At 41.4% G+C, this 71896-nt stretch overlaps 3 protein-coding genes across 4 annotated transcripts; 2 read left to right on the top strand and 1 right to left on the bottom strand.

The window, feature by feature from the left end:
• The first annotated feature begins 4882 nt into the window (after window positions 1-4882).
• Window positions 4883-8673, top strand: SELENOK (selenoprotein K). 2 transcript variants are annotated; one of them, XM_024221103.2, is made up of 4 exons: window positions 4883-4972; window positions 6600-6690; window positions 7667-7747; window positions 8580-8673. In XM_024221103.2, the coding sequence occupies exons 1-4, from the start codon at window positions 4954-4956 to the stop codon at window positions 8671-8673; spliced, it is 285 nt and encodes a 94-aa protein (XP_024076871.2). In that variant the 5' UTR covers window positions 4883-4953. The 2 variants fall into 2 exon arrangements, with proteins under 2 accessions (XP_024076871.2, XP_024076879.2); XM_024221111.2 differs by having other exon boundaries at window positions 8580-8664.
• A 7511-nt stretch (window positions 8674-16184) lies between these two features.
• On the top strand, window positions 16185-34497 carry ACTR8 (actin related protein 8). The gene is made up of 13 exons (XM_024221118.3): window positions 16185-16408; window positions 17615-17785; window positions 19474-19584; window positions 19820-19924; window positions 20997-21170; window positions 21922-22015; window positions 25779-25911; window positions 26275-26428; window positions 27557-27652; window positions 29056-29196; window positions 30898-31162; window positions 31518-31681; window positions 32412-34497. The coding sequence occupies exons 1-13, from the start codon at window positions 16286-16288 to the stop codon at window positions 32553-32555; spliced, it is 1875 nt and encodes a 624-aa protein (XP_024076886.1). The 5' UTR covers window positions 16185-16285; the 3' UTR covers window positions 32556-34497.
• On the bottom strand, window positions 32653-56652 carry IL17RB (interleukin 17 receptor B). The gene is made up of 11 exons (XM_029911155.1): window positions 56566-56652; window positions 54926-54950; window positions 50455-50595; window positions 47844-47971; window positions 46718-46844; window positions 44860-44907; window positions 43551-43702; window positions 41633-41698; window positions 40168-40246; window positions 38994-39098; window positions 32653-36037 (listed from the first exon to the last, which is right to left on the bottom strand). The coding sequence occupies exons 1-11, from the start codon at window positions 56635-56637 to the stop codon at window positions 35397-35399; spliced, it is 1584 nt and encodes a 527-aa protein (XP_029767015.1). The 5' UTR covers window positions 56638-56652; the 3' UTR covers window positions 32653-35396.
• Window positions 56653-71896: the final 15244 nt, after the last annotated feature.

The raw sequence follows: 71896 nt of genomic DNA on the forward strand, positions 1-71896 counted from the left end.
AGAACATGGGATTGCAGATGAGGCAGTGAGCATCCAACAGTGGCAGCAACTGACCACCAGCAGCAGAGAAAAGCAGCCAGTTGCAGAGGCATTGCTTGACACACACCTCTCTCTGGTGTAGGAGGTGAATGTGACACTGCACCCCATATTCTTCATAGTGGTATGGTTATGGCTTGTCAGGTGTCTATGGAAAAGTTATGATTTGCTGAATATAGTTATCCTATTTGTACACATTTTTGTATCTGAAGTTATGAATATTGACTATGTATCTGTAGTCCAAATGTGCTTACTCTAGAAAACACCTACAGCTAGCCTTTCAGGTATAACAATGAAGCTAAACAATGCTGATGGCCCATCAGCAAAGACAATGGCCTGTGCAAGAGCTTAGCTTTCCTGTACATGTTTCAGGCAGCCTGTAAGTAACAGCTGCTATGACTCAGCAAGACCATGGGACTAGACCACAGGATACTGAACTCCATTTTGGTACCTGTATTTTTTGATAAACTGGGCTGGGAATGGAGTTTGGAGGAAAGGGTTCCTGCCATATGATACAGCTGTATAACGTGGGGTGTGACATTATCTCAGGCCTCATTCCCCACACAAGAGAACTCCCGGAAACACCTGAGGAACAAAGACTAAACTGGGGGAAGGGCTAGTCCCAGGCTAAAGGGATTTCTAGCCTGTATATGGAAACTTAGTGGACTGCTTGTCTAATCAGTGAGGGTGAAAAACTGTTAATTCATATCCAATCTATCTAGTAGATTAAGCTTATTTGCATTTAGTTTATTTGTTAGGTAATCTGCTTTGATCTGTTTGCTATTACTTACACAATCACTTTATCTTTAGTTAATAAACCTTGTTTTTTGCTTTATTTAAACCAGCGTGCCTTTGAGTGAAGTGTCTGGGGAAAAATCTCAGCTTGGTTAACACTGGCTTGTTGTATATCCTTCCCACATTGAGGGGAAGGCGAACCTAATTAATGAGCTTCCCTTGTACAGATCCCTGTGCAGTGTAAGATGGTAAAATTCTGGGTTTATACTCCAGCAAGTGTGCAAGGCAGGGAGCTGGGAAACTGGCTGTATGTCCTGGAGTGCCTTAGATACAGCACTCAGGTAGCTCAGTTTGGGGGTGGCTTGCCACTTCTTGTTGTGTTGAGTGGGAACAGGGCCTGGAGAGGCTAAATCATCAGCAAAGCAGTGTAGGCAGGGCCAGACCAGCTGGGTGGTTACAGGGGCACAGCGATTCCCATGGCTCCCAGACTGCACCCTGGGGGAGAAAACCCATCACAGTGAACCCCTGCAAACAAACCTCTGAACTCTGGGTCTTTGCTAACCACGGACAGCCAACTGTGAGTGAAGTGCAGCAGAGAGAGGGAAGTGATGTGTTAATGGACATTCAGACTCTCTCAGTGTGAAGTGAGAAACTAAGGCAAAGGACACTGCCCAGCACACTTTGGGTTGGAGTTGCTTATAGTTGCATGCTTTTGAATGCGGTTGTGGTGTTTTCCCAAATTAATGATTGGCTTCCTTTTAGTGAAAGTTCTCTATCTCTCAAATACAAGAAGACTTAGTACTTGTGAATGGGGAAAATGGTGCCTCTTAGAGGCACCCATGAGGGGTGTTAAATTTTCCCCGATTATTAGGTGGAGGCTCAAGCCAGGTATGTTTTGTATTGTTTAGAGGAACCCCTAGATCTTGAACCCAGCCCTGGTTGCTGCCAACTCCACCTGGCAGAGAGGTTAAACATGGTTTAGTGGTATACAGCAGTGGCATTGAACACTGGTACTGCTTTCCATAGGCAGTTGTGATTTCAGCTAATCTCACTCCTGAGGGTAACAAAGGCAGAGAGAGCATAGTTGCTGGTCTCTTCCACCAACAAATGTTGATCCAATAGAAGATATTACCTCACCCACCTTGTCACTCTCTATAAAACTAGGTCACAGATACACTTGCATATTATGGCACACCTGTACTACATGTCACAGGCATATGTGATGTTGTGATTTGTTATGGCTTGTATTACATACAACTTCATAACCTACTATATGCCTCTGTCTTGGTGACCATTATAGAATGTGATTAAGTATTTTGCTAAACATGGGCCTAACTCTTAGAAAATGAAGAGTCCTTGTGAGGTCAGTATTGAATATTAACATACATATGTGCTGATTTTATTCCTGTTTAACAGTTTTGATAAATCAAATGTATCCAAAATGCCTGTATACTGAAACTATATGCAAAGTATAAAAGACAGCCAAATCCTCAAGAAGCTTTTGTTTTATGTTTCCTTAGCACACCAGGGGTCAATTCACATTTATTCTATGCATTAATGAGATTAAAAGAAGTGTAAAGATATAACTGTCACTAATATATAAATACTTTCATTTTTAATTATAACTATTTATTATCCAATATCGAGTTCTATTGCAAGTGCCTTTAAACATTAGAGACTATAATCTTGACATGAACATTACTATAACATTTTTTCAAGCTGGCAAGTGAAGCAGCATATGCTTAAGAGTTTGCAGGATGAGGTAATTTGTTTTAAAAAATCCTTTTTTAAAAATAAAGGGAAAACAAAAGTACGTTAACTGGAAAACCAAATGCACATTGCTTACAGGAGGTATGTAGTAACATTTAAGACATAGAATGTCTTTGGTAGAAGTAACACTGGTTGCAGAATCAGCTTGTAAAGTAAGGTCTTTATCCAGAAAAAAACACCACCACCAAAACTCAAATGCTTAACTTTACACAGTTACACATACACACACAAACCAAAGTTGGCCATTGGGAGAAAATTCAAGTAAGATAATATAGTTTCTGTAACCAAGTCCACTCACCACTAGGTGCCCACTCATGTCCAGTCTGGCATAGCACTTATGTCACTGCCCCGATCACTCTTCTTCTTCCAGTGACTTAGCCCACCACCAGAGTCACTCTCTTAAATCCACTCTTTCTGGAATCACAACTGTCCAAACAAAAAGTCCCAAAAGCATTCTTAAACACAAACAAAAATCCTTTGCCCCTCTCTAGGACTCTTCCTCAGCCAGTTGCCAACTCAGCCCACAACCCCCTTGTTAGGGTCAATAACCCTTAGGGTGAGCTTGTATACCCCCTTCCTTGGGGCTAGGAGCAGTTCCCTTATCTACTCTGCATTCCAACCCAGGGCCCCATTCTAAACAGATAGCTCTGTTCCTTTACCCAGGCTACAATTGTCCCTGGGCCACTTCCTACCCAGCCTCTGAAGTTTTCATCAGGATCCCTGCTTAACCAGGATCTCTCCCAGGCTTCCCTACCTCCAGAGTTTTTCCTAGACTCTTTTGTTTGGGTAAGGTCTTTTCCTGACCTCCCTGCCTAAAGAGCTTTGCTTTCTACTTGCTTCTCTCACTCTCCATCTCATTTTCTCAGCTGAGCTTTATCCTTACTTAGGCCTAGCTCTCATTCACACTACCACACCCATCTTCTACCCTTTGTGGGGAATGTGCCTGATTCCCCTCAGGTGGAATCATTCTGTAATCAGGTTGGCTTAGCCTCATGCTCTCCAGCTAGGGTGACCAGATGTCCCGATTTTATAGGGACAGTCCTGATTTTGGGGGTCTTTCTCTTATATAGGCTCCTAATACCCCCCACCCCCTGTCCCAATTTTTCACATTTGCTGTCTGGTCACCCTATGTCCAGCCCATAGGGCAAGCCACTCTGTTACAGTGCCCTTAGTGAATATTTGGGAAGTAAGATGGTCACACAAGTGGTAACATGTGAAAAAGTACTAACCTGCTGAAGAGAGAGGAAAAATAAAGGTGAAGAAAAGCAGTCATCACTCCTGGATCAATGGGAATGAAAAAGGTCATGACAAGAGCCCAAAAAATTAAATAGTATTGAAGTCCTGTGATGACAAAGAATAAACTTATGCTATAGAAGAAAGAAAATATAAATTTTAATTAAAATGTGTAAATTGCAAAATCATATAAAGATAGAAAGTGTTATAATAAAAACACCTTGAAATGTGATTGCTTAGCTGGCAGCATCAATTTTTACTATCCTATTCAAACCATAAATTAAATAACACAATGACATCCATATGCATTGTTAACCAAGATAAATGATCATGTGCTAAGGACAATAAGAGTAATAAAAATACAGGTGTTAAAATAAATACGTTAGGAGTGAAATTACATGTGGTCTGGAGTATAGGTAACAGAGCATCATTCAACAGCCGATAAGATTAATTTGTGAGATGGCAATTTATTAATTTATTAATTAAGATTAATTTATACACAGACAAGTTAAGCCAACACACACGGACAAAGGATTCTTTTAAACACCAGAAACACGTATGATAATTATGAAAATGTTTAGGACGGTGTGTTTGTAAATTATTTCACTGATTCAAGGCTCCTTTGGCCGCTCAGTACACCCTTTCCGATGAAGAAGAGATGCCTTAGCTAGGTATTGGACCACCCTGTTCCTTTCACAGCTCTGGGGAGGGGATCGTCCACAGAGAAACACCAGCCACTGACCCCCCCCCCTCCCTCCGCCCCATCTGGGCAACCACTACAGAATGCTCTCACCCCTTTTGCAGAAATTTTTATTCCTTCTGCCCCTCCCTAACCTGGGGTTTCCCCTTCTCATCGTCTAGCCTCCCGCCTTCCCCTTGCCCTCCCTGCTTCTCTTGACGGTCTCCTCCTCTGCACACAGTTTGGTGGACCCCCTGCACGAGCCAATTGTACCCCCTCCCCCCTTGACTGGCCTCCTCCTCTACCCCCACCCCCTTTAATCGCCCTCCCCCCCCATTTTATTGTATTTTATTTTTGGTCAGGGCAAGAAAGGGCAGCGCCTTCTGCAAGAGTTACTGCGCATGCTCGGTTCGCGGGTGCATGCTCAGTAGCCGCCCAGGAACACGTCCTGCCCGGAAGTAGCGAGTTGTGACACGACAGCGGTGCGCGGAGGGGCGGCCATGGTTTACATTTCGAACGGTGAGGCGCAGGGGCGGCCGGGCGGGTGAGGCGCGGGGGTGGGGGGGCGCTGGGAAGCCGGGATGGAGGGCGGGGGCTGAGGAGTCGGTGGGGCTGGGGGCTTTGTCCCTGGTGCAGGGTGGCTCATCCTGGGCCAGGGCAGGTGGCACCGCTCATGGGGGAGTGGGACCCGCCCGCAGCCCCCCTGCTCCTTCTCTCATCTCGGGGTCTGTACAGCCCAGGCTCCACTGCTCCGCTCGAGGGCGCTGGGCTGCTGCCTGGCGGGGCCTGGCTCGCACTCGCGGGGACCTGCAGGCGAAAACAAGGGTCCAGGTGTCAGGGAATCAAAGTGTTTTTGTGCCCTGCTGTGCCTCCTGTCTGAACATCTTCCTACCATTTAATGTAAAGTGATGGGCTGTGAAACGTAGCCAGACCTTAACCTTTCCTCTCTGGTTAGAGAGAAATGTACTTGTGTTGCATGTAGATGGGACACGGTCTCTTCTTTACTGTGTCATTATTAAAGTAGACACACGTAATTATCAGAGAGGTAGCCCTGTTAGTCTGAATCTGTAAAAAGCAACAGAGGGTCCTGTGGCACCTTTAAGACTAACAGAAGTATTGGGAGCATAAGCTTTCGTGGGTAAGAACCTCACTTTTTCAGATGCAGGTAATTATGAAGCAGAGGCCATAGGCAAGAACCTGCTTTATCTGACTCTCACAAACTTATCTGGCACTACTATTCTGCATTTCCTATCTTGAGGCACGTTAATTTGAGAGGCATCCTTACCTCCCAAAATCTGGAGACAATAATAAGAAACATTCATCTTGCTAAGGTCACATGGCAAAGTCACTAACAAGTATTAGAAACTTTACAACTTAGCCCTCAAACCTTCATTTCTAACTTGCAGTTAGCCTTCCTTCTATAATGGTTAATATTTAGTAAACCTCTTTGTTAGACTTTATGAGCCTGTCATAGAATAGACTTGGTATTAGCCCCTGTGTAGTACATTTGTAGCCAGTTACTATAGCTAGCTATAGTCTATAGTCTAGCTAAAGACTGTCCTGGACCAAGACGCCAGGGGTGAAATGCTGGCCCCATTGAAGTCAATAAGAGTTTTGCTATTTACTTTGATGGGTCAGATTTGCACATGATATCTAAACCCCACCAGTCTTGAGGAAGCTACAAGCTGGAACTAAATTGTGTAGCTCAGGCTTATCTCTAACTCAGACCAGGAAAATAATAGAAACTTTGGTAAATGTATTTTGATAGAAGATAGTGGTTTTCTAAGTAAAAATATTGCTACGTATGAAACATAAAAACAGAATTGTTCTTCATTGTTAATTTACCTTGTATGCAGTGCAATTTTGATGGTGGTGGTTCACTTTCTATAAGTGAATCAGCTTGTGCAGTTTTATTTCTACAAAGGTGTAATGTAATTACAGGAAAAGAAACTTGCTAGTGACAATATTTGTAAAATGTATTTTCTCCCTGACATTTGCTGAGTCATTGTTTGTGATATTTGCTGATATTTTTAAATATCACTGGTAGCTGGTGAATACTTTTTTTCATGTAACATATAATACAATGGAATTTATTCATATCGTTGAATGGCATTTTAATGTATTTACTGTATCCTATATGTTCTAGGACAAGTGTTGGATACCCAGAGTCGGGCTCCTTGGAGTTTGTCATTTATAACAGATTTCTTCTGGGGCATAGCAGATTTTGTGGTTTTATTGTAAGTATTCATGTAATGTTTAAGTATTGTCAAGTTACCAAATGTAGCAACTATTCATTTGCCATGCAGAAACAAACACAAAAAAATACATATTTTGCAGAGCAATATTATAGTCCTACTCCTTTGTTGCAAATAGTTCCCTGAGCACACGTTAAGTCTTTCTTCTGTTCCATTTCATGCAGCAGATTGGATGGCTTTAAAAAAATATTCTGTATGAATTTAAAAAGCTGTGAGAAAACTGATACTATATTGTTACCACTGGATTTTAATATATCATAGCTGCTATCAGCTAAATATTGATCATTTTAGTCATGATTACTTCTAATTCTCTAAATAGTTATTGAAGGGTATATGTTTTGGTGGAATTGTTTTGAGTACTCAGTCAAATAAGTGTATCAACAAACCTTGGGGCAGCAATGCCTAGGTCAGTAGCTTCTAGCTGGCATAAAAATAACTGCAGAGTGGTAATCACAATTTACTTCATGCATGCGCAAATCAAGTTTAGATTCTGTCTCAACTCCAAGTAAATTAGAAGACTGAATGACACTTCTGCAGACTTCACTTATGCTTTTCACTGTTTAAATTCCAGGTTTGACTTTTATGCACATTTTGCAGTTAGAGAAGCTAGAATGTATGCAAGTAGATACAGAACATATTGTATAATGCTTAGTATTCAACTCAGGTTTATTTCAATCTTAAATCAATTTGGAATTATTTAAACTCTTTACTCAATTTTTGACCCATTAACCAGTAGTTAGAAATAGAATTTCTGATCTCCTCTTATTCAGAAGTAACAAGTAATTTGAAAAATAGTATTCTCCAAGTATGCTTTCTGGTGCTAATGTACAGTACTTCCACTATTGAACATCAATTATTGCTTTTGCATCCAGTGTTTTGCTATATATTCCAGCATTGCTGGAAAACTGTTAATTTCTAGCATTCAACTCATAATCACTCTTGTTTCCTTTATTTTTAGCTTCCAGAGCCTTGTTCAGCCAGATTTGAGAAGAAGAGGTTGTATATCTTCCTCAAACTCAAGATATGATGATGGAAGAGGGTATTGCTTTTCTTCAACTTCATATGTGTAGATTAATTGTTTTTACATGTGAGGAGAATGTTTTAGCATAAACTGATTAGAGTTGTGCTGCTTTACTTTAATTAAGAACAAATTGAGAAGTCAGACCAAGAAATTTAACACATATGTAACTTTCTATAATATAAGATCATCATTCTCTTTTACTTTATCTGTTGCATACCCTAAAATGCAAGAATACAAATCCTAACTTACATTTAACAGCATTTTCCAAATGTATGTCATGGAAGGTATTTTAAATTTTTCTTGGTTTTATTTGTCTGAAATCTTTCTCTTATAATATATTAATGGGTTAGACCTTTAACCTACACATAGACCTTTAACCTAACTTCCACGAGGAATGGAGGGCTTAGGTGCCCATAAATACTAAGATATATGCCTTCCTATATATGCCTTTTTTTGTGCAGACTATAAAGAGTCTGGACCTATAAGCAGTCTCTGTCACAGGATGGGAGTCAGGATCTCTTCATGGATGGTCCTAGCCTCTTATGCATCCCCTGATATCTGCCAATTTAAGGGCAACTTTACTTCTGAAGGGTTGGGGTAATTTGGAGCAGTCTTCACAAGGGAATTCTTGTGGTGATTTTCTTGTCAAAAGCTTCCTCCTGCAGCTGTTCACATGGAAGGGGTCAATTCGGCTCTTTGTTTTTAGCAGTCAGACACTTGCAGTACAAAAAAGGGGCAGGCTGTTGTAATGGGAACTTAGGAACAGTGTATTTGCACCAGATGGAGACCATTGTCATACTTACATAGTGATGGACAATATTTACTGATGTATTCCCCACTCTCTAATTAGGCCTCCAGGAAATCCTCGCCGTAGAATGGGTCGGATAAATCACGGTGGAGGTCCCAGTCCACCACCCATGGCTGGAGGAGGATGAGGAAGGTAACTTACAGTTTTATATCACACTTAAGACTTCCATTGCTTTTGAAGAAAGTTCTAATAAGAACTAAACTTACAGGTAAAATTCATAATGATAGAAGAATAATGGGGAATTTTACCCTGCTCTTGCAAAAGTTATTAAAAATAAATGAAAGAAAAGTCAAGAGAATCAGAAAACTACATGATAGCACAAAAAGGAGTACATTTATAGACTTCTTGCTATCGTTCTGGTTCAGAAATGGTGAACTTCCACAAGAATCCCTTAAACAGTTTTTTGATATATCTTTCTCTAGGCAGCGAGAGAGAGGTAAATAATATAATTAGATTTGCTGGGGTGTGATTGGAAACGTAAAATAGAGCTTTACACCTTTCTGATTCATGGTTTCAGTCCCATTCAGATCAACAAGGGAGTGAAGCTTCCCACTATCAAATGGATATGTGGTGGTCTGTGAGAGATCAAACTCATTTCATCTGTATCCCCTTAGACGAGCATCCACTTTACATCACCACCACAACAGTTAGCACTGATTGCCAATTTTATAGGCTGTCTCAGCAAAGGGATGGAGGATTGATTGGGCAATAGAGACTAAACTCTCCTCTCACCATTAAAGTTGTCTGCCCATATCAGGGTTGAAGCACATTGGTGGGGCATTGAGGGAAGCTTCCACTCCTGCTGCCTGTGTAGTACCTATTCTGTCAAACCTGAGGCTTTTACTGGTTTTAGGAGGGCATGTGTAAACTTACTTTAATCAGTTTCTAGCTAAAATGTTTTTAACACTGTTTGGATGGCCACTGTGGACCATGTAATGTGACAGTCTTGTTTAAAAGATGTGTTCTGGCTGGGTAGTTAAACCCCTGTTCCCTAATATGAATAAAAACCCTGCATGGTCTCTGTGCCCTTTAATAATTTTTTATTACAATTACATTACCATGTAAATTTGTACACATAATTATAATCTAGCATAACAAAAATAGTTAGAAAAAGTACTTTAACGGCTTAATATAATTTTATCCCAAACCACCTACAGTTGTGTGATCCTATAGCTAGAAATGGTATCTTAATTCAGGATGACTGTTACAAACACTTGCAAATCAAATTTAATCTTGCTGTTGTATGTCTGATCTAATCCTGTATTTACACAGTTATATTATGGTATTTTAAAACTATTGGACAATGAAACTTCTCCAGAAATATAATATTATCTTAAAAAAAACCTGTAAAAAGCCATGGTAGAATGCTGCGTAAAAGTAAAAACCTGTGTGTAATGCTGCTTTTATTTGGTGATTAGCAAATCTGTATATGGTTAATAGAAGACTTTCTAAAGTAATTAGTTTTAAAGAGAAGTTTCTTTTCCATTTAACACATAAAACAAAATGTTTTTTTTCTAGATAAGCTGTAATATTTTGAATGGCTTTATTTTGCCAATTTATGTTGAATTTATTAATGACCAATTTTTTAATATGAATGAACATCTTAAATTTTTTTCTTTAGTGATAAGTTAGATAGATATGAACCAAACGTCCGGTAATTCCTGGTTTAAAAACTAAATGTGGGAAACAGTTCTGGTTCTAGAACCAGTAAATGTTAGTCTTCCTTACAACTGCATTTCCATTTTTTAGACCCTTTGGTACGTGAAGTTTATTCAGTTTTGTATTTTTTCATTTGGTAAATATAATTTTTGGGTTTCTTTTTGTTTCAATTAGAGAAGAAGTGAACAACAGTTCTCTTGTACCACAGCATCATGAACTATATTTATAATGTGTGGTATGCTCAGAGGTAGACAACTTGAACATTTTTGGCATACCTAAAAAATGGTGGCTATATTTAAAAAAAAAAATCTCTACAGCACTGTGTGACGGGATTCCCGAGGTGCAAACTGGGATTGTGGGACCACTGTGCCCCCTTAACTTCCCATCCTGGGCTGTCTCTCAAAATGCTTTGCTAGTGACAAGCTGCAAACCCCTCCAGGCGCTGTCATCAGTCAGCACAACTGCATGTGTAGCTCCCCACCCTGCTAGATTGCATGAATGCTCCCAGAGCCACTCATGAATCACACAGAGAAAGGCACCCCGCAGTTCCCAGCACTGTGCAAATTTATTAAGTGGTTCACCACTTCTTCAATGGAAAGTGGATATACACCAGCCTTTGCAAACCTGAGCGGTTTTGCTACACACACTTCATACAAACTCATTGGTAAAAATAAACAGTTAAACAAATTTATTGACTACAAAAGATAGATTATAAGTAATAGGCAAAAAGTCAAGGTTAGTTAAGAAAAGAAAATATAAGCACGCAGTCCAAGCTCTCAACCCTGTTAGACTGGGCAACATCTAGATCAGGGGTCGGCAACCTATGGCACACGTGCCAAAGACGGCACGTGAGCCGATTTTTAATGGCACGCTGGAGCCTGCCGGGACTCCAGCGTGCCATTAAAAACCCTGCCCAGCCCGGCCCACTCTCTTCTGCCCTCCGCTCCCCCCGCGGGACAGTGTTTGGCTCCGCGGGGAGGGAAAGATGCTCCCCGCTCACCCGGAGCCCTGCCGCCGCGCACGCAGAGCTCTGGGGGCCAAGGCTGCGCGCTCCCATGGGGCAGCTTATCAGGCTCTGCGTGGAGCCTCATGGTAAGGAGTCCGGGGCTGGGGGGGGTTGGATAAGGGGTGGGCGTGGGGGCAGTCAGGGGACAGGGTGGGTTGGATGGGGGGGGTCTTTGGAGGGGGAGTCAGGGAGCAGGGGGGGTTGGATGGGGCATGGGAGTCCTGGGGTCTGTCAGGGGGCGGGGGGTGGATGGGGTCAGGGCAGTCAGGGGACAGGGAGCAAGGAGGGTCCTGGGGTGGGGGGGCAGTTAGGGTGGGGGGTTTCTGGAGGGGGTGGTCAGGGGACAAGGAGCTGGGGGGTTGGGAGTTCTTAGGGGGGCAGTCACCCAGCCCTCTCCCCTGAGCCCTGACCCCACCCTGCACTCTGCCCTGAGCCCCGCACACACCCCAGACCCCTGCCCTGAGCCCTGTACCTCCCTCATACACACCCAGCCTTCTGCTTGACTCCTTCATCCCACCCCCACAACCCTAGCCCTGACTCTGGCACCCCCACACATCCCCAGCCCCCCCTCTGCCCTGACACCTGCACCGCCCCACATCCCCAGCCCCCCCACACCCCATGCACCCGCCACATCCCCACCCCCACCCGGAGCACCAAACGGGAGCTCCTGCACCACCCCCCCCACATTCCCATCTGCACCCCTCGCATCAAATGGGAGCTGCCCAGGTAAGTGCCCCACACCCAAACCTCCTGCCCCAACCCTGAGCCCCCTCCCTCATTTTAGCTCTTGGCCCGACCCTTCACCCCCGGCCCTGTGCTCAGTGCACTGCCACCCTCAGCTCAGTGCAGAGAGAGGAAAAGAATGGCCAGAACCAGGGAGAAGGTAGGTACCCACTGTATGTGGGGGGGGGGGCCGGGACTCCAGACTGGCAGCGGGCTGAGTGGATCCGGCAGCCGGGATCCCGGCTGGCAGGAGCCGGTGGATGGAACCCCTGAGCGGCAGTGAGCTGAGCCGCTCAGTCCACTGCCGGTCTGGGGTCCTCGCCGCCGGCCCCACACAGCCCGCTGCTGGTCTGGGGTTCTGGCTGCCGGACCCTTGCCAGCCGGGGTCCTGGCCACAGGCCTCGCTCAGCCCGCTACCGGCCTAGGTGAACAGAACCCCAGACCAGCAGTGGGCTGAGCGGGCCGGTGGCGTAAGATCAACATTTTAATTTCATTTTAAATGAAGCTTTTTAAACATTTTGAAAACCTTGTTTATTTTACAATAAAACACTAGTTCAGTTATATAATATAGAGACTTATAGAGAGAGACCTTCTAAAAAACATTAAAATGTATTACCGGCACATGAAACTTTAAATTAGAGTGAATAAATGAAGACTCAGCACACCGCTTCTGAAAGGTTGCCGACCCCTGATCTAGATTAAGCTATTTTTCTCACCCCACTGAATATTGCAGTTCATAGTACACAGATTTCACCCTTGAAACCTGGGCCAGTCTCCTCTCTTGGACTCTTAAGTCTTCTCAGTGTCCTTGTTGCTTGTAGCATAGGTGGGGGCAGGAGAAAGGCCAAGCATGTGGCCACTGTTCTGTTTCCTACCCTTTGTTGATGTGGTAGGACAACACAAGTCCAGGCATTTCTGGTGGGCATTGCTAAGGACATGTCTTCACAAGCAACGTTAAAGTGCTGGCCGTGGCAGCGCTTTAACGTGTCTGTGTAGTCGTGGCATAAAAAAACCCACTTCCACGAGGGGAATAGCTACCAGCGCTAGTGTACTGTCTACACTGGCACTTTACAGCGCTGAAACTTGCGGCGCTCACGGGGGTGTTTTTTCACACCCCTGAGCGAGAAAGTTGCAGCGCTGTAAAGTGCCAGTGTAGACAAGCCCTGAATCCCCAGGCAGGGTTGAGCAATTCCCCTGGTGTTGCCTTATGCAGGTGAGTCACTGAATTGTAACTCCCTTGCTGGACAATGGCTGTTGATGGGTTGTTTGACATCCCGCCCGGGCATTGGTTACTTTCCTTGCTGTTCTCTCTGGGGAGCTAATATCTGGCTGATTCCCCAACTTACAGCATGTTTTAGTGACAACCATACAACACAATTCTCATAACTTCATATGCATTAGTGATATACATGTATGGATAGAAAAATGACTTTTGGCAGATCATAACCTTTCCACTGATACCTCACATGGCCTGCTTTATATGCAAGATCATAATGCTATCTAAATGAGGAATGTGGGGATTACAGGGCACTCCCCCAAGGTACAGAATGTCACACACTGTACTTAGCCTTTAGATCTATGAATTGCTATTTCCTTTGTTTAAAATGGCTGCTTTATGTAGTATAAATGCAAAATAGTAGAGCAAACAAAAACTTACTTTACCATTTATTTGTAGGTAAATGCCTGCTTCTTAGGGCAGGCAACTGGACTTACACATTTGCAAGACTGAAGGGAAGAAGCATTAGATGATGGACCAAACAAGTTTGATTGTTGTGAATGTGTATGTCTAATGGAAACTGCTCTGCAACTAAGCAGATAATGAAGTTGTGCTGGGAATTCCTTCTTCCAGGATCCAGTGTAACTGAAGTGCAGTGTTATTAAATGCACATGTTTAACTGTCTGTCTCAAAGCCTTTTTGTATAGTTTGTGAATATTTTATTGTAGTGGCAAAGTAATAAGCAAATATATTTGGCTTTGCGAAACATTGACTCTTTTCATCCTTGGTTAATAAGAACTATTAAAATAATTCTGTTAATAATACAGTAAGTACGTTCATGACCAAAGAAAATTCATTCACATGACACTTTTTAGCATTTGGTACAGAAGATGACACAAGGGGCAAACTTTAAGAAGGGGCATTTCTTGGCACATTTCAGATCTACTGTTGTATCTTAATAGAAACTGACAGCGTTTTCCTTTCCATTTATTATATTTCTGCAGTGGTCATTATGTAGTCTAAAAATGTTACCTCTTTTCAACCTTTTACTATTTTTGAGACCTTTTTTCATGCAACTTTTTATACTCTTTCCTTTTCACACACCAAAAAAATCACCTGTTCATGCCTACTAGCTGGATATGCAGAATATTTATCTTCTACAATCTGTGCCTGTGATGGGCTAAACAACTTCTAGACTTCACCTGAGGGCTTGTCTACAGGGCTAGTTAGTGGGCGGGGTGTGAATATACAGGGCACTAACTGGCCATGTGGACCCTGCTACTTGCACCAAAAGTTCTGTAGTGCATTTTGAAATACTCCCATTTTAAAATGCTACTCAGGGAGGAGCTCCATTGTACTTGGTGCTGTTCAAACATGTGGAAAGTTTTTTCTTCACAGTGAAAACAGGCTAAAGAATAAATACAGATATATTACTATGTGTTTTCATCATAGAGGGGGGAGGAAAAAACTTCTCCCAAGTCGTGTGTAAATTTTGTTCTTCCAATTTTACCACTTTCATCTATATCCTCAGACTGAATATACTGATCATCTTGTTATTTAGTTCCTGATTCAACATGTTAGTGTTCCTGTTGATTTCAAAGGGACTGCTAATGGGCTCAAAGTTAGGAACACATTTAAGTACACCTCTGACCCGATATAACACAAATTCGGATATAACGCGGCAAAGCAGGGCTCCGGGGAGGGGGGCGCTGCGCACTCCGGCGGATCAAAGCAAGTTTGATATAACGCGGTTTCACCTATAACGCAGTAAGATTTTTTTGGCTCCCGAGGACAGCGTTATATCAGGGTAGAGGTGTACCTGGCCAAATAGGATCAGATGCCTTATGTATTATATTGGGATTGTTTATTAATTTGAACTTTTTTCTAAGCTTCTGAGGCAGTTAATTATTGTAACAACTGAAGCTGTACCTTAGAGTAGTATAAATTAATTGTTTATTTGATTATGCCATGGTCATCGAATAGCAAAACCAGCCCTTCCTGTAGTTCAGGACTATGATTTATAGGCATTTAAAGCAAAGTTGCTGTCTGTATTGGACTTCCTTTCTAGATTTCTTTTTAAACACCATCTCTTGTAACAAGAAAAACCTATTTCCCAGCATATCTATTGGTTTAGATCGCGATTACCCTTTAAAAAAATAATCCTGTTAGTTGTCCATAAAAATAGCTTCCTTCCCACAATGGAAAACAGGTGGAGTGATGCACAGCATGTAGATAGTTAATGTTTTAATATTGCATAATGTGCACAGAATAACCATGCCTTTGGGGGAAAATAAGCATAATATAAAAAAAACTGTCTGAATTCTATATGCAGTTTCTAAGAAAGGTAGCTTTCTACATTAGCTTGATGAGTTTTCTAAATAAATAGTATGTTTTCCTAAATAAATAGAAGGAATATTCTTGACTTTTGAAGGGATTAGACTTTGAACAGTTAAGAGCTGAGGGTTTGCATGTGCAATTTCAAATTTTCAGCAAATGTTCCCAACTTGAGGGACTGATATAATTTTCTAACTCCTTTGACACATACAGCTTTACAGATGAACACCATCACCCGCCTTGCCCATACAGTGCTGTTCTGTCCTTCAAGTTATCGTAGCATTGCATATTCTGCTTCCAGAGGTTAACGCTGCCAAGCTATGACAGGGTGGTCAATGGGGATGTGACAGTATCCGCCCTCTATCTCCTCACTGATCTTGCTCTGCAAACTATTCAACCCTCGCAAAATTATAAATTGGGGGAGGAGGGAATAATCATTGCTGTTACTGTGACAACTCAGTAAAGGGGAGACGGTGACAGCTGGCCCTGGGGGCTGCAGGAGGGAACTGAGACTCTGTTGGACGGGGTGGGTGCCTTCAGGCTGTTCCCCTCTCAGTGGTGCATGTGCCCCGGGAGGGGGAGGCCTAAGCCGCTGCTGGAGCAATGGGCCAGGCCTGACTTCCCCCTGTGACCGCGGGGAGGGGCTGTACGCGGGGCGCTGCGCTGCCCGCCGAACCTCGCCCCGGAGCGGGGGCGCGCACACGCCGGGCGCGCTGCCGGTCGGCCTGTGTGCAGGCAGGGCCCGCGCGGGCCTCCGCGTTCGGTGTCGCTTGGCCGGCGGGGAGGTGACGGGGACCCGCGCAGGCGGCCATGACCCAGGCAGAGAAAGGCGAAGCGGAGAACGGGAAGGACAAGGAGCGGGACAAGGAGCGGGAGCAGCGCGGAGCCAAGCGGCCCATCGTCCCCGCCGCCGTGCCCGAGTCCCTGCAGGAGGTGAGCCCCGCCGGGCAGGTTAGACCGCCCGGCCCATCGCCCTGCTGCAGCTCCCCAGCCCGAGTCACCCCAGCCCGCTGCCCTCGGGGCGCGGCTCCCCTCCTCCCTTCCTCCCCCAGCCCCTTCTCCCCTCGGGGCGCGGCTCCCCTCCTCCTCCCGCCCCAGCCCCCTCTCCCCTCATGTAGCTCATCCCTTCCGCCCCACAACACTGCACATCACTCCGCTGTCTGATCAGGTCTTTCTCCCCTGACGGCTGTTCCTTTCTCCTCTCCGCGTCTCGCTGCTCTCCCCTTGCTGCCCCCAGCGCGCCCCCCACTTTCTGCACGAGCAGCTCTCTTCTTTCTCCTCGCATTGCCCCTTCCCCGCTGAACAGGTGCTGCACCTTGTGCTAGCTGTGCCCCCTTCCCCTTGGCAGCTGCACCCTCCGCAGGGAAGACCCCTGAGACGGAAGGGAAAGGGGCTGCCCTGTGAATCCAAAGAGATTCCTTGTTGCCCTCTCTGGCCAGGACAGAGGAGTCGCAAAGGCAGCTGAATCATCTCACTGTAAAGTTCTTCTTTTTAATCTTGTCTAGTTTGGAAGAACTTTGAACTGTGCTAGTTGATTATTTTTCCCTTCTCAAAGACTTTCCTCCCATGTGGGAACAGAGCAGGCATCTCTTTTTCTATGGTACCTGGGGTACTTCAAAACATGTGCTGGGGACATCCTCAGAACTGTTTTCAGAGTAGCAGCCGTGTCCGGTCCCTCTTAGTCCTCAGAACTGTGTAATTGGCATTGTTGATCTTATCCATGTTAAATCCGGAGCAAATATAAGTTTAAAGCATCAGATGTAGAGTCGTTTTGAGATATTAAAAGTTTAGCATCTGCCTGCATTACACACACTTTGGCATCCTGAGACAAAATTTTCCTTTTGTACACTAGTGTGAAGCATTTTGTGAGTATCCCAGCTCGCTGCCTTTTTCCACCCAAGACTTGCATTTCAGTGGTTTTGTATGTATATAGATTAAGCACTTTGAAATCCTTTGGGATAAAAGGCACTACTTTATAATGTACATTTATAACAACAGGGAGGGGGTTCATTTGTAGAAGGTGGCATTTCAGGGAGAAGTGACTGTAAACTCAGGAAGATATTAGGCAATTATAGGCAGAAGTGGACTACACTTATGGACATGCATGTAGTATACTACTGTGTATTTCAATGTTTCCAGCAAATACAAAGCAACTTCATTGTTGTGATACATCCTGGATCAACAACTCTGAGAATTGGGAGAGCCACTGACACGCTTCCTGTTAGTACTCCCCATATCATTGCAAGAAGACAGAAACATCAAGGACAGCCTGTATACAAAGATAGTTGGCTCCTAAGAGATGGACTCAATGTAAGTGCCATGTTGTTCAGAAATTGTAACAATTCAAGGCCAGCTAAAATTGACTATTGGTTGTGAATTGTGGGTTTCGTATTTTCCCTGTTGTTAAATTCAAACATACTTTTCCGAAGAAACACCATGGTTGTTTAAAACTAATATCAAAAGAATGAAAGAAAAGACCGCTCAGTAAAAATTGTGACTAAACAACAAAGAAAATATATTAATAGGCATTTAGGTGAAATTGTTATTACTGGTGGTCAAGGTTACTGTTGGTATAAGCAGGTGCCACTCTACTGAAGTTAACAGAATTGCACAATTTATGCAGTTTGAGCACCTCTACTTGTTCTGAACGCATTAAATGAAAGAATCATATGCACACATTACAAGCTCTTTAACGGATCTTCCTATTTGCTCCCATCACACATTACATTCATGTTTTGGGAATGGTGGTTGGAGTGGAATAAAGTTAAAATCTGATGATTTCATTTGCAGCATATTCAAAATGAAGTTTGTAATTTATTTAATACATTACGCAGTATAATCTCTCCTAAGAATATGATTGAGCAAATTTAGTTTAAATAATTTAAATGTACACAGTGATATTTATAATTTGAGTCTTTCATGTAAATTAATTCACCAAATTAGCATCTTCAATATTTTTACATTTTATTTTCTGAACAGAGCATTACTTAGCTCCCTCCTCCTCCCGTGTAGACCAGGCCTAAGTCGGTCTAAGTTACGCAACTTCAGCTATGAAAATAGCGTAGCTGAAGTGAATGTACTTACCGCGGTGTCTTTGCTACGGTAGGTCGACTACTGACGCTCCCCCGTCGACTCTGCCTATGCTTCTCGCGCCGGTGGAGTACCAGAGTCAACGGGAAAGCGCTCGGTGGTCGATTTATCGCGTCTTCACTAGAGTTAATGGAAAGACTCTAATTGACTTCAGTTGTGTGTTTGGGCTTGTGAAACAAATGTGTGTTTTCCAAAAGTCATTGTACATTCACCATACTTGCATTCTCATCATCTCTTGTCATTTAATCGCTATAGGGATCTCACATATTTTACTGACTATCAGCTTCAGTATTCATTGTACAGAGTTTACCTGTACACCTCTACCCCGCTATAACGCGGCCCGACATAACACGGGTTCGCATATAGCGCGGTAGCAGCGGGGCTCCAGCGGCGCTTTAAAGGGTCCAGGGCTCCGGCTGCCGCGGGGAGCCCCGGGCCCTTTAAAACACCGCTGGAGCCCTGCCGCCCCTACCCCGGGGCTGCGGCAGCGGGGCTTGGGTGGCGCTTTAAAGGGTCCAGGGCTCCGGCTGCCGCGGGGAGTCCCGGGCCCTTTAAATCACCGCTGGAACCCTGCTGCTGCTACCCCGGGACTGCGGCAGCGGGGCTCCTCCGGCGCTTTAAAGGGTCTGGGGCTCTGGCTGCTGCGGGGAGCCCCGGGCCCTTTAAATCACCGCTGGAGCCCTGCCGCCCCTACCCCGGCAGTGGGTCTCCGCCGGTGATTTAAAGGGCCTGGGGCTCCCCAAATCACCGCTGGAGCCCTGCCGCCCCTACCCCAATATAACGGCATTTCACCTATAATGCGGTAGGGATTTTTGGCTTCCCACGACCACGTTATATCGGGGTTGAGGTGTATTTTGGAAGAGAGCTTTTTATGCTGTATGTGATTTTTTTTGTTTGTTTTTGTTTAGAAACCTGAAAGTACTGAGCAAAGACAAAATGGCCTTAAAATGGTGGATCAAGCAATATGGTCCAAAAAGATGTCAAATGGTGCAAGGCGTATACCAGTGTCACCTGATCAGGTAACTCATTCATAATTGTTTGTTAAATTGTTCTGTTATACAGTAGTTCAATTTGATATATTCTAAAGGGTAAAAGGAGAGCAGTTCATGCAACAGTAAGCAACAGATGTGCCTTGGCCATACAGAAGAGGAAAGTGCATTCTCAAAATGAGCCTTCAATATATTTTTCCACTTGTGCATAAAAGATGATTGGCCAAATATTTCTTAATAATGCATGACTTAATTTACATTACAGGCCCGATCATACAACAGACAGATGCGACCGGCTATTCTAGATCACAGCTCTGGGAACAAATGGACAAATACGTCCCATCATCCTGAGTATCTGGTAGGAGAAGAGGTAGGAATTCACTTTTCCTTTGAAACAAGGTGCTGATAGCGTCCTTTAATGCAAATATTTAAATTCACAATTTGATATACACCTCTACCCCAATATAACATGACCCGATATAACACGAATTCGGATATAACGTGGTAAAGCAGCTCTCCGGGCGGGCGGGGCTGCACACTCTGGTGGATCAAAGCAAGTTCGATATAACGCAGTTTCACCTATAACGCGGTAAGATTTTTTGGCTCCTGAGGACAGCGTTATATTGAGGTAGAGGTGTAATATGTATCAAAAGGCAAGTTATCCTAAATATTCAAACAGTAGATAATGATGAAATCTCTAGCTGGAGGGAAGGGGAGAATACTCCCAAAGAGGCTACATGACCATTTAGTGTCATTTAACATGACATGAAAGTTCCCTAACCTGGAAAAAAATTAGAGTAAACTGTAGTTCTTTTAAGAATCCTTTTCCTACGTTGTTTTTTCCTCATACAAATAAAACATCAATGATTAACGCAAGAAACTTTTTAGTTAGTTGTTAATAAAAGCAATAGGTCAGATCCTCAGCTAGTGTGTAAATTAGCATTTCTTCATCGACTAAATGAAACTGTCCAATTGTGTGTAGTGTACAGAAAAGGCAAGAAATCAGTGACCAGATCAGCACAAGGCATCATATGCCACATAATTTGTTCATTGATTATTTCAATACTTCAGAGTGTTTTATTAAGCACTGTTTTTCTCTCTAATCTGGTTTAATACTTGAAATATGTTACCAACCACTCCATGGGATTATTTCTATTGTTATGCGTATTCAGATGATTTCTAGTTTCAGATCTTTAACCACTTACCCATTTTTTTCCTATTCTGTATTGGATTGTCCAATCATGTTCCCATTGCTGTAGTTGGAAAGGTCTTTCCATTTGAGAAGAGGTTACTTTTTAAAAGTATTGCAGTAGTGTGTAGGGGCCCCGATCCTGGATCAGGGCCACATTGTGCACTGTGTGTGTGCAATCTGTTGAATCAGCTACCGAACAGAACAGATTGTTAGCATTAATTATTAACCTTTCTTTCTCTTTTCTCTTCAGGCGCTATATGTTAATCCTTTAGATTGTTATAATATTCATTGGCCTATCCGAAGAGGACAGTTAAACCTTCACCCAGGGCCTGGCGGCTCCCTTACTGCAGTACTAGCAGATCTTGAAGTTATCTGGTCGCACGTAATACAAAAATATTTGGAAATACCACTGAAAGACTTAAAGGTGAGCTTGTGGTCACTTTCTGTTCAGCTGAGTAAGTTATTTTAACTCCATCTCTTGCATTGTCCGGAGGGTTCCAGAGGGTGTCAACTAAAGAGACACCTAAGATATCTTACTCTTGCCGCTGACAGTGTTCTCTCTCAACCTTTTGGTAAATTCTGTCCCTGAGCATGCATAGCTCCCATGGACTTTACTTGGAGTTCTGTGCACTTATCTGAGGGCAACATTTGGTACTGAAACTTTAAAAGTAAGTTGGATTGTCTTTGAAAATTCAAATTAATAAAATATTTCACTTCATTGTTCTGTGTTCATAGGTTGATTAGAGTTGTTAAGGGACTGAGGTCTAGAGTCACAGAATCTAAGGCCAGAAGGAACCACCAGATCATCTACTCTGACCTGCACATCACAGGCCACCAACAGCACATCCAGGCTAAACCTGCTTAATTGTTCTTATTGAGCAGGTGGCTTTTCTTGTGTCTGCCATGTTATTGCATGAAATGTTTTTAAACATTTCTTAAGCTCCTATAAATACAGACATTTGATACCACATTGAACTGAATTTTTAAATGATGAAAATAAATGTTTTTTTACATAACCACTCTTTCTCCAATTGTTCTGCTTCTTCTCAGTGCCTTTACATCTGTATTTTTTCAGTAGCGTACCATGGGGCATCTAGCATTCTAGCATATATGAAGGAATTGTTTTGAACTCTACATTGATTTGAAGGCTGCCCTTAATTTGCTTTTGTCCTCAGTATTACAGATGCATTTTACTAATACCAGACATCTATAATAAACAACATGTGAAAGAACTCGTACATATGATCCTAATGAAGATGGGCTTTTCAGGTAAAAGTGAATAAGTGCGCATTTAATATTAATTTGTATAGCTTAAGGATTTTTTTAAAGGCATCTGATTTCTGAGCCAGACGCACTTTCTATTCTGAGACTGGTACCCCTGGCCTCTTGCCAGTCACTATTGCAATTCCTGTCTCTCTTGGCAGGGCTAAGTAGTGAGCCAGCATTAGGGCAAGTTACTCATGCTCTTCGTTTACTTGTTAAAAGACCAAACTGATCACTTCAGGTGAGGCTTGCTCCCCACCAACCTACACAAAGTAAATCATAAAGCAGCTCTTGAATTGGGATATCTTGCATGGTAACAGACTGATGTCTGAAGCCTCAGTGCCTTCTTATTGCTGTTGCATTTTAGTGATTGGTGAAGTGTCAGTGCAAAGAATGTTGAGATCCTTCAGGGTTTCAAATAAAGGGTCTATATAAATGCAAGGTGCTGTTATTCTCCTTTTCACTGATGGATTGTACAAAAGTAGTATCTGGATGACCTAAATATTTACACTCGAAGCAGGAGATGATTTAAAAAAAATATTTATAAAGTAAAATACATTGATTTTTGAACTGTTGAACTGTTGAATTGTTTGCTCTTCAATATTTTTTCCCCTAGTTTGAAAGTCCTTTCTTTTTATAGGAAATAGGGACATTTAATTCCCTTTCTGTTCATAAAGCTAACAAACTTTCTATATAATGTGGTGGGTTTTTTTTGTTTTTGTTTTTTGTTTTGTTTTGTTTTTTTGAAAGTCCAAGACTCACTTTTTGTGTCATATTATATTTTGTTTATTAGAGTCCACATAGCACTGGCAGTGTAAATTGCTGTATGAACAGAGTGCTTAAGTTTAAACTTATCAAACAGTCCTTGCAGGAGCCAGAAAGTCCACTTCTGTGTTAAGCACTTAAAACTCTTAAATAGATTTGAAAGATCAAAAGAGAGGCTTAGAAAGTGGAAACAAATAAGTTATACAATAGTTAACATACTAAATGATGATAAAATGTGGTTAGTTGCAAGCCATTAGAGCAGGGGTTCTCAAACGGAGGGGTCGTGACCCCTCAGGGGCTTGCAAGGTTATTACATGGAGGGTTGCGAGCTGTCAGCCTTCACCTCCAGCATTTATAATAGTGTTAAATATAAAAAACCGTGGTTTTAATTTATAAGGGGGGGGTCGCACTCATAGGTTTGCTGTGTGAAAGGGGTCGCTAATACTAAAGTTTAAGAGCCACTGCATTAAGCATATATATATATATATATATTATATATCTCCTTGTGTGCCTTTTATGTTTAATATCCTTTATTGTTTATTATTCCTGAGCATTCTCACAGCAACAAATAGTTTCCTCTTCCTTGCTGGACACCAGTAGTATGAACTTGCTTAGCCTTTTCTGTATCTGATAAAGAAAATTCATAAGATAAAAGGAAGGGATGTTCTATCTGAAAGGTTTATGTAGGTGGGAGGAAAACAACCAGCAAAAGAAATACATGTATATGAATGAAATTGATTTGCTGTTTCTTTTTAATATGAAATAGCCAGTTAGGTCCCTTCGGCACTTTACAGGTGTTTTCTAACTCAGACCTGTAGCTTTTGGTTGGAAGGTCTTACTCTTAGGGTTGCATACCCTAATGAGGAGAATACTACATGTTTAATGGTATGTGGAAAGAAAAAATGTTCGTTCTTTGACTTTAAAGGCTTATGTCGACATTGTTGTGCATACAGGAAAAAGTAGCAACATACAAGAAGCTGACACACATTTCTTCAATTCTTCCAAACTTTCCTCCTGTTCCTCTAAGCCTGTTTGGTGACAAAGTTTAAAAAAAATTAAAGCCTCAATTTTTAGCTTTTCTTTGGCTAAGTCTGACGGATTAAACAGTGTACGTGAGGGTGCATGAGTATGAAACACTGGAAAGTTATAGAAGTTAAAATATTATCAACATCTCCACTTGAGGGTGCCATTTCCTAAACATTAACTCAGTGTTGCGCTGAACTAATTACTGAATGTAACTACTAAACTCCGTGTCTTCTATTTAAAAGACCTACATTTAAATTTAGTCCTTATATATTGTTCTACAAACTACTTTCCTAAAATGAGGAATTCTCTTCCTTCAGAGTTCAGAAGAAGGGGATTTGAAGGGAGTCTTTGTTTAGTACTCTTCAAGTGAAAGTGTATGGCGGGGGTGTAAACATGAAGAAAATGTTTGTGAGGGTTGAAAGTGGGTTGAAGGGGATGCACAGAAGCATGGTATCAAACCTTGTTTATCCATTTAAAGAACTTACTCAAAACTTAAAAAGGAAACGACTGGATTAAAACCAAAAATGTGAGAAAAATGCCTTCTCTGTGTGACATGGGGGCCCATTGGTGGCTCACTACTCTGTGTCAGCAACTCTTGTCAGGCCTGACATACTCAGTATACGCCAACTCACTGTTGTCATAATCTCTGTCTAAAAGGTGTCATGTGAGGTGTATGCAAACTGATAACATGCTGATTATAAGACTTATAAATACATACTAGAATTTTATGTTCTTAAAATGTGTTTGGCAAGCAATGTATAAACCTAGTCAGCCTTAAACAAAGGAATGAATATTTGTATGTCTGACCAGCCTGATCGTCAGGAAGGGACAAGGAAGGTACATTTACAAACAAGATAAACATAGCCATCAAATTAGCAAGTGGGTTAGATAGCCTTTTAACTATCACAATGAGAGGAGAAGACTGCAAAAATTAACAGCTCCCTGGTGGATACAGCAAGCGGAGCCCCCAGCGTGGCTTCTTGCCTCCTGAAGCAAGGTTATTGAATTTTGGAAAATATAAGCAAGGACAGAGAGCCATTTTAGCATCCATCACTTGAGGGAGGGAAAGGGCCAGAGTTCGTGAAATCACAGAACTTTGGTCTTTCAGGTAAGAGGGCTGAAGTCTCTGGGATCTGAGTATAGGTGAGAAAACTGCTTAGGCAAAGATTGTAACTTGCTGAAATTGTTTGTTTTTAGAAGCATTTTTACTTTTGTTTATTTGTAATCATTTCTATCCTTATTCCTATTTGATTTCACTTAAACCTATGACTTTTTGTTAGCAAATGTTTTACTATAAACCAGTGCAGTGCTTTGATTGAAATAAGTTTCTCGAACCCCAGTTAAAGTAATGAGCTGCTGTTTACTTTCTTTTTAAAGGAGCTGAAAACTTAACTTCTGTGACTATTCCAGGAGAGGTGGACACCACAGGGCAGACAGTTTTGGGGGAATGTTGGGCTCACCCTGCAAAAAGTAACTGGGCGGTGGAAGCCAAGGTGTGACCTGCATGCTTGTAGGCTGGCTGTTGGTCTCAGGGCTGTGAACCACAGCAGCTTAGCACTTAAGGCACTCAGAGTTGCAGGACAGTTGGTGACATGACCCTCTACTGGTCTGGGTTGAACCTCAAAGTGTCACAGCCTGCTACTGGTAATTGAAGCCCTTTAATACCCGCTACAAAATTAAGGTTGATGTTAGGTCCAGATTCTTTCCGAAACCCATAAAAGCAAGGAAACTTTCAATGTAGACGTCCACTTCGCCCTTAATTTATCTTTCCTAAAGGCTTAAAAGATCTCTTCACCAGTGGGAAGGTGAAAACTTTTCCTGGCAAATGTGGCTATTTTGTACAATTTAAACTTTCAATACAGGATTAGGACCTCAGTGTTAGTTTTTGGGTAGTAGATTTTTAAAATATATGTGTGTTTACTTTAAATGTCTGGAGCTTGGTTTAAAACCAGACTTAATCTTCCTCTCATATTTTTAGGTATAGTGGTCCATCAGGAGTCTGTCTGTGCTACTTTTGGAAGTGGCTTAGGTAGTGCGTGTATAGTAGATGTAGGGGATCAGAAGACAAGTGTTTGCTGTGTGGAGGATGGAGTTTCACACCGTAACACCCGGTAATTTTTTCTTTATGAGCAAAATTACTGCAAAACCACTAAAGAGGGTGAGGTGGAGATGTTTTATCTTACATTACTTGTTTTTAAAGTAAAAAAGATTTATTAGTAGATCTGCATAAGGGCAACACCTTATTCATGTAGTTAATTGTTTTTTGGTTTAATACTTAGGACTTTCACAACAGAAGCATCCCATTCTACTATATGATCCGTATTAGAGAGTTTTTGCTTCTGTAAAGAGAGCAGGAGCTGGCCCTGGCCCTATGTGAACAATATTGTCCATGTTCGTTTTTAGGCTGATACATAATGTTAGCTCTGGGCAAAGTGAATAAATTAACGTTCATCTATTTCTCTCTTTTTTTTAAGGTTGTGCCTTGCATATGGTGGATCTGATGTATCAAGGTGTTTTTACTGGCTTATGCAGCGAGCTGGGTTTCCTTACAGGGATTGTCAGTTAGCTAATAAAATGGACTGCCTTCTCCTTCAGCACTTAAAAGAGACATTTTGTCATTTAGACCAGGTGGGGAAAAAGTCTTAAGCTTAAGTTGTTGATTCTACATGACAGTTTTTGGAACAATGATTATCTTGTCTTCCTGAGTTGCGTGAGGATTTGCTTGTGCATTATTAGTAATTAATTAATTCCCCGTTAATATAAAGTATACTTAAAAGGTTTCTAATGTTAGTATCCAGTTGTAGCATCAAATGACCTTGCTATATTTGTGCATAAAACCTTTCACTGTCGTATAACCATGATACCAGGCAGTTATTACATGAATGCTTGCATTTAGATACAAAATATTTGCACATATATATCTCAAAAGGTGTTTGCCATTTCTACATTTAAGAAATCAACAAAAGTTTAAAACACTTCCAACTCCACATGTTTTTCCTGGAGTTCAAAAACACAAGCAGAGATTTTCCTTTGAAAAGATGGAGGGGTTGGTGTAGACACTTTACAACTTAGATTTATGGCTCTGATAACACACATTCCATTCTTTTTTTTTACACTTTGGCCTGTACTTAAAACATGCATGTCTGACATGGTTTGTCTTCTTGATATTGCTTGTCTTTGAGAGATGGAAGCACAAACCTTTAGGAATTTCTTTGATTAGCTTTAATATTTTGTAACATCTCTAACTAAACATATTCATTGTTATGTTTCCAAACATTCTGGCTATAACATACTTGTAGCTATGGCTTAATTTTCAGTAAAGGTGCAAACAAGTTTGTAATGTCCTAATTAAAAATAAGTTAAAATAATTTTATTAATATAATTTTTGCATCACTATTGAGGGCTCCCCACAGCAAGCTTCTTGCTGAGCTCCTTCCATATGGTTCAGTTAATCCTCTGGGTTGTTGAGTCGCGTAGTTCCCATGTTAGGCCCCAGTCCTACAACAGGTTCCGCTAACATGGGATTCCACTACCCAAGCACAGCCATGTTGACTTGAGTGGGAATCTGCATGCAGAAAAGGCTGCATTAGCAGATCCTGTTGCAGGAAAAAGGCTTTGGAAAACAGGAAATGCAAACAAAATTCAGATTCATAAGTGAGTTTCATTATTTGTTTTTGTCTTGATGAATACAAGTAAAAAGCTTTGAGAGAGTAATCTTAATTGATTACCTTTGTTGCCATATTCCATTAAAAATAGGATATTTCTGGACTGCAAGACCATGAGTTCCAGATTCGTCATCCAGACTCTCCAGCCTTATTATACCAGTTCCGATTAGGGGATGAAAAACTACAGGTAAATTCAAAATGTGTGTGCACAGTAATAAAACCTTGTGACAAAGTCAGGCCGGACAGGTGCAAGAGGGTACTTAAAGGCCGATATATTAGCCCTAGAATGTTAAAGGCCCTTTTTCCTATAAGCGGAGAAGGGGTTACCTCAGTTCAATTAGGGATACCTGAATCCAATTAAGGGTTGTCTGAGGCCTTTAAAAACCCTTCTTCTGGGGAGAGCAGCAGGGGAATAGGCTGTTCCAGGATGAGAGGCTGTGCTTCTTCCCATAGGGGAAACAGCCAAACCTGAGTGCCTCCTAGGGGAAAGACTGGCACCCCAGGGCAACCAACTGGACGACACCTTGCCCCAGCGAGGGGGGCAGCGAAAGGTACCCCCCTAGGGTTTTTGTTCAGGAGACTGTTTCCTTTTGTTTGGTGGAGAATCACCCCTTAGGCCGACCCTCAGGCCTGCCCTGAAAATACGACCAAGGGAGCACAGAACGGGGAAGGCAAACCCTGGCTGAGTGGGGCTGATTACCCCAGGCCCGCCATCATGACAGGGGGAAACACTAAGTCTGGCAAGAGAAAAGAGGTGCCTTGCCACAACTTCAAGAATGGCCATACTGGGTCAAACCAATGGACCATCTAGCCCAGCATCCTGTCTTCTGACAGTGGCCAATGCCAGGTGCTTCCTAGGGAATGAACGGAACAGATAATCATCACGTGATCCATCCCCTGTCTCCCATTCCCAGCTTCTGGCAATAATGTACTGAGTTTGCATATCTGTCACTACCCTCCCACAGCATATGCCCCATTGCCCAGTACTCCATAGAATGCCTTACTAAGCTGCTGCTTACTGTGTCACATTTTACTGGATGTACCCTACAAAGGTTGAATGCTTTAACAGTACTTATGGGCACTTTGTTAAAAGCTGTTAAAATCTATTTGCTATAGATAGGAGCATCTCTAATGCATCACTGGTGACCACCTCATTATCTGACATGTCCTCCTATCTGTGGACCTACATCCTATACTTGATAAATGTTGAGATATCAGGTTTTTTTTCCTCTCTCTCTACTGTGACTTTTTGTAATACACTTGCAATGCTGATGAATACTAGTTGATAGTCTGATACCACATTTAAAATATATATAATATGCGTGCGTACGTACGTGTGTTTGTGTTTTTGTAATGGTTTACAACTCGGTTTAAAGAGGACTCAGATACTTCTCCCTGTTAAAAGGCTATTTGAAACAAAGTAGTAATCTGTTGATTCTGAGGCATGAGACACTTTACAGTTGTAAATCCATTGAAAAATATTAGGCTATATTTTAAAAAGAATATTTGGTTAATGGACAAACATTGAACTTGAAAAATATTTGTTTAAACAGAAGATTGTATTAAACTTTTTCATCTTTCACTACCCAGGCTCCGATGGCTCTGTTTTATCCAGCAACTTTTGGAATTGTTGGGCAGAAAATGACATCTTTGCAACACAGGTCACAAGGTGACCCAGAGGATCCTCATGATGAACATTATCTATTAGCTACCCAAAGTAAACAAGAGCAGGTGTGTTAATGTTTAGTTTTCACAGAAAACCATTTACCCAGGAGTTAATATAATTATTACCCCTGTGTGTTTCTCCCACCATTGAAAAGAAGCCATCTCTAAGTTGAGAGATGTCAGCTGTTCTGTGTCCAAAGCATTACAGAACAGGTTTTAGGCAGGGAAGTGAAGAATAACTTGTCCACTAGAGACAACAGAGGCAGCTTATGTAGGCCAAAATGTAATTGCCCATCTTAGAATTTGGCCAGAACACTGAAGCTAACGCAGTTTTGCAGAAATTGCCATGGAGTTTTTACCAACTACACCTACTCAGGATCTCTGTCTTTACATCTCATCTGAAAGGCAGTGCCTTTAGCATGCTTTGTAATAATTATAGAAGGTTAGTTTTGTAATTATATGCTAAATGTCACTCTTGGCCTGAGTAATGGAGACATTCAGCACATCTTTTTGTAGTAAATGAAATCTCTCATAATTTGCATTTCTTTTTCACAAAGACTTATTAAAAAACCTGTTTACAGTGAATTATGAATAATTTAAATTATACAGCACTTGGAGCACTTCATAAATATTAAGTAATGGGAATAATTAAAAATGTGCACAAATCCTTTAACTACTGTAAAACTTATATGGGGTAAAAAAATTAACTGATTTGTAACAGGCAAATGTATAGGATTTTGTCTCAATTTAAGGCGAATCTACAGAGTTTTTGTACGATTAAAACTATATGGGTTTAGAAAATGTAATGGGAATAATGACTTGTCTACACTTGAAACACTACAGTGGCATAGCTGCAGCACTGCAGTCCAGACACTATCTATGCTAACGAGAGGGGTTCTCCTGTCATTGTAGGTCAGGGGTCGGCAACCTTTCAGAAGTGGTGTGCTGAGACTTCATTTATTCACTCTAATTTAAGTTTTGCGTGCAAGTACTATATTTTAACATTTTTAGAAGATCTCTTTTTATAAGTCTATAATATATAACTAAACTATAGTTGTATGTAAAGTAAATAAGGTTTTTAAAATGTTTAAGAAGTTTCATTTAAAATTAAATTAAAATGCAGAGCCCCCCTGGACCAGTGGCCAGGACCCGGGCAGTGTGAGTGCCACTGAAAATCAGCTCGCGTGCCATGCCATAGGTTACCTACCCCTGGTGTAGGTAATCCACCTTCCCGAGAGGCAGTAGTGAGGTCGACAGGAGAATTCATCCATCGACCAAGCACTGGCTACATGGGGCCTTCGGTCTGTTTAACTGTGTCACAAAGCTGACCTAGTTTTCTAGTGTAGACCAGGCCTAAATTAAACTGATATAAGCACCTCTTATACAAGTATAACTGTATCCACCCTAAGGGGTTATACTGCTTTAACTATGTGTAGATAAGCCCCCATAGATAAAATTTCTATATTTGTGGAAACTACATTATGACTTTATGCTATGATACCCATTTGAAATGTTTGATGGACTTCAAAAATGAGGTGGTTTTTTTTTTTTTTTTAAAGTTGTGGTTTAGAATAATACTTGTATGGGGTGGAAATGCAACATTCAACATTTCTTTTCGGTAAGCTAAAGAGAAGCAAAAGAAAAATTAGTGCTATATTATTTGAGTCATTAGAACACTGTTCCTATGCCAAAGCAACCTGCGAGGATTTGAAATTAATTTTTTTAATTAATAAAATTAACTTACCAATTTATTATTTTGTTTTTAAGTCTGCGAAAGCTACAGCTGATAGGAAGTCCATGTCCAAGCCTGGTGGATTTGAGGGAGACTTGCGTGGCCAGTCCTCAGACATTTCAGAGAGGATGTATCCACAAGAAGTGGAACTGGGATCCTCTCAGAGTGATTGTATAATAGCTGGAAATGAGTCTGAGGAACCCCTAGCAGCACACATGTCCAGGAAAACCGCTATATCCCAGTTTGAAGGCAAAGCACTAGGCCTTGACAAAGCCATTCTTCATAGTATTGACTGCTGTGGTAAGAACTATATTTGCATAATACTGTAATTAGATCCCAATCACTTGGTCCAGACCAAATTCCAACATCTTTCATTACCTTACAGAAACTAGAATTCTCTCCTTTAGCTTTGTTGTCTAGAAAATAAGTTGCTGTACTATCTCTCATTTCCAGTGCTTTATGAAAGCCCATTTTTGTTAAATATCTTCATGCTGTTAGTAACTGAGAAATGTCTGCTTCTACAATAACTTTCACTAATCCTAACTACTTTGACTTTTATGCAGTTTTTCATAATCCAAGTTTAGGTAGTATTAGCACTTCAGTTTTTTTTTGTTTTTAATATCTATATCTATATCTATATATCATATCATTCCAGCCTCTGATGATACCAAAAAGAAGATGTATAGTTCTATCCTAGTAGTGGGAGGAGGTCTGATGTTTCATAAAGCTCAAGAATTTCTTCAGCACCGAATTCTCAACAAAATGCCTCCTTCTTTCAGAAGAGTTGTTGAAAATGTAGAAGTCATTACAAGACCTAAGGTATGATGTTAATGAAGCTGAATTAATGAACTATTCATAGACTATTTGGAATCTAAAGGTTTAAAAATCTATTATTTCAGAACTATCACAGTTCAGTTACATGCCTTATGGGAGACCTCAGATCAGATTGTTTTTCAGATCGCTATACTATGAGCTACCACTACGGATATATGTATCTGGAGGTAGAATGACTAGTTATAGTAGCCTTACAATTGATAGATTATTGCTAATTGCTTCTTTCAGAATAAGAAACTTAACCAACAGCTAGTAAAGTTAGTTTTAGGAAAAGGGACTCGGAATGGCCGTGAGGAATATGGTGAAGGATCACTAATCCTGTCTGCTTGTCAGTAACTTGAGTTAACATTAGCAAAGAAGGAAGAATAAGAAATATAAGAGGATGCATAGTATTGAGTGTAAATAATATTTGGCATTAATCAGCTAAATTTCTAAAACCAAACTATTTAAGTATTCCCTTTTTCAATAGTTTTACTCGCAAGGCTTGATTTTCCTTGTTGATACACTGTAAAATCAGTGACTTCCAAGTTCCTTAATAAATTAAACATGGGGGGAAATATTTAGGTTTATCACACAAAAACGTTGGGGGAAATTGTTGGCCAGATTTTCAAAGGTGCTGAGTGACCTTTCATTAAATTAAATGAGAGCTGCCGGTATTTAGTACCTCTGAAAAACAGATCCATAATTTTTATGCAATCCTTGTTCTTAATTTTAGGATATGGATCCACGCTTGATTGCATGGAAAGGCGGTGCAGTTTTGGCCTGCCTGGATACAACCCAGGAACTATGGATATATCAGCGAGAATGGCAACGCTTTGGTGTCCGGATGTTACGGGAGAGAGCTGCATTTGTGTGGTAATCTAACAAGATTATAATGGAACCTCAATTGAATATTACTTTTCAAAATTGTCCTGTTGTCCAAAGCAAGCTCATTTCCCCTGCTTGTGGTTTGAGACTTTTTTTTTTTTTTAAATGTGCTAGTTTTTGGCTGAGGTTTTTCAGAAGAACCTGAATTAGGTGCCAAAATCCTACTGAGTCAAAAGGGAAGTAAGTGCCTAAAATGCATGGGCACCTTCAAAAATCCCAGTTTTTGGCTTTTTACATACAGATTTCTGTGCATATGGGTGCTCCTGCTTTATCCAAATAAATTATAAACAGTTATGTCACAAGTGAAACTTAAAGCTGCACATCATTGAAAAGCTATGTATAAAATACTAAAGTGGCATACAGACATACATGCATTTGTAAATAAGTAACATTATACTGAGTGATTTGGTCTTAACTTTAGAAGCAATAAGTCTAGACCTGGAAGCTTTTAAAGGAAAATTGCGGTGCCTCTTAATAGGACTGATTTAAAATGTAATGGATCTGACTCTTCTTCTTAAACATATAAAACCATTAAGACCAGAAACCTGTGTAAAAGTGAAATTAAGTACCGTTGAGGAATAAAGTAAGTATCTTAATACAGCTTTTTCCTTCTGTTTGATCTTCATGAATTTTATTTAATGCAATATTACTTCTCACACGTCTTTCGTTCTTTAGAAAAGAATCCATGTAATAAGAGTTTTTGTCCATATAAATATACAAACTTCTGGTGGTTACAAATACTTGGACAAGTTTAATGAAAAAAATGGAAAAAATAAACACAAGATACACATACCATCATCCCTGTTAAATGTTTAGTAACACTAAAATGAGTAGCAGCTTACAGCTACTCTTCCTAGTGGTGTGTGTTCTTCCAGAATCAATGCTAACTTCAAAGAGAAAAAGACCATTTCTCTATGACAATTGAAGCTGTGTTTCACCTATTTTCTTGCATGTTTTCAGTGTCAGGAAGACTTGTCAACATCCAAAACCACTGACAGTTATTGGCTCCTACCCCCTCGCCCCCCACTTAAAAATATCCCACAAATGCTGCATTTGAGCCAGCACACCAGTGTTCAGCGCTATCACAGTACAGGCAGCAGGAGCTCACCTTTGACAGGTAGCCCTTATTCATACAGAAGGATGGAGAAGACCATGAAGCTGAAATCCTTCTTGCTACTATCCACTGCTTAGACAGGCAAAAAAGCCTTACACTAACTGTAAAAAGTCATCAAATGTTATCTGAAGTGACAATTTTGAAATCTCCAGCGCACCCACAGTAGTGCCACCCCGCTATTGTTAATCCCACCCAGCAACTATTTGATGGCAACATTCCGCATTATGGGGGAATATGCCCAGACCATTCTTGCACTGCTAGCGCTTAGTTTGTTGTGGCTTATCCCACCCTGTCTGTTATAGCAATCTACGCTAGACTGTAAATATAAACATCATAGGGATACGTCTAGCATTTTAGTGACTACCAAAGAGGCATCTACTTTTTAAAAAATAAAAGAAAATTTGTTGTTTTTTTTAAGAGCTAATTTTCTTGTCACTGAAAGTTTTCTGGGAAAATGCATTAATGTTAAAACATTGGTGTAATCTTAAACTAAAAGCAGAGAGCTATATCTGTGTGCCATTCCTGTACATTTGTTGCAGGCAGCTGAAGACAGTCTGTCTCTGACTTTTTTCATCCCAAGGTACTGGAAGCATAACGAAGGAATACCCAATCTGGTATCTTTGTCTGTCCAAGTTAAATATTGTTGCTAGTTTTGCTGTAACAAAAAGGGTCCACAAATCTAACTGTATAAAACTCTTATTTAATTTTTTAAAATGTGGTAGCTGAACTGTATTACAGAAAATGTACATATTTACAGAGATCATATTTGGATTTGATAGTCTTCAAAGGGGTTCTGTACAATAAACATTTCATAATTCCACATGGTTATCAGTATCATCAGTGGGGGCTGACTTATACATATGGCAGATGATTTCATGAACCAAACATGGGTGTTAGTGGCCTATCCAGTTGTTTCCTTCTTGCAGTCAGTCAGGGGGGGAAACAAGTGTTGCTTCTTAAATACACTTAAGTTCCTTAGCAGTTGAGCGTCAGACACTACAGGAAGAGAACTGCTATAACTATTACATAAATGTATTAAGTCCTTTATTTACACTACAAAACTTACTCAGACACAAATTTATCATATAGGAGTATAATAATCTTATAGCATTAACAGTCCAGAGGAGGACATGAAGTTTTAGTTAAATTAAATCCAGTAAGCAGATAAAGGGAAAAAACCCGCTAACATATGCACAAGATAAATTTAAACAATCTTATGAAACACAGAAAATGGTAATTTTTCTCCTCTCATTAGAAAGTGATTCAAGATATTTTCCCCTCATGTTTTAATTTACCTATTTTTCTCCTTTTTTAGAATGTGTTTTAAACATAAGACCAAATCATGCCCCAAAGTCTATAGGACCATTAATTTTTTAAAAGTTTGTTTTGTTTTCCAAATACATTATGGTAACAATGATAATTCCATATCAAACTGACAATACCTATCTCTTCATTCTATACTCTTTTCCTTAATTTTAAAAACTAGCTTTACAATTAAATGACTAGCTTTAAATATTTCTTTATAATTATATAAAGGAGTTTACAATACACTGGTGAATGGGTGGCTACCTCTCCTGTGTAGACTTTTATAGCTTCAGTTTCTCTTAACTGATTTTTGCCCTGATCCTGCAATTAAGCAGTGAAGAGGCTGAAAGTAAAGCTTGTTTTATCCAGAATTAATTTCACCCAAGCAAACTCCTTTCAAATCCATCAAATGCCTTACAAAATCATATCCTGCTGCTGCTGAGACCGTGTTGATAGTGTAGAACATAATATATTGTATTCCTCAGTTTGTATACATTTGGTGGTAGATCTCCAGCCACACACTAATTTTCTATTTGTGCCATGGGCCTTCCTATGTGAACTAGAAAGATCTCTACAAAAGATGTCAATGTCCTTCATAAGACAATATTTTGGACAGCTGTTGAGAGCACCTGGGAGAGTGTCTTTTGAATTTATTTCATTGAAAGAAACCACCATGTATTTGTGCAGAGAAGATATATTTTTCACATCACTGCAGAAGAGGTTAAATGCAAGAGTGAACATACACTCAGAGTTATCTTTGTGGTTTCCTATGCTTTTGTGGCAAACAGCATCACACTCAGTAATGATAGAGCTTGAACTGAGGAAAATTATCTTATCTGCAATTTCTTTCTGAATAGCAAGCCATTGTACGGGGCCTTGTTCAGCAATTCTCCTTTTCTGCCACACATCGATAATGACATCACTTTGACAGTGCTTGTGCAGAAATTCAGCAAAAGCCAGGACAGTATGCTGAAAACACACTTCTTTTGGATATATAACCAGTACTTTAACAGGTTGTTGTAGCTCTGCACGATGGAAGAACATTTTCTTTGTATCTGTTAATTAAAAAAAATATATATATACTATATTGAAGTTAAACATTTTTAGCAGCAAATAAAATCAACATTTGAATGACTTCCTAAACTAGATACGGAGGAGTTATGTACTTGTAAAAAAATTTATTCCAGAAGATTCATTTTTAAAAGGTTATATTATGCAAGTTAATCACTAAATCATGGCTCTCACTGGCTGTGGTTCGCTGCCCCAGGCCAATGGGGGCTATGGGAAGTCACGGCCAGCACATCCTTTGGCCCATGCCGCTTCCTGCAGCCCCCATTGGCCTGGAGCCGCGAACCGCGGCCAGTGGGAGCCGCGATCGGCTGAACCTGCGGACGCAGCAGGTAAACAAACCGGCCCGGCCCGCCAGGGTGCTTACCCTGGTGTGCCGCGTGCCAAAGGTTGCCGATCCCTGCACTAAACCCCATCTACTAGGAAACTGCTGACACTTGTTGTCAAATAAGTCGGTGTGTCCCCATGAACCAATGCTGAAAATAGACTGAAAAAACAGTTTTTACTACTACAAGACAGTACAGGTTCCATTGTGTCCCAGTCACCTTTCTGTAACAGTGCTATAAACAGTTTTGTGCCATTTAATGTAAAACTGTGTCCTCACTCTGAAAACTGCAACGTTATTTTCAGAACTCAATGGTACAGAATTATTTTTTTGGCTAATTTAGTTTCTCATTTTGAGGATGTGGTTTAAACTTCTCGCTGACAATGAGTGGAGTCTTTATTTCCGATTCATGTATTTGTTTCTACTTGATGGCCATGACTTCTAAAGCAAAGGAGAGAGGAAGTGTAATAAAACAGTGTGCTGAAATAAAGTGCATGCTGCCTGCACAATGAGTATCCAAGAGCTAGTCTACATATTTGTCAAATGGTATAATCTCCAGCTAAGACCAAAGATGATCAGTTTAGTAAGGACCATACCCCCAATTTTGTTTCTCTGTATTTTAGAAACATAATTCTAGTAGGTGAAGTGTAGGATGGAAACTAGGAAGTCTAAGAGGGAAATTAGCCAAAGAAACTCTCAGTATAGCTGACTCAGGAAGATTACATGAAAATGGGTGGGTTTGCTGCACTACCAGAGAGCTAAGAGGGAGCATTTGAGGAGAACAAGGCCATTGCAGAGATGTTAAATGGTTTCTTTGCTTCATTCCTCACCACAGAGGATGCTGGGGAGATACCTACTCTTTTCAGGTAATAAAGACGAGATGCTGTCTAAAACTAAGGGGTTAGGAGGTGCTGAGCAAACTAAGATGAGCAGCAAAAAATTAGCAGGACCTGATGAGCAAAGAGTTCTGAATGAGGAAGCATGGGGCTAACAAAAAATAGGCACTAGGTACTGTATCAGAAGACTGGAGGGTAGTAAAATGTTGTGCCTATTTAAAAAAAAAAAAGGCTTCAAGGCTTATCCTTGGAATTAGACTAGTGACCTTTACTTAAATGTGAGGTAAACTGGCTGAAACATTTAGGGTTATAAAATACCTAGATTAATGTGATAGTCTAGGGATAAGACAACCTGGCTTCTGTACAGAAAAATCATGGCCCATTAGTAGAATTCTTCATGTCAACAAAACAGTGGATTAAGAAAAGCAGCTAGTAGATATAATTTATTTGGACTTCCTAAGAGCCTCTAATAAAGTCCCTCACCAGAGGCAATTAAGGAAAGTCAGTGGACGTAGATAAGAAGTAAAGAAACTGGTTAAAAATCAAAGAGAGCAGGAATAAAGTATCAGTTTTAAACATGGCAAAAAGTTGGGGAATATCAGTGTTCCCTACTAGGGCTGGTGTTTACTATATTTATTATTCAAGTGGAAAATGATCAGTGAGGGAGGGGGCAAAACTTGCAGATGACATTTATTTAGGTTAGTCAAGACTGGCAAAAGCTGTCATGAGTATCAAAGTGATCTAAAAAATCTAGGAAAAGGGGCAGCACAATAGCTGCAAAAAGGCCATGTCCATTGAAATGAAAAAAAATTAATAGGCATTGTGGGGTATTGGATTAACTACCACCAAGAGATGGAAGGAAAAAGACTTGGGCATCCTTGGGACAGCTCCACAAAAACCTCAGGCTTCTGTTGTGATATATGACATTCAATGAAACTGAAAGATGACATGTAGAACTGGCAAAAGGAAATACTTTTTTAACCCACTGAATTATTAACCTGTTTAATTCACTGACGTACATTACCACTGAGGCAAGAGAGAGCCTACTAGGATTTAAAAAAAGATGATACTTTTATATTGATGATGAGAACATCTACAGAAAATCAGAGGTATAAACCCTTGTGTTTCAGGGTATAAACCAAGCCAGCCACTAATCTTGGGTGTTTAGGAAGAAACTTCCCTTATGTGCAGGTTATTCCATAAGTGAAGTCTCTTGCACTTTCCTGTCAAGCATCTGGTACTAGGCATTGTCATAGATGAGATACTGAACTAGAGAAATCACTGGTGTGAGCCAATATGGTGGCTCCTCTACGTCTATCTTAGTTCTATATGGGCTTTGCTTGAGGCAGTGCTTCTTATAAATGTCATCTGAGACTTTTCTACTTCTGGTTTGCCCCTAAAACATAAGTCTTCTCTTCCCACCTTGCCATTCTTTTATCTCCTCTAGAGACATACATACAAAACAAGTAATGAATCTAGTGATCCCTAGAATTGGGAACAATTTGTGTTTTAGGTAATTTTTAAATTACTGTTTTGTTTTTTTAAATATAAATAGTTATAGGATTGAACATTTACCCTGAGATGTACATATAAGTGAAGGGCGGGCTAAGAGTTTCCTAAATAAGGGAATAGTAATGCTTGCTTGTTGTGATATTTAAAAGATATGATATATAAGTGCACTGCAATACCTTTAATATGAACTGCCTCACTAAAAGGAAGCTGAGGTAAAGATCAAAGAACCTTAAAGTAAGGCTTTTTCAAAAGAGTGAGTAAAGGTCTTACCATGGTTCCTGAAAAATACTACAGCAGCAATCACACACACGGTTACAAATAAAGCAACAAGGATGAAACACATATATCTTCCAGCTGAATCAATTGTGGTGGTCCCTAAAAGAGAGAGAACCATAAGTCTTCAATGAGAAGCCTTTTGAATAATTGACTTTAAAGGGGGGGAGGGGGGGGGAAGGCGTCTGGTTACTTAACAATTGAACTGAGCAATTCCAGCCTGTATACACGAAAGAGAAATTGCACTAAAATAGGACTTCCCAAAAAGATTATGCAGAAATGTTAACACTTGCTGAGGAACTTGAGAAACCCTGTTCTCTACACTGCAGCAGGTGCTGTCTTCTTCCCAGCCTACTCCCTTAAGTTTCCTTCCATGTCCCTGCCAGACACTGGCAAATACTTCCTCCTCCCAGCAGATTGACATCTCATGGGCCATTCTGACCTCCCTCTGCTGTTTTGTCAGCACTGATAGTTGTTAACTGGTTTTAATTTATGTAGTTTAAATACGCAATGTATTTAGCATGAAAACAAACATTTTGGAAGGAGTGCTGTAAGAGGAAGGATAATGAAAGACAAAGTAGACCAAGGACTTGAAAGGGACTGCCAGAGGTACAGTATATGATCCTAGAGTGCTCATCATCTACTTAGCCTTAACGTTAATCCTTCCCGTGCTGCCAGTTGTTGCTTATGGTATAAACAAGACTCTCCCATCCTGGTCTGTCATGCTGTTTGGCAGAATGGCGAACTTGTGTTTCAATAACTTAACTTTAAAAAAAACAAAAAACAAGGATAGGTTGTTGGCCTATTTCTCAACCCCCCAGCCTGGCGGACCAGTGGAGTGCTGTCCATCTGATCTGCTACCCTTTGACCTGTCCAGTTTAGGTGGCCCTACCAGGAGTTAAAACTGCTGCCACCACAGCTCTGAGGGGCACTGGAACACAGAAGCCTTTCTACCATATCAAGCTGCAGTCCCTAGGGAAGGATCGTTAAAGAAGTCTCTGAAATTCAAATTTTTCTTTACCAAAAAGTAACTGCTCTTGACTTGAAAGCGTAAGAGACACACAATGGTAGGTCAGTGGACATAGTAAGAGACAGAACAAGCCATAATTCCTACTTCATCTATTTTGAACACTGAAACAATTCTGATGATAAATGCTCAACTAACCATTACTGTGGTTTTGAACACATGTTGTTAGGGTTCCTTTGTGCCTTCGACAATCATATTCACATTTGGCAAAATACGGAATTATCTGAAGAAAAAAGAAAAGTAGAAGAAAAATTCTAATATGCAGACAAGTAAATACTTAGCGACAGATTTATTCCTTCCTGTTTCTTTTATCCTGCTTGGCCCTTTGGTGTCCTATTCTGACTACTGAGTTTCTTAAAGAGACTTTTTCACGTGACAATACATAAACTTTAAAAGTACTTTCCTTACTAATAACTTATATGACTAAAATGAAAGAGTAATTTCCTTTTCACTGTTTATTCTGCTGGTTTATCTTGTGCATGACCATGTTACTGCAATGCCTGGGTTGCAAACACTAATTGGGAATATTTAAACAATAAATTTGTTAAAATTAAATAGTTTTAAAATGAATTTCATTGAACCACTTCTTTTCATTTTAGTAAGTTCAATAAAACCTAGATTTGGGGCTTAAACTGCCTGTGTCCATTTAAATGATGCACATCAATAACAGGAATAAAGAGCCCAGTACATGTGTCTTCTCAGGCTAAAAGGCAAACTACAGTATTAACATATGCTCTTTATGAAGCTGTACTTAGTAAGAGTCAAGGCTTTTCTATATTCTCTGGTGGTTCTATAACTGGGAAATGCATCTGAGACTTATTGGAGTTGAGGTCAGAATAAGGTATATAATTGAAAATTGGCTGCTATACCATCATATATAAACCTCAGTTTGGGTACCAATAGTTTATATGCAACCACAATTTTGGGCCCACACTGAAATTAATGGGAAAACTCCTATTGATTTCTATGGTACAGCTTATTATCCTACAGCTTATTATGAACCTGACCATTGTGTATACAGAACAAGAATACACAATCCCAACCTTAAATGGACCAATTTAGAATCCAGTCCTTTGTAGATGTTTTTAAGAATAAATATAAACTCCAGATAATACATTTCCCAGTTTATATGTTTATCTTCTCTGTGCAGTGAAGCAATTTTATGGCAATAGAAACCACAGGATTATAGATTCATCTGTTTGTCTTAGTTGTTCCCACATCTAGATCTTCACACATATATATCCCCAAAAGGCAAGAATTGAGAATCTGAAAACAGTTCTGTGAGTGTGGATCTGAAAAACACCCCAGTAATACCAAGACCTCAGTGTAAATATATTAAACACGTTTGTCTTAAGCGTTGTAGCACAGGTGAATTATACTGTGCAGTTTATTTAATCACTATTAGTAGAAACAAAACTTATGTCCAGTAATCCATGTCCATGATGTTCATTTCATACAGTACAAAGGTGAACTTGAAATCAAGAGCTACACAGTATTGCACACAGGTTTACTGGACATTAGTCAGAAACAATGTAGTATTTGCATACAATTCATTCATTTTAAAGAAGCTACTTTTTCCATTGCAAATTCAATCAAAATTGAACTTTACCTGTACAGAAATATTGTTGCTTTGATCACTCACTGGTATTCTAATAGAAGTTCTAGTTTCATTGATCTAATGCAGATAGAAACCCCCAGGAAAAAAAAAGGTTGAAGCAAACGTGTTACACAAAGGAATAATTTAAAAATAATACATAGTAAGTAAAAATATATTTAAAGTATTGATCAGATTTATTGACACTATTAAATATAATACACATCTGTTGTTTTAAGTGATGATTATATCATTTTTAAATCTGACCTCTTGGCTAGATAAGAAAAAATTTCAGAATATTTCAGTATGTAACCTTCATTAAGAATAAGTTTGAGTTTAGGTAACGCTTCTCTAAACTAGTACTGTATTACCATTTTACAGTCTATTATTCCACCTTCCCTGTAGAACACTCCCAATTGGAAAATGTTACAAATGGAAGCATTTTTAAAATCTTAAAGATAAATGGGAAAACCATGAGGTAGCACCATGGGGAGCAAAATGTTTAAATCATAGAAGATTAGGGTTGGAAGAGACCTCAGGAGGTCATCTAGTCCAACCCCCTGCTCAAAGCGGGACCAACACCAACTAAATCATCCCAGCCAGGACTTTGTCAAGCTGAGCCTTAAAAACCTCTAAGGATGGAGATTCCACGACCTCCCTAGGTAACCCATTCCAGTGCTTCACCACCCTCCTAGTGAAATAGTTTTTCCTAATAGCCAACCTAGACCTCCCACACTGCAATTTGAGACCATTGCTTCTTGTTCTGTCATCTGCCATCAATAAGAACAGCCTAGCTCCATCCTCTTTGAAACCCCCTTCAGGTAGTTGAAGGCTGCTATCAAATCCCCCCTCACTCTTCTCTTCTGCAGACTAAACAAGCCCAGTTCCCTCAGCCTCTCCTCATAAGTCATGTGCCCCAGCCCCCTCATCATTTTCTTTGCCTTCCGCTGGACTCTCTCCAATTTGCTCACATCCTTTCTGTAGTGGGGAGCCCAAAACTGGATGTAATACTCCAGATGTAATCCCCAGGTCCTTTTCTGCAGAACTGCTGCTTAGCCAGTCGGTCCCCAGCCTGCAGCGGTGCATGGGATTCTTCCATCCTAAGTGCAGGACTATGAATTTGTCCTTGTTGAACCTCATCAGATTTCTTTTGGCCCAATCCTCCAATTTGTCTAGGTTATTCTGGACCCTATCCCTACCCTCCAGCATATCTACCTGTCCCCCCAGCTTAGTGTCATCTGCGAACCGTCTGAGGGTGCAATCCATCCCATCAGCCAGATCATTAATAAAGATGTTGAACAAAACCGGCCCCTGGGGCACTCCGCTTGATACCGGCTGCCAACTGGACATTAATCCGTTGATCAATACCCGTTGTGCACGACAATCTAGCCAGCTTTCTATCCACCTTATAGTCCATTCATCCAGTCCATACTTTTTTAACATGCTGGCAAGAATACTGTGGGAGACCATATGAAAAGCTTTGCTAAAGCCAAGATATATCACATCTACTGCTTTCCCCATATCCACAGAGCCAGTGGGCAGTGTGTGCTGCAGATTAGTGACTAGACCTTCCAAATTAGCAGAACTCAAATACTCAGGCTCTGGGATTTTACCCAGTTCTCTTACCACCTGAAGCACAAAGAAAAACTTGCTGCTTCTTGGGGAAAAGGACCATAATTATTGGAGCACAGCTCTTCCTAAAGTAGGCTGTCATTCTCCTAGAACCCAGCACACAGACTTCTCATGGTCTGCTGGCCAGTTCCTCTAATTTGTCTGAAAAAAGCATGTCCCCTGCTAACTTGGTAAAATGGGTTGTAATGTAGATTGTCAAAAAGGAGAGGAAAAATAAAAGCAATTGGATTTACCATTTTGGGGTATCTAAAAGAGCATGTGTATGTTTTAATGTTAGCTGTTATATGTACAAGAAAAATACCTTTGTCGTCAAATCCCGTTCAATAGGTACATCACATTTCTCACACTCACAGAGAAGTATGGTATATTTGGTCCCAAGGCTACTTGTGGTAAAATTCACTTCCACTTCTGCCTCTATTTTACATGCAGTTATATTTGGATTCCACAGACTTCCTGTGGGTTGTAAAGAATACAGTTTAAAATTCTTAATAACTGCCTATGTGCTGAAAGAAGTTCCATTGTGAATGTAAAAGGTGCCAGACTGACAGCCCAAGAGACTGACTGCCTGTTTGGACAGCATGGGCAGCGGCAAAACAATTGCCCCACAGTGCCCTAATTCTGACCAGCAGAGACAATCCTCAGAAGTGAAAAAACAGGCTAAATTCCACACCCATTGACTTGTTGGTCTCTCTGCTGAAGTGCCCTACTTGGGGGAGAGGGAGTGTGTCTCAGAGTGGCTAGTCAGAAGAGTGGTTGGTCAAAGTAGCTATGTTGCTGCTGAGTTCAGGCATTGATATTTTAAAATGAATGTGGCAAGCATGTCCTGCATATTTAAGACTCAAACAAATTCAGAAAGGGTTTTTAGCCTCCTCCCTGCCAGATCCTGCATGGAATTCCTTTGCCTCATCACAGGTGCCTTTTGCAATCTGGGCACCTCTCCAATGGTAACTGGACTAACTCTACCAGCTCATAAACACATGCCAAATTAATCTCTCAATCCCACAATAGATTAGATTAGGAAGTATGGAAATATCCTCTAATTTAGACTGTGCCTACTGCTACTTTAGGAATGTGCAGGATTCTGAAACTTCTGATTTCATGGGAATTCAAATTTGGTACCAGAAGCAAGATTCAGATTTAGGTCTCTGCTTCCTATTTAACAACTGCAGCCTTCACTCCATAGCTTGGATTGGGGTTAGCACATGGTCAGATCTGATATCACACACAAGACACCAGATATCAGCATAATGCTATCACATTCTTTATTACAAAGAATGTCCAAAAGGATACAAGGAGGGCTATTTGCCAAAACTACAGGGGACAAGATAGTTTGATTTAAATATTTGCACATTTTCATGGGATTTCTTTATTTAATTAGTCTCAAAGGGCAGATAGTCCCTTGTGGATAAATAGAATCTTGTGAAGAGTTATGAGCAGTTTTCTTTCTTCTCATTGGCTGCATGTATATCCTGGCTCTGAAATTGGCCCCAAGGTGTCTATCCCCCCTTTTCAGTATTTTAAAGACTTTATAAGGTAGAAAATAAATATCAAGGTTGTGCATATTGCTACATTTGTGAAAATAAATCCAGGGATACATCTATTGTACTTACCCACTTCTGTGCAACTTTTGCTGTATTTCATTACATTATCTTTACAACCTGTGGATTTAAATGGATTTTATATATTTTAGCAAATATACTATCTCTTTGCAGCTACATATTTTCTTTGGAGCCTATCACGTGCACATATGAAGTTATTTCTCACCAACAAACTGTAGATATCACAATTAGAGTTATTTGCTTTCCTGGGCAGCTCCTATGAAATGAGCTCCATGAACAGCATTCTCGTCTCCTCATTTAGTTCTCCCATTTTGGAAGTGTCACCATCCTTCTCCCCTGTCTCAGGCACAAAAATGTTGGCAGCTCTGCTCATGTATGCAGCTAACGACACTGCAGACACATGATTCTCTTCAGATAAAAGGTTCTGGTGACCCCCCCAAAAAAACTTGAGGTCTTTCTGATAGCATTAGAAGCCTCTTCACACGTAATACATGCATCTACCTCCACTACAGAAGGTTGGTCCCCCCCCACTACAGATGTGGGATGTGGACAAATTGGAAAGAGTCCAGCGGAGGGCAACAAAAATGATTAGTGAGCTGGGGCACATGACTTATGAGGAGAGGCTGAGGGAACTGGGCTTGTTTAGTCTGCAGAAGAGAAGAGTGAGGGGGGATTTGATAGTAGCCTTCAACTACCTGAAGCGGGGTTCCAAAGAGGATGGAGTGAGGCTGTTCTCAGTGGTGGCAGATGACAGAACAAGAAGCAGTGGTCTCAAGTTGCAGTGGGGGAGCTCTAGATTGGATATTGGGAAACACTATTTGACTAGGAGGCTGATGAAGCACTGGAATGGGTTACGTAGGGAGGTGGTGGAATCTCCATCCTTGGAGGTTTTTAAGGCCCGGCTTGACAAAGCCCTGGCTGGGATGATTTAGTTGGTGTTGGTCCCGCTTTGAGCAGGGGATTAGACTAGATGACCTCCTGAGGCCTCTTCCAACTCTAATATTCTATGATTCTATGATCTTACCACAAATTAAAAAAAGGCCCTTAACTGCTTCCTCTGCTTTTTAATTGTCTACCTCCCAGCTGTCAAAATCTAAACAAGAAAAGATAAGACAAGGCCATGCCTGCTTACAGTGATTTAAAAACGAAGTGCTTTTTAAAGATGCCAAATTGACAGCCCTGGGAGGGGACAATCTTCTATCTGTCTACAGAACAAGTACAGCACAGGCAGCAGCAGCACCTTAACCCTGGTGGGGGGAGGTCCAAATCTAGATGTGAAAGTAGTGTGGATACCCATATAGCCTCCTTCTGAGTGCCAAGATGGGTGCCAGTTATTGTAGTATCACTGGTGATGGTGCTTGTTGTGGTATGGAAACCTTGTTCACTAGGAACTGGACAGACCTCAAATACTCATTTCACAGAGTCACCAAACGAGGATTGGTCACTCAGAATCACCCGAGCCATCTGGCCCCCCTTTTTGCAACACTTAGCCTATTACCAAGCTGCCTTATAGTTTCAGAGAAAGCTTATATTCTTGATTAGTTTATTAAGAACTAAAAGTGAGAATAAAGGTAGCCACAGGTGTGACATCATAAAAAACAAAAAAATCTAAAAAGTTTTCTGCTTTAAAAATCTGACTTTACCTATTACTACAAGTTAGAGAGAAAGAAAGTAGGGAAGAGAAAGGAGAGCTTGGAAGGAAAAAGTAACTAAGGATGTGTTATCAAAGCTGAATTAATTATCTCTGCATCTACATGTTTATTATGCAGTCTGTTTAAACATGAAAATGCATTTGTTTTTGTTGATTCCTAGCTTTTCAAAACATCCTGTACAACAAAGTCTAGAAAGAATTCAGTATCATAAATGAGATTTTCATATGAACCAGGTTAAATAGAGACTGGCAAATTACCTGGTGAAGTTAACATGATGGATTTTGATGGAGAATCCTCATATATATTTGCTGGGGGAAGGTTGTAAGCACTGATAGAATAAAACATTTCTGGTTCTACAGGGAATCCAATGTAGTGGAACTGCCACTAAAACAAAACAATTAAAACAGCAGTTTTGAGGGCCAAATTCTTCTTTCAGTTATGCATGGCAACTTCAGTGAACTCTGTGAGCTGTGCTGATATAACCGAGAAGAGACTTTTCCTCTCAAATCATTAAATACTGAGAGAGAGATACATTGAAACAGTGAACAACAGAATGTTAAGGTAATGGAATGTCTGAGATACACACTGCTGTGAAACTTGTTTGGTTCTTAAGATCCTGATACCAAAAACCATTCAGTAACTTTTCCAATATCAGTTTATGCCTGGTAGAAGAATTCAGAATAACACATCCAAATCCAGCTTTGAAAAGGCAAGTTTTCTCCTCATCTTAGTAATAATTAAAAAACAACAACTAACATTTGAAAGATACCACAAGGCTAATCATCCCCATCACTTTCCTGAATCCACGGGAGCTAGATCAGGCATAGTTGGGGAGGTAGAAGTGCAGAAAGAAGGAGCAATGACTCCACATCAAGCTGTCCCAGTTCCTCAATCCTTTAGAAATTCACCACGGGTGTATCATGGGGTTGGGGTTCCACAAGATTGGAGAGGGCAGTCTGGGAGGAGGGCTGCCATCCAGGATACCATCCCCTGCCCCCGATCGTGAAATGAAAGATAATACTGAACCAGTCTGTATTATGTCACATTGGCTGCCTCTCTGTACTGGGAGCTCCAACACATAGAGACAGCGTGTGAGCAGAACTTATTGGGGAGACATGCTGCCACGGGAAAAGGCGCAGCTAGGTCCTCCACACAGCTTTACCCTCTGCCAGTGTCTGAAAAAATGCAGGTTTGTACAGCTAAACCCATTTTACTAAATTTTCTGAAGGAGTCCCATTTACAGCTCATTCTTTCCCAGCCCTCTAGGCATTAACTGTGACACAGAGGAATGATCTGGCCTTGACTTTTAAATGACACCTCCCTACTCTCTCCTCCCTAATAACAACAAACGACAAAATAATCATTTTTAAAAAATGTTCTTACTCTTCTATTCCCAAACATGGTTTGACTTTGAAACTTCTCTGTGTAATTGCACCGAATACACTCAAAATGTTCTCTGGTTCCTATACTCATCACACAGATCTTTGTGGCTGTCAGTTCTTTGATGCTGGCTGGAAGTAAAGAAAAAAAATTGGTATTCATAGATATAAATATTTGCATAGACCTTTGCTGCTCATACATAAAGAAATAAAATAAACCTTGCACAGTATTAAACAGAGAAAACTATAGTGATACAATAGATCCTGGCATAAAGGTTGTCGTGATACTCTTAACCCTCTGGCTCTATTTACAGTATAAACCATGGTCCTAGCTATCACCATGTTTTTGTAATACTGTATCTAGTTCATGCCAGACTCATCTGACCAAGTTAAAACAAACTTGACTAAGTTAAGTCCATAGCGCGTCTCTTTTCACAGCTCAATCATATGTATACAGTACAGCTATAACTACAACACTAACTTTATGTATAGCAGTGCACTCTGGGGAAAATCTGGGCAGCTATCCCAGAGTGCCGTAGCAAGGTTAGAGCATCAGTGGCAATACATGAGGTAATATGCTCTGGGATGTCCTTCTACCAAAAAGCTGTGAGGAAGGAAAAGTGGCCATACACATGTATTATTAGGTGGGTTCTCCATATACAGCAAAGAAACAATGTTATGAACTGGTTAAAGAAAAACAACTAGAAATCAGCACAAGTCATTATGGCTAGGATGGCATATGATTAATTGCTGTGCTTACTAACTGTTTATTAACTATGTTGTGTGTATATGATTAGAGCCAACTATGTCACTAACAAGTTACAAACTCAGTTAAACGTTTGCTGCTGGAATATACCAGCTACATTCACCCCAGTGATGCATACTTCACCCCCTGCCCTGAAGATTGTTCATGAGATTTTCCCTCTACAAGGTTACAAAAAAGAGAGGTGGGGGGGGCTTAAAATGAAGTCTGGAGCCAGTTGAGTATAAAAAAAGCAATCTTTGATAGTGGCACATCAACTCCTACATTGACACTTATCACAGCATATGTAGTGTTCTAGGGATTTGTACTAAAAATGCTTAAAATACTGAGATTTTTTGAGTACAAAGGAATGTCTGATTTCTAAAACTGTATTTCCATTACATTTGTACTAACATGACTATCCTTTGATTTTGCATGCACGTGTATGTGCTAGGAATTGCCAAGACAAAGATCACAGCAACAATGATTAAATGTTAGAGCAGCGGTTTTCAAACTTCGTTGCACCACGGCCCTCTTCTGACAACAAAAATTACTACATGACCCCAGGCGGGGGGCAGAGTAGAGTGGGAGCGGAGCATGAGCCCTGCCACCCCTGGCTGAAGCCCTTGTGCTTTGGCTTCAGCCCTGGGGCCCCAGCAAATCTAACGCCGGCTCTGGTGACCCCATTTGCGACCCACTTTGGGGTCCCGACAGGGCTGGCTCCAGGCACCAGCCGAGCAAGCTCGTGCTTGTGGCTGCAGATTCTACCAGGCGGCATTTCGCCCAATTCTAGGGCGGCACGGCTGCTTTTTTGTTTTGGTTCGCCGATCCGGCCACCCTGTTGGGGGCGGCAGCATGGAGGAGGGGAGCGCCCTGATGGGAGCGGGCTGCGCACTCCGTCTGCCCCAGCCAGTGCCAGGTCTGTAGCAAGCCTGGCAGGGCAGCCTGCGTCCTTCCCTCCCTGCCAACTGGAGCGGCACGGAGCCCTCCCGGCAGGCAGCGCAGTGGTAGGGGCCGCGTGGCGAGCGCCCCACTGAAGCCCTGGCCGCCCCCCTTCTTTCTCTCCCCCTCTCCCGCCCCCTCCCCCCGCTAGCCAGGGCACGTCTGCAGCACAGGGAGTCACCCTGCACCCTGGCTCCGGCAGCCCCGCAGGTTTTTTTTTTTTTTTTTTCCCCTTTTTTTTTTTCCCTTCCCCGCCCCCGGTTTTTTTTTTTTTTTTTTTTTTTTTTTCCGTTCTGGCTGCCCCGATTTTTTTTATTTTTTTTTTTTGCTTGGGGCGGTAAAAAAGTCAGAGCCAGCCCTGGGTCCCAACCCACAGTTTAAGAACCACTCTGTTAGAGCAAACTGCACAATCCTCTGCACCCCCTGACCACATGATTCAGTTACTACTGTTAACAAAGAAAAAAATCATATGTGGGGGATGGGGAGAATGGGAGGTAGAGAGGAATTGAAAAAGGAACAAACAATGACTTTTAAGGTTGTGGTTTGTTGGTTAGAAAGCATGCCTGCAAGAGATTAACTGTAATTACCACGAGTTGATGGTCCCAATCCACTTCCCATTTGACAAATGTCCCACATGAGAAAACTCACCATCACAGTCCTCAATAACTGACACCATGGTTGGTAGTTTCTATGGAGAAGCCAAGTGTCAAATGGGCCATGCAGACACACTTGCTCTTAAAAGTGGTTCCTCCAGTTCAAGACTGAGGCAAGATGGCAGGGCAGCATAAAGAAGCTTTCACTGCCACTGTTCCTGTTGTGTGCTTGGAGGACATCGATGTTCAGGGCTGTTAATGCAACATGCTTCACAAGCACTAAATTCAAAAGGAAATTTGATATTGTATAGTCTTATGTACTTGGATGTCACACCTACCATCCATGCTGAGGCTCCAGCTGATATTTATAAGATATGACCTGAAGTGTGTATCCACTTCTGTTTCAATTAACTGGGCACTGAGATTATGAAGATCTGCCGGTGTTAGACTGTGCCACTTTCTCAACTCATGAGCAGGACCTTGCAAGGATGAGTAGACATGCGTTAAAAGTAGAGCAGCTACCTAGTATTTAAACACATTCCATATCTATCAATCACTCTGTCAATTCTACTGGTATTTTTCACCTATTTATGCAAATAATCACTTTTTGTGTCTGAGAAACAAGAATTTACCATTAGGAAAACCACTCCTCTCCCATGCACCCAGCAGATTCCGTTTCTGGCACTAACAGTTTGTTTCAAAAACTCTGATTGTTCATTCTCATGTAACTAAATGATACATTCTTTTCATGTGCTGTGAAACTTCAAATCAGATGTATCTTATAAAGTCAGTCTGAGCATAAGTTTGGAAATCATGCACATTGATGACATTTGCAGTGTCTTTCCTGTATTAATAAGCACATTTAACCGTATTTAGTGTAAAACAGTTTTTTTTTTTTACCAAGAAATTGAGCAATATCTAAAAAATGGAGGGGGTGATGTCCTCCCAATGCCATCAACACAAATGAGATATCCCCAGACTCTAAACTAGTACTGCTCCTGAGACAGTATGCTGAGCTGGGACAATGTAGCTGTACTCAGTGTCTCCTGTAAGAGATCAGAAGTTCTGCAATGAATGAATAAAGATATAGAACTACCTTCTCTACTGTGGTAGTGACTGAAACCAATCATACCATGTCAGTGTACCTGGCCAACAGTCAAGTGGGAGACAGTTTGGAAGGGAGTCAAGTACTTGATAGACTGAGAGGAAAGAGATGGAGAAAATCCATCCTACTGGAAACAGTGTCTCTTATCAGAGAGAGAAAGCTTTAAAAAAAGAGAAGCCAACGTTAATACCAAAGTGGCAGGAGCAAGGCTCACCTTATCAGGCAGCGCACCAGGGGTACCAGGTTTGTATAATTTTTGGTGGTGCCCAAGCAGAGCCATCCCGTCCATAGGACGGACTGGGGCAACTGCCCCGGGCCCCGCACTTTGGGGAGCCCCGTGCTTCAGGGGAACATCAGGCCCCCCGCTAGCCTCCCAGGCCGCCCTGGACCCCGTGTCCCCCTGAAGCGCAGGTAGGGTGACCAGACAGCAAGTGTGAAAAATCAGGACAGGGGGTGGGGGGTAATAGGAGCCTATATAAGAAAAAGCCCCAAATATCGGGACTGTCCCTATAAAATCGGGACATCTGGTCACCCTAAGCGCGGGGCAGGGGTAGGCACCACTGTGTTGCACGACAGACACTTGACAAAATTACTGGACTTAGTGACGGACACGGGTGTGTGTGTGTAATTATGTCATTCAGTCATTCAACCTGTAAAATAGCACCGAATTTTCCACACTGAAAAAAACCTGTAACGTAGCTAATAATAAATAATAATAAATTAAACTCATATAATTAATGAAAAATGTGTGTATACTGAATATGAGATTATTACATAAGAAATGAAAATGAGCTTGCTTTGGGATTTTACAAGGCACTTATATCCTTTAAACACATTTGGTACCTTGAGTAATGATAACACTTCTTTCAAATCACATAAATAGGGAACCCATGGTCCTCTTCTCTCACCCCATTGCTGGCTGCCCTAGGGCTACAGAAAACCCTATGGGCAAAACATATGGAAAGAAGGGGATCAATTTATACAGCGGGCTGAAGGGGGACTCCCATAGTGCATTAATTAACACTTAATAAATACATCAAAATTAAATACATTACAGAGATAAGAACCTGTAATGATAGACTTTACTTCATGAGAAGTTCCAAAGAAAGAAGACTCAGAGGGAGTAATCGTAGGAGGAATCCTAGGGAGGTCAAAGGGAGGGACAGAGAACAAGGGTAAAGGCAGAGTTGCTGGAGGATTGACCCAGTCTTGTGCATCTCCCCTGTGGGTGGAAACACTGATCACTATCACTACACCTCTACCCTGATATAACACGACCCGATATAACACGAATTCGGATATAATGCGGTAAAGCAGTGCTCTGGGGGGGGGCGGGGCTGCACACTCCGGCGGTTCAAAGCAAGTTCGATATAACACGGTTTCACCTATAACGCGGTAAGATTTTTTGGCTCCTAAGGACAGCGTTATATAGGGGTAGAGGTGTATAGGAGAGAACAATAGAATAGAATGCCCAGAAGAATGAATGACTTGAGGACAATTTCCTGAAGGGACCCTTACCCTTCCAGAGCTTTTCTAGCTCTGACATTTACATTTCTACATGGGGTGGTTTGTAGGGTGACCAGATGTCCTGATTTTATAGGGACAGTCCCGATATTTGCAGCTTTTTGTTATATGGGCTCTTATTACCCCCCACTCCTTGTCCCGATTTTTCACACTTGCTATCTGATCATCCTAGTGGTTTGGCCCACAGAAATAAAAATCTGCACATCTTCCATGTGTTTTTTGGCCAATGGAAAAACAAGGTACAATTCAAATGACTTTTAAAATTGCCTACAAAACTGAGTTAACAAAATAAATGAGCTTATGAACAACCAGAAAATATACTTCTCAAGTGGAAAAAACTATAAGTGGACTTCTTTGCAAAGAAATTGTAAGTTTTCTTACAGGAAAAGCCACAAACTGCCTGGAAAGGCAGAATAGATTGAATTACTTGCCTCGGTGAAATTAAATACCCAGAGAATTGCTGTGCCTGTGATGATGATGAACGGGGCTTGCTCACCTAGGGCTCCCCCTCCCCGTGCTATGGAGGCATGGCCAGGCAGATCTGCATCTGCAAGCAGGCGTGCTGCTTCAGGTGCAGCTCCCATTAGCCATGGGAGATTGTGCATCTCCCCTGTGGGTGGAAACACTGATCACTATCACTACACCTCTACCCCAATATAACGCGACCCGATATAACACGAATTCGGATATAACGCCGTAAAGCAGTGCTCCGGGGGGGGCAACAGGTTGGGAGCCTCCCAGCCAATGGGCTTGGGAGGGAGGGGGGAGGCAAAGGGGGAGATTGTAGTGAGCAGGGGAGGAAGCGGGGAGGGGAGCTGTCTCTGGAGGCACAAAGGGAAGAGAAATCTCTGGAGAGGGGTGACGGGGCATAGGAGCCGGTGGGGGTCTTTCGGGGAGGCAGAGGGTTGTGTGGGTCTCTGTGGGGTGGGGCGAGTGATGGACGGAGCCAGCTGCAGCCCTGGTCTGCTCTGTGGGGGAGGATGGGGGAGGTTGCTACCAGGGCCGACTTTAGCAAGAGCGGGACCCGATTCCTGGGGGCGGGCCTTGCGCCAAGCCCCGCCCCCAGGAATCGGGCCGCGCTCCGGCTGGAGCTTCGGCCGGGGTCGCGGGGCTTGGGTCCGGCCCGGAGCCGAGCCGTGGGGGCCGGAGCCGAGCCAGGGGGGGCCAGGCCGGAGCCGAGGGGGCTGGGCCGGGCTGGACCCAAGACGGACCCAAGCCGAGCTGCGGGGGCCGAGCCGAAGCCGCTGGGGCCAGGGGTGCTCAGCCGGGGCCGGGCCGGCACGCTCGGCCGGAACCGAGGCCGGAGTGAGCTGCTCAGCCGGGCCGGGCTGGGCTGGGCTGGGCTGGGCCGGGCCCGAGCCGAGGGGGTGGGGCCGGGCTGGACCCGAGCCGAGCCGCGGGGGCCGGGCCGGGCGGGGCCGGAGCCGAGCTGCGGCTGAATCAGCCTAAAGCCGGCCATGGTTGCTGCAGCCCACCCCCCCAGGAAGCCACCTCTGTACTCTGTATTTAATGCCAGCCCCAGGGTACCCAATGCTGCTCCTTCCCCTTATCTCCCCCCACCCCCCTGTCTGACAGTGAGAGACTCCTGCTGCTCTGTCTGCCTGTGGCTCCCTGCTGTGGAGGCGTGGCCAGGCAGTTCCGGCACCGCCCCCCGCAGCTCCCATTGGCCCTGGTTCCTGGCCAATGGGCTGGAAGCCGGGTCAGCGCTGGTGCTGTAGAGCGGGGACAGAGGCAGCCTGCAGAGCTACCCTGCCTCCGCCGAGACTCTCCACAGCACATAGGGACACGGAGGGGGGGCGTCCCCGAGGTGAGAGCGCCCCCCATTGCCAGCCCATGGCGCGGGGTCCCCCAAAGCACGGGGTCTGGGCCCCAAACATTGATGGAGCCAGGCTAGGGTGACCAGATAGCAAGTGTGAAAAATCAGGGCGTGTGTGTGTGTGTAATAGGCACCTATATACAACAAAGCCCTGAATATCGGGACTGCCCCTATAAAACTGGGACATCTGGTCACCCTAAGCCAGGCCCACCTTCATGAATATTGATGGAGCATGGGCACCACCGGCCCATATAACTCACCGCCTATAGTCAGTTACTGAGTGTTTGAATAATCACAGATTAGCTATTTTTAATTAGGTACCTCTTTTTAACAGTGTAAAGATATCCATTTTATTTATACATACCATTTTCAAAGCCACACTTAATAGACTGGAAGAAAGAAAGAAAACAGTATTAAAATAAAACAAACTGAATGCAGACAGATCTACTCTAAAGATAGAAATTCCCTATACTTTTAACATATTAAAATCCCAGCTTTAAAGAGATAGCATTAACTTGAAACAAAATCATGCTTCTGCCTGAAAATTATGTACATACTATACAGTAGTTACAAGCACTGTCTAAAATTTCTAAAACTGAAATAAATTAGAGAATAAAATTATTGCTCTTTTTAAAACACAGGTGCTTTACTTTAAATAAAAATATCCTGTCAGATGTATAATCAGTTTAACAGTTTCCCTTGAAGGCAGGTCAACTTCTCCTTGCTGCAAAGACTCAAACATCAACAGAGGAGAAGAAAAATCCGTATAAGATATTTAAAGATTAATTTTTAAAAATTCAAGACATACTATTTAATGTATGTATTTCCCTCAGAAAGTGACAGCAGTGCACCTTTAAGTCATTGTTTCAATCATTTCTACAAGATTCGAACTCTATAAATACGCTGGTCTGCGTTTGCTAGTTTGCAGAATGGGGATGGACTGATGTAAAAAGCGACATAGCCATCTTACTTTTTTTCTTTTTCATTCTGCATTTTACATGTCCTTTTAATAGCAAAGTTGTAGTGCCACAATGACATTCTGTGACTAATGACACCTGGACATGACAGACTATCTTCCAGTTTAACAGCACTGACCCAGAAGAGAAGATCCTAACAATGTGAAATGTTGCCTGTTAGCAAAATGTTTTCACTTCAAATTTACACCTTTTAACATGGGGTTGAATGGCATCTAACCACTGTGCAATAGACCAATGCAGAGTATCAGAGTCTGAATGAAAACACAACCAAACCACATACAGACAGCCAGAACCAAAGAACCTGCCACCTATTAATCTAGTAGAATTTAGGGGATTGTGAGGCTTAAAATTATGTGAAGCCAGGTTTTTGAGGTACTGTTGTGCCTGGATGTCTAGGGATTTTGGTGCAATAGGAGCAGCTATTGAAAAAAAAAGTATTGGAAGGGATATAAATCCTCATGCTTTGGGGTTTAAACCAATCTCTATGAGGCCGAGGGTTAGGATGAGACCTTCATAGTGAGTCTATTATCCAACATCTGCCTGCTGCTAGGTTTCTTTCACCTGACTGAAACGTCTGATGCTAGCCATTTTTGGAGATAGGATACTGGTTTCTTTTGGGAACGACTTGACAGTCAGAAGTTACTGAGCAGGAGCACAGCCTGCTCTCATGCCCGTCATACACATATAATACCCTCTCTTTGAAAATTCTTCCTCTACCTTCCCTGTGACTATCAACAGGCATTCTTGGGAAAGCAAGTGACAACTCCCCCTCCCCATTAATTCAGGGAAACAAATATACTGACTAATAGGAGCTGGGAGCAGACTGCAGACTCAAGGCAGTGTCCCACTCAGACAGGGAGGACAGTTACACAGCTGTCACCGCCCACTCTGTGACATCCATCCCTTTCTAGTGCACAAAGAATCAACCATCTTTTGCACAGATTGGAGTGAAAAGCTCTTCAACTCCATTTGATGGGGAATGGGTAGAAGCGAAAGGGGTGGGTTATCCTCCCTCCTTGTATCTTACCTGCCAGCCTTGTCCCCAGGAACCACAGCTACTCAGCACCAAGGTCAGCAGGACACTGACTGCCAGAGTCATCTCCACTTGCAGGACCAATGCACCTTGGCTGAGATTGCCCTCTGCTCTTCCTGGGACCCTATTCACTACAAATCATTGAAAGCCTAAGCTCAGTGTCAAGGGTGTAGAGACACCTCCGCCTCCCTCACAGCCAACGTATTACTCAAAGCCTTTCCCCTCCCACTCCCCCAGATTTGGCCTGTCAGCAAGTCTGAAAACACCGCAATAAAAATCAACCCCTAAAGAGCTTTGGCTCAAAGCCAATACATAAACAGCAGAAGAAATACACACACTGTAACTTAGAGAAGTCACTTTTACAACACACAATAGCAAAAACAAGGCTCAGAGTAAAACCTGACATCCCCCTCCTGGAATCTTTCTGCTGTGCCTAGCTAAGCTGCAAGATCCCTCCCATTCTGGTGAAGCCTTATACAGTAGTTGAGGGCATGTAATTAATAAAACAATATCTCGCTGTATTTTCAGCTTTAACTCTTTGCATGCCTCATTTTCTGGATTTTAGAGCCGCTCACCATGGACAGCAGTGGTGGGGAGTGGTCAGCAACAAACAGTGATCAAGTCCTCAGACTGAATCCATCCCTGGTGTTACAGGGAAAGAATGGGCTGGTACTCAGTGTTGCTTTTTTGTGAGGCATAAAGAATATGTTTTTTTCCCTCCCAGAACAAAGTTCTTTTTCTCCTTGTTCTTTATGTTAGAAAGTCAGGTCCTGTCTGCGTGATGGACACTAACATCCAGAGAAGTAGCACAATAGTGACATCACAGGAACCAAGAGACTGAAACTGACCAATTGAGTGAGGAAAGATTTTTTAAGTCTGGCTGCTTGAAAGCTCTAGTTTTTGTTAACCCATATTTAACTATAATAACCAACAAACATTTTGGAGTAAGGATGCCTTTGTTAAAGGTTTAACTTCCTATCTGCCCACCTCTTCAGTTCGGTTTTAGAGCCCACAGTAAAGTTTCTAAGACATTTAGAAGGTCCTCCAGCAAATCAGGGAAGATCAGATTTGACATTCTTAAGGTAAAAGAACATGCTGAGAAAAAAATAATCCCAAAAGAAAAAAAAGTGCAAAACTTGGTTTAATTGCAAGTATAGACAAGGACAAACTGTTCAGCATAATTTCAGAAACATACAGGTCTAGGCATGTGGTATACAAACATATAATTCTGATTTATAGACAAATATACTGTGTCAACTTTATCATCTCAGGTCTCTAGATTTTGGTAATCACAGTAGGACAGAGTATCACTGTACACACACTTTAGTAGTAGCTATATTGCTCTTAGTGGCCTCAATGTCCTATGTATAGGTACAATGAAAACATTAGCCACTTGGCTCTTTGGTCTGTTCTTTCTAAATTACCTAGCAGCAGTAATTTAAAAACAAATATTTAAAATCTTTAGAACATTTTTCAACAATTTGAAAGCCAACAAATGTAACACTGATAAAAGTTTTACTTTTAACACAAGATACCATTGTGGCCAGTAACTTAGTAGGATTCAAAAAAGGATTAAATATTTATATGGAAAATATCCACATTTACACCGGATAGAATAAAATAGTGTAATGGATAGAAAATGTATTGTTTCAGTGCCTCCACTAGCTGACAGAGCTTCTGAAGAAACTGAACAGATTATTCCACAATTGTCCAATACACCTTCCTTCGCCTTCTTTTGAATCAAACAGCAACCACTGTCAGAGCAGGCTACCGTGTTTCCCCGAAAATAAGACAGTGTCTTATATTAATTTTTGCTCCCAAAGATGCGCTAGGTCTTATTTTCAGGGGAGGTCTTATTTTTCCTGGAGCTTCGGGGCCTTATATTCCGGGGTGGCCTTATTATCGGGGAGGTCTTATTTTCGGGGGATGTCTTATATTACAGCGAGAGGCAAAACTGGAAGTAGGTCTTATTTTCGGGGGATGTCTTATTTTTGGGGAAACAGGGTACTGGCCTAGTTGATTACTGATCTGATTTGGTAAGGCAATTCCTATGTCCTATGTTCCTAACTTATAGGAATGTTAAGGTAGGTTATACATTTGAGGGTAAACTGCTTAACAATATGTTTAAATACATGAAAGAAAAAAAATCAGTACAAAACATGCTTTTTAATAGCTCTGAGTAGTCATCTTTTGAATAGGCCATAATGGTCTCAAGTCAATAACATTGTTGCCCCTTGGGCTTGAGCAGTTAGCAATATTCAGGGCCATGCTGGGCTGTTTCTGTTAGCAGGATAAATTGATTACACCAATTTCTTTGGCGCAATCCTGTTTTACAAAGAATTTACACAAAGTCCCGTTTCTCTGAACACAGTCATTGGCATACGCATAAATTGCCCAGCCATTTAATGGCATCATCATCAGCCAGGTGGAGAGCCAGTAGTCCACTGTTGAAATAAATAAGTGGGCCCTCGACAATGATATGCGACAGAGTCTGACGTTGACCACAGCTGCATTGAGAGTCATTAGAAAACCCCCATTTAAAGATACTGGCCACACAGTTGCCCTGTCCTGTTCAAAACTGATTCAGAGATGAACACAGGTGGCTTGGCAGATCAAAACCTGGTAGACAGAAGGTTGGGTCAGTGATGAGAGAGTGATTAATTACTGTCGTCACTGACCACTCGTTGCACCAAGCAGATTCCACCATCATCTATGGTGGCATAAATTACCATAAAGGGCATCTAGAAGACGAGCGAGCTGGTTGGTAGTCGAAGAGGTTTGTGTACAATGGTGGGTCACTATTCTCACGGATCTTAGCCAGCAGCACGACACAGGCCTTTTCACAGCGAATGTGGGGCGGTGCTCTGTTGCTAAGTATCGGTTGCAATGGAGTTGCCCATAAAGTCCTGGTAACAATACGCATAGCTTTGTTAAGCTCTACATTGACCAGCCTTGTGTGAGACAAGCGACACCAGACAGGAGCACAGTACTCTGCTGTTGAATAGCAGAGGGCAAGGACTGATGATCTAAGCATCTGGGTGCTCGCACCCCAGGTTGAACCGGGCAATTTTCTGAGCAGATAGTTCTGAGTGCTGACTTTGGCAGCCGTCTTCCTCAAGTGGTTAATGACCTATCCAATGTCACACCGAGGTAAATTGGGTTTGGATCATGCTGCAGGTGTTGGCCATTGAGGAAAATCATAGCAGGAACATCCAACAGGATGCAGTTTCCTAGCTCTGAATTTCCAGTCCTGCATTTCCAACCAGTACTCCGCCCAAAAGAAGCTCTCTCTCGGCTTTGTGCCAGGACCATTCACACTAGTTCTCTCACTGTCTGCTCACCTTCTGGTTCCTTTCACACACACATGGACAGACAGTCATAAACAAATCAATGCTGCAGCCCTTGCATTTGTAATCAGCCTCCAGGAAAACTCCTCAGGGTCATCTTCTACTCAGGCCTTGCCATAAGAACATAAGAATAGGCCATATCAGGTAAGACCAAAGGTCCATCTAGCCCAGTAACCAGTCTTCCAATAGTGCCCAGTGCCAGGTGCCCCAAAGGGAATGAACAAAACAGGTAATCATCAAATGATCCATCCCCTGTCGCCCATTCCCAGCTTCTGGCAAACAGAGGCTAGGGACCTATCCTCCATGATGGACCTATCCTCCATGAACGTATCTAGTTCTTTTTTTAACTCTGTTATAGTCTTGGCCTTCACAACATCTGGAAAGGAGTTCCACAGGTTGACTGTACGTTGTGTGAAAAAAATACTTCCTTTTGTTTGTTTTAAACCTGCTGCCTATTAATTTTATTTGGTGACCCCTAGTTCATGTGTTATGAGAATGAGTAAATAACACTTCCCTATTTATTTGGGCATAAGCTTTCATGGGCTAGGACCCACTTCATCAGATGTATGAAGTGAAAAATACAGGAGCAGGTATAAATACATGAAAGGATGGGGGTTGCTTTACCAAGTGTGAGGTCAGTCTTACAAAATAAATCAATAACAGACCTCAAAGTGGCAATTCTTCAACAACAAAACTTCAAAAACAGACTCCAACATGAAGCTGCAGAACTGGAATTAATTTGCAAACTGGATACCATCAGATTAGGCCTGAATAAAGACTGGGAGTGGTTGGGTCATTACAAAACCTAAACTTAATTTCCCCAATACTAATTTCTCCCTATTGTTACTCACACCTTCTTGTCAACTGCCTATAATGGGCCACTCTCTTACTATTCCAAAAGTTATTTTTCCTCCCTTGGTATCCTGCTGTTAATTGATTTATCTCGTAAGACTGACCTCACACTTGGTAAAGCAACCCCCATCCTTTCATGTATTTATACCTGCTCCTGTATTTTTCACTTTATACATCTGATGAAGTGGGTTCTAGCCGACGAAAGCTTATGCCCAAATAAATTTGTTAGTCTCTAAGGTGCCATAAGGACTCCTTGATTTTTTTTGCTGATACAGACTAACACTAACACTACCACTGAAACCTGAAACTTCTCTATTTACTTTCTCCACACCAGTCATGATTTTATAACCCTTTATCATATGCTCCTTAGTCATCTTTCTTCCAAGCTGAAAAGTCCCAGTCTTATTAATCACTTGTCATATGGAAAAAGCAACAGAGGGTCCTGTGGCACCTTTGAGACTAACAGAAGTATTGGGAGCATAAGCTTTCGTGGGTAAGAACCTCACTTCTTCAGAGGAAGCCGTTCCATACCCCTAATCATTTTTGTCATATGGAAGCCGTTCCATACCCCTAATCATTTTTGTTGCCCTTTTCTTAACCTTTTCCAATTCCAATATATCTTTTTTGAGATTGGGCAACCACATATACATGCAATATTCAAGATGTGGGCATACCATGAATTTATATAGAGGCAATATATTTTCTGTCTTATCATCTATCCCTTTCTTAATGATTCCCAACATTCTGTTCGCTTTTTTGACTGCTGCTGCACGTTGAGTAGATGTTTTCAGAGGACTATCCACAATGACTCCAAGATCTCTTTCTTGAGTGGGAACAGCTAATTTAGACCCCATCATTTTATATGTATAGTTGGGATTATGTTTTCCAATGTGCATTTATCAACACTGAATTTCATCTGCTATTTTGTTGCCCAGTCATCCAGTTTTGTGAGAGCCTTTTGTAACTCTTTGCAGTCTGCTTGGGACTTAACTATCTTGAGTAGTTTTGTATCATCTGCAAATTTTGCCACATCACTGTTTACCCCTTTTTCCAGATCATTTATGAATATGATGAGTAGACCCATGAGGGACACCACAATTTACCACTCTCCATTCTGAAAACTGACCATTTATTCCTACCCTTTGTTTCCTATCTTTTAACCAGTTACCAATCCATGAGAGGACCTTCCTTCTTATCCCATGACAGCTTACTTTGCTTAAGAGCCTTTGGTGAGGGACCCTGTCAAAGGCTTTCTGAAAATCTAAATACACTATATCCACTGGATCCCCCTTGTCCACATGCTTTTTGACCCCTTCAAAGAATTCTAGTAGATTGGTGAGGCATGATTTCCCTTTACAAAAACCATGTTGACTCTTCCCCAACAAATCATGTTCATCTATGTATCTGACAATTTTGTTCTTTATTATAGTTTCAACCAGTTTGCCCGATACTGAAGTCAGGCTTACCGACCTGTACTTGCTGGGATCACCTCTGGAGCCCTTTTTAAAAATTGGTGTCACATTAGCTATCCTCCAGTCATTTGGTACAGAAGCTGATTTAAATGATAGGTTACAAACTACAGATAGTAGTTCTGCAATTTCACATTTGAGTTCCTTCAAAACTCTTGGGTGAATACCATCTAGTCCTGTTGACTTATTACTGTTTAGTTTATCGATTTGTTCTAAAACCTCCTCTAATGATACCTCAATCTGCGTCAGTTCCTCAGATTTGTCACCTAAAAGGAATGGCTCAGGTTTGGGAATTTCCCTCATCCTCAGCCATGAAGACTGATGCAAATAATTTATTTAGTTTTTCCGTAATGGCCTTATTGTCATTGAGTGCTCCTTTAGCATCTCGATTGGCCAGTGGCCCCACTGGTTGTTTAGCAGGCTTCCTGCTTTTGAGGTACTTAAAAAAATTGCTATTACTTCATTTGCCAGAGTTTATGCTCCTTTCTATTTTCCTCACTAGGATTTAACTTCCACTTTTTAAAGGATGCCTTTTTGTCTCGCACTGCTTCTTCTACTTTGTTGTTTAGCCACGGTGGCACTTTTTTGGTTCTCTTACTGTGTTTTTTTAATTTGGGGTATACATTACCGCACTGCTGGGCAGTGGCTTCCATTGTTTCAGCTATCACTTCGGGCCATTTAATAACTTCCTCATTTAGTGTGAATGAAAGGTGGCTACCATGCCCCTCAACTTCAAGGAGGCCTATGATTGCCTATAGCTCAAAGACACACTTGCTGGCAGCCAGCAACATGCTCCAGCAAAAGAGTATAGTGTGAATTACATGATAACTCAGCAGATTTTATGCTCACATTTCTTCCCCTCAGTTGACGTAAGTAAGTATCCAAGAGAAACTGGACTAGAAGAAATAGACACTTATTTAATACGGGATATTATGTTCAGTGTTAGAATGTTTTATCTGTATGTTTGGCTTATTTACAGTTACTCCTATGTTTGTGAAAGTTTAGCAAGAAGTGTCTCTGCAATGTGACCCCGTATTAGCTTGGAAAGGCACTATGGTTCAATAAGAGTTAGCATTCTGTTCTTCCTCTTTTGCATGGGAAGTTTATAAAAGACTCTTTTGTGTGAATGTGGGAGGGTGGGGGAAGGGAGAGTGTGACTTAGAGTATGCTACAGGCAGATGCTGGAAAATAAGTTTTCTACTAGTAAGTGAGAAAGGCTGTGTGAGTGAAATGGAAACCCTGCCAAGAAGAGAGTTTGTTCCCCCTGGTTTCGGGAGAAGTTCCACTACAAAAACAAAAAGGAGGCAGTCCTGGTTAAGTGTGCTTGTTACATTCTGCAAGCATTTTAAGAGTTGTAGAAGTAGTCCTAAATAGGACTGCTTTTTCAGTGCAAAACAAGAGAAGCTTTGTTGAGAGATAAACTATATGATAATATCGCGAGTAAGTATTAATCCTTTGTAAGAATGCATGCTACTTCTATAAATCCATGAGGGAACCTCACTTGTGGAGAGTCTGCTAGACTTGACTGTGCTATGCAGATTAAATAAATTATTGTTAAAGGTGACCTGCAAAGGAAAAAAAAAGTTTGACATTTTATTTGCTCCTTTACAATGTATAATAAAAGTTTTTGTAAAGTTTCTTTTCCTGCTTGTTTTTTATGTTAGAAATATCAGAAAGATCAAGTCCTATCTAACTTTTTCCCCCCAGTTGACTCATTAGGTAACTAAAGAATTTGCTGACCTCAACTGAAGGGACAAAGGTGTTAGAATCTTTATCAGAGCTTTTCTTCCAAGTCTTTTTCATGAGTTTAAGTTAAATATTAATGAAAAACAACAAAAAAATAATAGCCTGACATTTCCTTCCCCTAACAATTGTTCAAATTTTAATCTTGTCTTTTGCATGTCATCCTCTTGCTAATCTTCAGGTAACAGGGCATACAGTGAAAAAATTCTAATGTAAAAAGACAAACAAAAAAATAGCTTTAAAAAACCTTTGGGAAAAGACCTGGCATTTGTATTTTATTTTTATTTATTTTACCTGTATAATACCTCTGTAATGTCTTTTCTTGTTGTACTTGATATTTTTAATTAAAAAAAGAATGAACGAAACTCACACTTTGTAGTAAATTTTTAGAATATGCCTTACAGACCTGATTGTGTACCATACGTACTGTATGTGTGGAATTTCATAACTGCTCAATAGATCATGACTGATTATCTGACATCAGTCTATTGTGACATTACAATCCATCATGCTTTTGCTCCATAATCATGGCAATCAACTATTAATAATTCAATCTACTTATCCTTGTGTTGCCAGAATATAATGTCAGTGATTATGAGATAAGTTAATTATTGTTCAACACACCAACTCATGATGTCCTGCAGAATCAGGACAATGGGGTCTGTTCTGCAGGGGCTACACCAGAGGTGGGTAAACTATGGCCCGCGGGACTGTCCTGCCTGGCCCTTGAGCTCCCGGCCAGGGAGGCTAGCCCCTGGCCTCTCCCCTGCTGTTCCCCTCCCCTGCAGCCATGCCGCCGCGTGGGCAGCACTCTGGGCGGCGGGATTGCATGCGTCTGCCGAGCAGCATGACAGCGTGTCTGGCTCCGGCCGGGCGGCACAGCTGCCAGACATGCTGCTTTAAGCGGCATGGTAAGGGGGGGGCAGGGCCGGGGGGTTGGATAAGGGGTAGGGGGTCCCAGGGGGCAGTCAGGGGACAGGGAGCAGAGGTTCTGGGGGCAGTTGGGGGACGGGGGGGTTGGATAAGCGTGGGAGTCCCGGAGGACCTGTCAGGGGGCGGGGGTGTGGATAGGGGTCAGAGCAGTCAGGGGACTGGGAGCAAGGGGGGTTGGATAGGGGGTGGGGTCCCGGGGGCAGTTAGGGGACAAGGAGCAGGGGCGGTTGGATGGGTCGGGGGTTCTGAAGGGGGCAGTCAGGGGGCGGGAAGTGGGAGGGGGCAGGGGCCAGGCTGTTTGGGGAGGCACAGCCTTCCCTACCTGGCCCTCCATACAGTTTTGTAATCCCAATGTGGCCCTCAGGCCAAAAAAGTTTGCCCACCCCTGGGCTACACAAACAACTCTCACTAACATCAATAGCTATTATTCATTTGTTGTAATGGAAAATTAGAACCAAGTGTACTCTGAGAGGCAGATCCTCAGGTGGTATAAAATTGACATAGCTATACTGAAGTCAATGGAGTCACAAGTTCTGGCCCTGAACTTTCTTACAAAATGTTAATGGAAAACATTAATGCACATACACAGCAGGAGTCTGTATTTCTAAAGGAAAAACTTGTAATTTTTTTTCAAAGCCATAAAAGCAGTTCATCAACAAAAAGAAACTAATCACCTATAACATTCCATAAAAAATATCACTGAACAGAAAGCATATTCATCTTGGTCTATATTAAACAAGGAATGTTCCATCCATTTCTCATTAGTTTCAACAGAACAGAAACGTCTGACTGAATCATCATTGGCTCATTCCCTGCTCTTAGTATAAATGGTCAGCTTTACATTCTCACCATCAGCTGTTATTTTCAGTTACTGTAGAACTGAAGACTATCAAGCTCACAGTGATCAGGAATTTATTTCTTTTACAATACACTTGACATTTTTGGAGCACATTTTAAAAATTATTTTTCTGGCATTGCTTAAAACTAAGCCTTCCCTCATCTTCATTAGTGGCCAAAGTAAGGAATTAGTTTCTATAATACATTCAGGTCCTGATTTTCTTTTCACATGGCAGTAAAATCAGGGGAGGGTGGAGGGGGTAGCTCCACTGAAGTCAACTCAGTTATACCATTATAAAACCCATGTATGAGAAAAACCAGCCCCTCCATCTCCACTGCTGAGAAATAAACAGTGTTCATATTTTTTATGTGACAGCAGGTCACCCAACCACCAGGATACAAAATCTGCTAACATTTATGACTACTAGGTCATGTGGGCTGCGGGAGTGGAGAGGAAAGACAAATTATAGAGTTTCACTTCCTCAAACTCCATGTTCAAGTGGATTTTGCCACCCAATACTGTGGTAATTCCAGGAACTCTATCTTCTGGTGTATCATTATCATAAAGAACAACCAAGACTTCAGACATATAACCATATGAGCTAAAAACCAATACTTTGCCAGGGAAGTAATAGTAGCACTCATCCAACCCAGCTGCTAAGAAATATAGACAGCCAAACTATTATACTGCCCCCTCCTCAGCACTCATGCCTTCCCTCCTCCCTCCTCCCACTCTCTCCCAGGGCTGTGTTTCTAAAGATAGCAGGGCAGCAGTTGTACTATTTCAGATGTCACCATTCTGCTGTTTGCTTTAATATATACTGTACTTTGAAATGAACAGAGATTGGCAGGCACACCTGTTTTTACATGCAGATGTTCTCACAAGTATTTAAGAAAAACTTTAAGGCCCAAAATCTGCTCTCAGTTATTCACAGAAATCTATAAGGTTGCACATGGATATTGGAAAGCAGAATTTATACATTTAATATACTAAAATATAACTTTAAGATCTTATTTAAGAGTGTGTTTCTAAATGTCTATAGTCTTATAATATTTTACACTTAGGTGCACCTTTCATCATAAAGGAACCCAAAATTCTTCATCAATTATGTAAGTTACATATAACAGCAGAGGAATGCAGCCACCTTTGACGTTTGGCATGTGACAAACAACAACATCCAGTACACTACACAACAGTAAGTGATGTCCATTTTTACCAAGGACACTGGGGCAAACCAGTATTTTTATGGAAAATGCCATGGTGTTTTTACTTTATTTATCTTGGTATTTAAATGCCCATCACAGTGGTATCTGAAAAAAGAACAGGAGTACTTTTTGCACCTTAGACACTAACAAATTTATTTACAGCCCACGAAAGCTTATGCTCAAATACATGTTAGTCTCTAAGGTGCCACAAGTACTCCTGTTCTTTTTGCGGATACAGACTAACACGGCTGCTACTCTGAAACCAGTGGTATCTGAGCACCTCACAAAAATTAATGGATTTATTCTCATAACAACCTTATAGGGAATTTTTTATTATCCCCAATGTATAAACCCAGTGTGACCGGGGTCCCAATGGGGAGCCAGCTGTGGTCACTCAATTACGGTGAACTGCAAAGAATGGGGTAGACAATCCCCATAAAGCTGTTGGATATTCCAATACTTAGATTCACCAAGCCAGCATAAAACAGCTTCTTTATTTCCTTCTTGGTTACTCAGAAGTCCAAACAACACAGTTCCTTTAAAGTGATCCAGCCTCAGGCCTCTATCCAGGTACACACGTCAAACATGATGAAAATTTCTGTAAATCTTTATTTCAGTCACATAAAAGAACAGGTTCTACCAATCCCAAAGGCTCGGACACATTACCTCCCAGGCTAATGAATGTTTCAGATCTTACCCAAATACATGTTACAGCCAATTCTTATTAACTAAACTAAAATTTATTAAAAAACAAAAGAGAGAGAGTATGGTTAAAAGATCATTATACATATAGACATGAGTTCAATTAATTGAGGTTCAGATTCATAGCAGAGATGGTGAGCTTTGTAGTTGCAAAGAGTTCCTTTAGAATTCAGTTCATAGATCATAGTCCAATGTCCAAATCTCATATTCAGGGCGTACCAGGGCGTCTTGCAACTCAAACTTCCCCGATGAAGTCTAAGCAGAGCTGAGATGACAGAATCAGGACTCAAGGATCTTTTATAGAATTTCATGTCCTCTTTGACAAGTTGGGATTTCCTCCAGGAACAAAAGGTCATTAGGATGACTTTGAATGAGGTCCATCACCAGTACTTCTGCCCCTCCCCCCAGCCACCTTTTCCCTAGAACAGTGTTTCCCAAACTTGGGACGCTGCTTGTGTAGGGAAAGCCCCCGGCGGGGCGGGGCGGGCCGGTTTGTTTACCAGCCGCGTCCGCAGGTTCGGCTGATCGCGGCTCCCACTGGCCACGGTTCGCTGCTCCAGGCCAATGGGAGCTGCGGGAAGCGGCGGCTAGTATGTCCCTCGGCCTACGCTGCTTCCAGCAGCTCCCATTGGGCTGGAGCAGTGAACCGCGGCCAGTTGAAAAGAAGGTTGAAAACTGAAACTTCCTGCTTACAGGAATTCCTTCGCTGGCTAGGTGTGTTCAGCAACTGCAGCCCCTCTGTGCTATGAACATCTACACAGATGCTCTCCTGCATGCTTGCTTGTGAATCTACCACCACCAGCAACTTAGAGACTGGACTCTCTATGTTTTAAAGAGATACCAAACAAACTCAAAGTGTCTAAGGGTGAGAGTTTGCCTGCTCTCCTCTGCATCCTTGTGAGTTCAGTCATAAAGCTGTTCTGCTCTGAAAAACTAGTAACCCAATCTTTCCTCAGTACCTGAGTCACAGACAGCTTACTCAAAGAATCAATATGGAGACATTCCTGTCCCAACAACATTGTCTTCCCAACAAGCTGGTCAAGCACAGCCACTTGGTCATAGGACTGTTCAATTTCCCTGACAATTTTTATTCCATCTAAAACCTTCTCAAAATTATTCACACTGGCTCTTTCCAAAGCAAAGTCAGTGGATCTATACACCTCTGAAAGACTCTGGTAGTTAGGAACTGGAACAAGTCCCCCAAACAAACTGTTGCTTTCTCTATACAGTGATTCACCCTGAGTTAACTCAATCAAATCACTTCCGCACCCATCAGTTGCAGCAAACTGCTTGCAAAAACTACCCTGAAGATATTTCACTTCAGGAATCTTTAGAATTCAGTTCATAGGTCATAGTCCAATGTCCAAATCTCATATTCAGGGCGTACCAACATAACTGGGACCTCAGTCCTGTGACTCAAACTTCCCCTGATGAAGTCTAAGCAGATCTGAGATGACAGAACCAGGACCCAATGATCTTTTATACAATTTCATGTCCTCTTTGACAAGTTGGAATTTCCTTCAGGAACAAAAGGTAATTAGGATGACTTTGAAGGAGGTCCATCACCGGTACTTAGCTATACGAATTAACACAAGGTCATTTGCTTGTTCCTCCACCATTCACAGTACATTTCAAAGAGAGACGAATACTGAGATATCCCATGTTTACAATTCAATCGTCTTTTGACCTCTGAATTATCAGAATACAGCATAGACCGGACTGTTGATTACATTGTGGACCCTACTCATACATATGTAAATACACAAAAACACAAACATTATCTCTCTACATGTCTTTAGAGGGTTATTTATTTTGCAGGATGTTTAACCCTTTCTAGCCCTGCGTCACACCCAGACAGACTTAATGATTTGTCCGTGGTCACACAGCTCAGACATAATGGAGAATCAGGTTGAAGGTCTGATTTTTTCACTACATAGTATTTCCAGACAAAGTGGGTGCAAAAGAATAGTAGTATTTTACCCCTACATTCCATAGGTGTAAATGACTGTACAAAGTGCAAGGATGTGGAGAATTAGGCCCCATGGGGAATGGGGCCAACAGAAAAGTGCTAGTACAACACATACCCAAATACCAGCTCTGTGTTGGGGTGCTTATTTTATATGTAACCATCATACAGTTCCAAAAAACATTTAAGTTAGCATTTTAGCCAAAAGTACAGAAACTCAGCAACAAAAAGTGTCTGTCTATATTTTAGTACTTGATTGATCACATATAATAGCTGCTCATGACAGTTGATGAGTTGCTAAATGTAAACTAAAAAAGTTAATTTTTGTTTAGTGATAAAAGATGAATGGAGTTATTGACAAGTAATTTTCTTGCAGAAGCAGTTTACTACCATTAGTGAACATTATTCACTCAGGTGGTCCCATAAGGGATTACTTCTCTGAGCAACTGCCCTCCAATGGGAGAAAGAGTTCACAATCTGGCTACAAACTAGTTACAGCAAATATCCAGTGATTACCCAGTGTTCTCATCATGCTTATCTAACAACAAAAATCTCAGCAAAAAATACATTAATATGGTAACACTCCACCATGGAGCCAGAAATTCACAGGCAACAATACAGGGAAGGATATGTGACAATAACTTGAAAAAAACCAGACAAATCCAAATTGCACCAAGAGCCAACATTGCAGACATTATAATAAACAAAATGTCATCACAAACCCTGTGGAGAATAAACAAACGCATTATCTCAGAACAGAGGTATGAACTAATCATTGTAATTCTTTTAAAACTATCATTAATGTTCTGAAGTGAAAAACAAGGTGAGATTTATTATCCAAATATAGAGTACATAAGGGAGAAGAATTAGCTCCCCTCCAGAAAGACATCTCTCCAATAATCTCCATCTCACTCCCAAAACCGTATGCTTTTGCCACTACCAAGAAAGGCCATCATACCTGAATGTATAATGAACATAATAGCTCTGAGACATACTTCAAGCATTCAAGAAAAAAGTCTCTCAGCAATAAGGCTGATATGTTTCTACATTTATGGTAATAAGCATGAACCATTATACACAAATATGACTTTATATTGCAGAATAAATTAAGCTATTGAAGAAGCCGTAAATCAATTAAGTCTTAGTCATATTCTTTTTTCAATATTTACTCATATAAAAATATTATGGATTTATGACTCTTCTTTTTTAATATACAGTACCAAAGATAATGACACTTCACAGATAAACTGTGGAATACTAACTTTAGTATTGTCACTGAAATGATCTTTTCAGATGTTTATACTGTAAACATAGCTCAGAGTATTGTTCCATTTCAAGAACAGAAGAGCACATAATGCAGCTGTGGACACAATGCCTATCCTGCAATGAGAGGTACTAGTTTAAATATTATATACTGTAGCCAATTTAGAATAGACTTTAAAGCTAATGGAAAAATAAATTAGATATAGTTATAACATTTTTATTGTCAAATGTAATATATTCTTATGTCTGTACAAACAGGTTCTGTCCTTTGAAGTTTGTGATATCTAAAGATTTGAGATGTAAATCCTAGCTGCTTTTTGCAAATATGTATTGGCCCAGTAACCATAAACTCTAAGCAGGACATGTAAAACATTTAAATAAACAATAACACACAGTATGTGAGGTGTACCTAGGGTGACCAGATGTCCCGATTTTATAGGGACAGTCCTGATTTTTGGGGCTTTTTCTTATATAGGCTCCTATTACCCCCCACCCCTGTCCTGATTTTTCACACTTGCTGTCTGGTTACCCTAGGTGTACCCCACAGTGAACAGCAAAATAATGGTAGAATTACAGAATGATCCTATTCTTCTCTCTCCCCCACCCCTCCAGCAGTGAACTCAATGGGAAATTTCCAAGTACATTTTCCTAATGACCTTTCCAGACCATTTTTGAATGTTTCATTCAATGAAGCTTCCAACATTCCCCATCCCAGCTTAGTTGATATTACGGTCAACTATTTTTTCTGAAGATTTCTTTAATTAATTTCATCCATCACTCATAGGGTGAAAACTGCTGAAAACCTTCCATTAAAAGAAAATAGCAGACATCCACCATTTTAATCATTATTTCCCTGCAAATTTCCAACATCCCTACTTTTGAGTAAAAACAGGTTAGGATGCCTTAAAGTAAGTCTACACCAGGGGTCGGCAACCTTTCAGAAGTGGTGGGCCGAGTCTTCATTTATTCACTCTAATTTAAGGTTTCGCGTGCCAGTAATACATTTT

Source organism: Terrapene carolina, unplaced genomic scaffold (assembly GCF_002925995.2).
Source record: "Terrapene carolina triunguis isolate 2854851 unplaced genomic scaffold, T_m_triunguis-2.0 Scaffold89, whole genome shotgun sequence".
In the NCBI taxonomy this organism is placed as follows: Eukaryota; Metazoa; Chordata; order Testudines; family Emydidae; genus Terrapene; species Terrapene triunguis.

Bases quoted from the DNA above. Each gene is read 5' to 3' on its own strand.
- SELENOK (XM_024221111.2), top strand. The intron at 6,691-7,666 runs GTAAGTATTCAT...CTTTATTTTTAG, and splicing joins GCAGATTTTGTGGTTTTATT to CTTCCAGAGCCTTGTTCAGC. The intron at 7,748-8,579 runs GTATTGCTTTTC...CTCTCTAATTAG, and splicing joins AGATATGATGATGGAAGAGG to GCCTCCAGGAAATCCTCGCC.
- ACTR8 (XM_024221118.3), top strand. From the start codon at position 16,286: ATGACCCAGGCAGAGAAAGGCGAAGCGGAGAACGGGAAGGACAAGGAG. The intron at 27,653-29,055 runs GTAAATTCAAAA...TTCACTACCCAG, and splicing joins TAGGGGATGAAAAACTACAG to GCTCCGATGGCTCTGTTTTA. The intron at 31,682-32,411 runs GTATGATGTTAA...TCTTAATTTTAG, and splicing joins AAGTCATTACAAGACCTAAG to GATATGGATCCACGCTTGAT.
- IL17RB (XM_029911155.1), bottom strand. From the start codon at position 56,637: ATGACTCTGGCAGTCAGTGTCCTGCTGACCTTGGTGCTGAGTAGCTGT. The intron at 50,596-54,925 runs GTATGTATAAAT...CATCCTTGCAAG, and splicing joins TAAGTGTGGCTTTGAAAATG to GTCCTGCTCATGAGTTGAGA. The intron at 40,247-41,632 runs GTAAAGTTCAAT...TTTTTTCTTCAG, and splicing joins GCAACAATATTTCTGTACAG to ATAATTCCGTATTTTGCCAA.